The following is a 72,089-nucleotide window of genomic DNA, read 5'->3' on the forward strand; positions in this document are numbered from 1 at the left end:
TCCGGGGCTGCCCCCCTGGCCAACAGCCAGGGGCTTGCCACGCAGCAGTCCCAGCCGGTTACGGCAGGTTAAAACTAGCATGCCGTGTCCTACAATAACCGGAGGCTGAGAAAGCGGAACTGCCTAAGCTAAGCCGTAACAGAATCTTCCGTGGTTCCCTAGCCTCCTACAGATGGGGACCCGCAGGTATTCTGCCACCATGTCATAGGGTCTCACCCCCACTTTGAGCTTGTGGGTTCAAAGATGGGGACCCGACTTGGTTTCCCTCTAAACTAAAATCCTAGTTTAGATCTAGTAAGCTGCCACCACTCAATCAGGAAATGTGGATTGAGACACAGTCCTTCCCCAAAATCCTAGGGGATTCCAAGAGCCCCAAATCCATGGAGTTCTTACACCCAGGAGAAACAAACCATTCCCCCTGGAGAAATTTCTCCCTTTTCCTCAGTACAAACAATACAGGCAAAATTACGAATAATCAATACAAACACACAGAATTGCAGACACAGGATTCTTATATGAAATTACCCAGTACTTCTAATACTCACTAGCTTGAATAGAAGAAATTAGTTCAGAAAGATGCACAGACTTGATTAAGCGTCTGGGCTGGTGTAGTTCCAGACGGCTAAGAACACAGAACAAAGAACACAGAGACCCAAGTTCCCGCTCTCTGGGATTTTCAATTTCTCTTCCCTGATTGGTCCTTTGGTCAGGTGTTTCACCAGGTCTGTGTTAACCCTTTACAGGTAGAACTTAACCCTTAACTAACTACTTATGACACCTTTATTCTTAAACATGATAGATCTTAAATTTTAAGAAAAAGTCTGAGATCTTCACAGATCTAGAATCTTCTAAGAGTGTCACAAGTTTTCCCTATGCAAATGAATCCACTAGTTCCAGTCTAATACCTGCACTGAACAGAAATTATTCATATTACTCAGGATAACTAACAATTATTGTTCTTCGTCATCTAGATCTTCAATCGTTATGTTCTACCATAGGATAGGAAATATATGCAGCTGTTGCTGGTGTAGAGATATGACCAAAGAGCTCATATTAAAGCAGAAGGTATATAAAAAGCACTCAAAACCTCTTATTCATAGTGGTCCTTTTTGTGTCCTGCTGCTTTAACCTAAAGGTCTGGCTCTTTCACTTTTGACTTTTTGATGAAAAAACAAAACAAAAACACTGAAAAGTTTTTGGCCAAAAATGGTTGGTTTGTTATTTGGTTTTGGTCAAAAACTTTTTTTTTTAATTGGAAAAGTGAAAACACAATGTTGAGGAAAGTAAAACATTTTCCATAAAAGATTTAATTTAGTCAAAATCACAATTTTCCATCAAACAAAAGTTTGGATTAAAAAAATGTTTAACCAGGCCTTCTATAGCCTGCCCCATACTAGAATGAAATTCATCTCACTCTGTCAGTCAAAAATAGTTTCCTGCTGAACCAAACCCAAAATGGATATGCTATTTACCAACAACCTCATTACCTCACAGGTGTGTTGAGAGGATAAATACATTGAATCATAGAATATCAGGGTTGGAAGGTACCTCAGGAAGTCATCTAATCTGACCCCCCTGCTCAAAGCAGGAACAATTCCCCAACATCCCTAAATGGCCCCTTCAAGGATTGAACTCACAACCCTAGGTTTAGCAGGCCAATGTGCAACCCACTAAGCTATCCCTCCCTCCACCCCCAAGAAGATTTTGAGGCTCTCAGATAGTATGATAATGGGGCCATATAAGTACCCAGAGCAGACAGGCTTTCCCTGCACCTTCTCCTGAAGCATTAAGCACTGACTTCCATCAGATACACAATGCTAGTAGATGGGCCACTAGTCTGATCCAGTCTGGCAGTACCTAGTTCCTGGGTTAACAACTCTTCACTAAATTTGCTTTTGAAGTCTGAGCACCAAATGCCATTGTAACACCTTCTTTCATTGTCATGCTAAAAAAAAGGTTGGGTGAAGGGAGCAGATAGGTGGTTTCTTTTTGCACTGCACTGAAATAATTTTCAGAGTGGTTTTAGAGGGTAGTTTAAAAAAAAAATAAAAATAAAAAAAAATAAAAAGCACTTCCAAGCTGAGATTGGTAATAGAACGTTTCAGCCAGTGATCGCATGACTAATTATGCAGATTTATAAAGAAAGTTTTGACATGATCTTAACTATGGTGTTGCAAATATACCACTACAGTAACCCTGGAAACATTAAGTGATTTTTACTGAAACATACGTATTTCTTCAAAATAGCTGATGACATCTTATCAGGTTTGTTTCTATAAGGAAAGATTTTATATTATCACTAAGCCATTTTTACAGTTGCTGTGGTAACTATAATACCAGTTAAAAGGGAGGGGGGAAAAGTAGCCACAGAACAAATGCAAAAGCTATATAAAATTCTTGTATCTTAACTGCATTCCACTCTATTATCTAGAGCAGTGCTAAAGTATCCATCAATGAAAGCACAACTGCAGTAGAAGTTGGAAACATATACAAAAATTAGCTGTATCATTTAAAATAGCTAATAGGGTATAAATAATTCCATACTTAGCTTCATCAGCATAAGTTACAGTCAGACACCTACCTCCCTTTGACTTTTAATGGAAGTCAGGTGCCTAATTGCTATTTGTGCCTTTGACATCACCACCTAATTTCTTGATATTCAGAAAGCCTAATTGGTTTCAATTCCAGACTGTCACAACCTCACACTGGTATAATAGTGATGCATCAGAGCAGGGTGATTTGTCATATTACTTTGCTCCAAGGAAACTTTACTCGCTGTAGATTAATTTCCTCTGGCTCATTTTCTTTTAGGATTTCTTTTTTCTTTTTTTTAATGCATGATAATACTGCTTTGCTTTTGTACAGTGTTTTCCACTCAAATCTCCAACAGGGTTGCCAACTTTCCAATCGCACAAAACCAAACACCCCTGCCCCGCCCCTTCTCAGAGACTCCACCCCTGCTCGCTCCATCCCCCTACCCTCCATCACTCGTTCTCCCCCACTCATTTTCACTGGTCTGGGGCATGGTAAGGGGATGAGGGCTTCGGGCTTCGGCTGGGGGTGTGAGCTCTGGGGGTGCGGCCAGGGATGAGGGTGCGGGAGAGGGCTCCAGGCTAAGGCAAAGGGTTGAGGTGGGGGGTGAGGGCTCTGACTGGGGGTGGGGGCTCTGGGGATGAGGAGTTTGGGGAGTGCTGACCAGAGCCACCAGCGTCGCTTTTTGACCGGGCGTTCTGGTCAAAAACCGGATGCCCGGCGACCCTAATTTCTCCAAGCACTTTACAAAGGAGGGTCAAGTAGCACAGGTGAAATCCTGGCCCACTGAAGTCAACTGGGATTTTACTATGGACATTAATGGAGCCAGGATTTCACCCTGAATTTACAGAAAAGGTCAATAAAGCACCGAGAAGTTACATGAGGTTGCTCAAGGTCATGCAGCATGTCAAGCTTTGTGCAGGTAGGAAGAATTTGCCCCATTCTCTGAGCAGCTTATGATGTGTCATGGGCACTCAATGCATGAGTTACAGCAAATGGATAAAGGGTCAAATCCTGCAGCCCTCAATCATGCAAAACTTATATTAAGTTGCACAAGAGTTTTGCCTGAATAAAAGGATTGGATCAACATTATTTATTTGTATTACAATAGCACCGAGAAACTGCAAGCAAGATCCGGGCCCCTGGTAGTAAGGACTGTACAGGTGCTTTGCGAGACATAGGCCTTAAGCAAAAGAACTTACACTGTAGTTAGTCCAGATAACAAAGCGTGGGAGGAGAAACCGAGATGAAATGATTTACCCAAGGTCACAGAGCAGGCCAGTAGCAGAGCCAGGAATAGAACCCAGGTTTCCTGCTGCCCCTACCTCCTGGGGCTCAGGTCCCTAACCATTAGCTCAAATTGCCTCACAATATTCTCCCCGTGTTTGTAGGGAGCAGATGAACTATGACTGGCAAAATTGTTGCTTGAGAACTTTTAAACCCAGGCTATTTGCATAAACATGGAGTATTTTATAATCAAATCCAGGCACTTCCAATAAGTTGTAAATACTCTAAGGTACAGGGGGGGAAATCTGTTTAACCAGCAGTGCATCCTTTAAACAAAGGAAAGTAATATTAATCATTCAATATTTTAAGGTATTCAACAATTCTGGTTAATTTGGCATGTGCTGTTTAATGGCCTTCATTGGCTCCCAAATGCAAATATTTTTTTTCGGCATACAACAGTAAATATTGCATTTGGATCTACCATGTTACCTCCATTTCCCTGTGATCTGCTTGTGCCAGTAGTTACAGTGCACATGCTTTTAATAACATCATTCTCAGTGCAGGTGGGAGTGTACCGGGTATGTCCAGATGCTAGCTTCAGTTTATGCTGGTGCAAAATTCCGCATACATTGTCACTCACCTGCAGTTTTGCAGGGGCCAACAACTGTGTGTAACCTTTAAATAGTCTAACAATAGAATTTTATGTTAACAAAAATCTAGATAGTAATTTTTGCATAGGTGAAACTGAATGGGGTTCTACTTAGGAGGCAGTGTGGTCAGTGGGATTTGGAGTCAGAAGATATTAAATTTATTCCCAGCTTTATCAGCTGCTTCTGCCTCTCTGCGTGGTCTTGGGCACACCATTTGGCCTCTTTGGGAGACCCCTCGCCCCCCATCTATAAAATGATAATGATGCTTTGAGGTCTATAGATCACAAGTACTATATGAGTCAAATGTTCAAGTTCTCAGCACCCTCGGCTGGGGAAGGAAATAAAGCTCGTTATTGAGTGCTGAGTAATTCTGCAAATTCGGCCACTTCATCTAGGTGCTGAAACAAGTGCTGGGCTCTTTTGAAGACTGGGGCCCTATTGTGGGTGAGAAGTGCTGGCAAATCTGTCCCTGATCCCTTTTGAGAACCTTGCCCTACAATTGCTAAGTACTACTATGCTTGGTCAGGAGAGATAAAGGGGTACTGGTACTGTCATAATAAGTGACGGGGGGGGCGCTTTGTAGTTTAGACTCCTTTAGAATCCTACAGCAGGGATAGAATTCTCTATCCAAAAACCTGTAAAAGTTTCCATTTTCCATTCAGTTCTATAGGGCTTTTCCATAAGGGTTAGCACATATGTACAATAACGACACCAGTTAATTGCATAGTTACTGTGAAATAATGCGTGAGCCTTTGGGAATGAGACCTAAAAAAAAAAAAAGGTCATGGACTCTCTCGTTATCCCTTTCCCTCCTCGTTTCTGTGCTTTGCTCTGTTTCATCGTGAGAAAGTACTCCTGAATGCTAATGAAACAATACTTGCCATCACCTAAGCCACTCATGTCTGTGCAATTAATTAGCGCAGTAAACAAACAAACTTTTATAGATGTTCCAACACCAAAGGAAGAGGAGTAGATGTACAGGGTGATGCAAGACAGCTGAGTGCATGGTCAGCACTTAGCAAACAGTAAATCATAACATCTAGGAGTAATGGGATGAAATGAAGGGAAATTTAGACTGCCTATCAGGGAGATCTATTACACCATGGAATCATCTCACAAGGGAGGTGCTGGAAACCTGATCATCTGGATGTCTGAAACTAAATTGGATAAAGCACTGGTAAATATACCGAGCTACACTGCTCCTCAAGGCACAGTGGGAGCAAGGCTTGGCGTTTAAACTTTACCTCTAGGGCTCTATTCCCTCCCCTTACTGGTGTAGAGGAAACAGAGGTTTAAGTATTTTGCTGCTGGCCTATATCAGTACCAAATTACAACCATCCCCCACCTCCCACATATTGTGCCTCCATCCATTCACCACTCTTCCTTCCCCACCCTTTGCACCCTGGACCCCAGGTCTGGGTAACCAGTGCAGCGGCTTGAATTAAATTCAAACCCATTGTCTCCCATGTGCCCAAGATACTATTAAGCTCTCAATACCAAAGGGAACAATTCTGCATTGACCAGGGAAGGGTGTAGGTGACCTAAGAGGTCTCTTATCTCTACTAACCTCTGTGATTCCGTGAAAATGAGTCTTAAATCATGACAACATCACTGGGATTAAATTCATAAGCTAGGAGTATAGGGGGAATGATCCCAAAATAAATATAATCAAGGCCCTATCACTGATTCTGACATGTTGGTCGCCATTAGAATGTCAACATTTCTCCAGAGCTTAACACATAACTGTTCTCACAAGACTCTCTCCTAATTGTGAATAAAGGGATAAATTGTAGGATCTCCGATATCCCTGTGTGGATATTCAATAGCAACTACTGTGTTAACAACTAAAGACACCAATCTATAGCGTATTACTGGCTAATGCCATCAGCTAGCCATTGATTCGTAGTGAATCTCTTTCTATTGGTTTAGATGTCAGTACTGATAATCATTAGTGTGGTATCAGAAAGGAACAAGGATACGAGTTCATGAGATATAAACGACAATTAGGGCCCGATCCTCCATTGCACTGCAGCTCCTGGAGCGATTTACATCTGAGTATAGATGGCATAAAATGCTCCTATTCTTATTTGGCAGCAATTTACACATTTGCACAGATGTTATTAAACAAGATATAAGGCACTAGAAAATGTGGCCCATTACACAAAGCCTTTGAAGGGAAGCATTGTAAGCAATGCATCTATTCCTTATACTTTAGAGTGACCAGTGCATGTAATTCTTACATTTATTGGTCTAACACTATATTTAGGACCAAAAATATCCTCCTTACATGATGGGTATTTTCTTGTGTGGCTAAACTAATCTTCCTTCATGGGGACGGAATAGTATCTATTGTGATCTGAGAAAATGAAGCTGCTCTGGTCAATTCAAGGCTTTAAAAAAAAACAAAAAAACCACTTTTTTACAATGAGCCTGGGGTGGGGGGAGGAGCGCGGCGGAGAATACATTCTCCTGATCAGTCTTGTCTGCCTGATCAAGTCCAATGTATTTTTTCCAAACTGAGATAGCGAACTAAATAATGACTTCTAGTGTCACAATTTTGTTCATAGTATTAATATATTGATTTCTTATATTCTCTGGCACACAGAGAGCATGATTCAGTTGACTGAGTGGAAATGGATTCCATTTCCAATTACTTTAAATGACAATATCATCAAAATGTTATCTACATCAGCAGTTTGGTGGGGAAAATTGTATGACCCAACCTTTCCCTCGCTGTGCATCAAAAATAGTGGGAGTGGGGTGAAATATTTGGTTCTGAGGCTTTGTGGCTACAGAAAGACATCTGAAATATTACATCTGTTTAGAAGTCAGCAGAGGTGGGACTGTTTTGAACCCCAGATTCCAGCCTCCTCAAATCTGGCAGAAAACAAATGCTGATGTACATAAATCCCTCTAGACAGTAGTAAGATTAGACTTACTCCACATTTACACTAGGAAAGAGAGCAGAATCTTGCTCCATCCGGTGTAACAGGAATATAAAGTTACATATTCCTACAGAGGAACCATAAGGCCTTGGAGGAGGATGTTTTTATGATAAAGGCCCTGGATGAGGACTTGGGAAAATTAGGGTTCTGGTACAAGTTATTTATGTGACCTTAGACAAATCATTTATTCTCTGGCCCTCAGCTCCCCACTAAATAACCCTTTCCTACACCACAAGGATGTTGAGACAGTTATCAGCGTTTGGGAAGTGATCAGATACTACAAAGATGGAGACTGCATACATGTCTAGCTTAATGAATGAACTATAAATACTTTTAACGTTCTGGATTTGATAAGACTCCAAAAATGAATTTAACAGGTACATCCAGCAAGGCCATTCAGAGTTCTTAGGTTGCTGCTGTAGGGTTACAGATGCTGCAGAGCAGCAATTAACTAAGTCAAGTGAAGAGTGCATCCTGCTGCAGCAATGCTGGGGACATTTCAACTTCCAGTGGTCTTCACTGCCATTTCTAATACTGTGTTTTTAAAGGTCTATATCCATTTTGTCAACAGGAGGCAAGAGACTCTCCAGCACAGCTTTTCACTCCACAAACTTTGGGCAGCTTGGTGGAAATTTAGGCCATCTCCCCGCTGTCCATCCCCCTCCCCCAAGTGATTTTCAGTTTTAAACAAAAATAAGTGTCAGCCAGATGGATTTGATAGCTAGATACGTGTGTTTTATCAACAGAACAGATTAGGGTGTTTGCATTTTGTCACCACAATCTCAATTCATCCTGCCAATAAAACATATTTCATCAACGCTTTAGACCACCATGCTAACAGAATGTGTTTTGTCAACAGCCTAAATCCACCCTGTCAACAAAATCCATTCGGTGGGAAAATAACTCAATCTCTTCTGTCAACAGCAGGAGAAAAACTTGATTGTTAGTATATTTAAAACAACAAAAACATCAGCCATGTTTTCCGGCCAGAATAAGGGAAAGAAACAGGAAAGCAGCAGCCAGCCTAGCACATTTAAGACTAGGAAATTCAGGAATTTAAAAACTTTCAGAAATTTGGATTATTGTGAATGGGAAGTGAGCGATCTGTAGAAAAGCCAGGAGTCAGAGCCCCTGCTTCTCTCTCCCCCGCCCAGAGTTGAATCTGACTATTACAGTAGCATCTACAGGCCAATCAAGATTGGATCCTGTTTGCTCGATCACATACACACAGTGAGACACCAAAAGATCTTACAGTCTAAACAGACAAATGATGAAAAGGGAACCAGTCACAGAGAGACAGAGGGACTTGGCCAAAGCTGCATAGCATGTCAGTGGCAGAACCATGAATAGAACCCAGCACTGCTGACTCCCCATCCAGCATGCTAGCCATTACACAGTGCAGCCTAAGGGGCTGATCAAGCCCCCAGTGAACTCCATGTCAGCCTTTCCATTGACTTCAGCAGGCTAAGCACCAGGCCCTGAAACTTTTCAATTCTAGTTTAGTAGTATTTCCCTTTAACTTTGTCCCCAAAAATCCCTGTTTCTCAAGAGCTCCAGATTTTGTGACAGTTTGTCTCTGGGGTTGAATAGGCCTTCATGCAAACTCTGTCACCAAACTAGGCCCATTTTGGGGGGATATTCAGAGCTAGACCAGATTTTTCAAAAATATTTTTAATTTCATTTTGCAGCATTGGAGAGAGCAGGAGCGAAAGGCAATGGTTCCTGTTTACCCCACGCTTGAATTTGCTGCTTTTAGAAATGTGGAGTCAAAATGAAAGGACCCCTGAGCCAATGAGAATCCTTATTTGGGCTCTTATTCCCAACTACCTGTAACACTGGTCTACAATTTTTGAGAAGTCATCTGCTTCAGAGATAAAATGTGCTATTTATTATGTATTTTGATGTGCTGAATTCAAATATGACAATTAAAACAACTGATTGGCTACTGTTTCTAAGATATTTAAGTTTTTACATTTTATGTCTATGTATATTGTGTAGATAGTAGAGTTTTAATCATAAATTGTAAACCTAGGTCTTTTCATGTGTTTATGGTTGCTTTACATGATATTTCACCTGTCCTGTTTATGTAACACTTTAAAAATCAGCAAAAGGGTTATATAAATAAAATTTATTATGAAACAAAAGGCAAAAAACTATTATGTACATAGTTTAGTGTCTATTCAGTGTCTACTCGGCGCTTCTTGGCTTGTCTCTTGTATTCATTAAATGGAGCATCTCTTGTCACTGTCCAGCAATAGTCTGCAAGCATTGATGAGCTCCATTTGCCCTGATAGCATTTCTCCATTGTTGCAATGTCCTGGTGAAATCGCTCGCCGTGCTCGTCACTCGCTGCTCCGCAGTTCGGTGGAAAAAAATCTAGATGAGAGTGCAAAAAATGTATCTTTAGTGACATGTTGCAACCAAGGCTTTTGTATGCCTTGAGGAGGTTTTCCACCAACAACCTGTAGTTGTCTGCCTTGTTGTTTCCGAGAAAATTTATTGCCACTAACTGGAAGGCTTTCCATGCCGTCTTTTCCTTGCCATGCAGTGCATGGTCAAATGCATCATCTCGAAGAAGTTCACGAATCTGAGGACCAACAAAGATACCTTCCTTTATCTTAGCTTCACTTAACCTTGGAAATTTTCCACGGAGGTACTTGAAAGCTGCTTGTGTTTTGTCAATGGCCTTGACAAAGTTCTTCATCAGACCCAGCTTGATGTGTAAGGGTGGTAACAAAATCTTCCTTGATTCAACAAGTGGTGGATGCTGAACACTTTTCCTCCCAGGCTCCAATGACTGTCGGAGTGGCCAATCTTTCTTGATGTAGTGAGAATCTCTTGCATGACTATCCCATTCGCAGAGAAAACAGCAGTACTTTGTGTATCCAGTCTGCAGACCAAGCAAGAGAGCAACAACCTTCAAATCGCCACAAAGCTGCCACTGATGTTGGTCATAGTTTATGCACCTCAAAAGTTGTTTCATGTTGTCATAGGTTTCCTTCATATGGACTGCATGACCAACTGGAATTGATGGCAAAACATTGCCATTATGCAGTAAAACAGCTTTAAGACTCGTCTTCGATGAATCAATGAACAGTCTCCACTCATCTGGATCGTGAACGATGTTGAGGGCTGCCATCACACCATCGATGTTGTTGCAGGCTACAAGATCACCTTCCATGAAGAAGAATGGGACAAGATCCTTTTGACGGTCACGGAACATGGAAACCCTAACATCACCTGCCAGGAGATTCCACTGCTGTAGTCTGGAGCCCAACAGCTCTGCCTTACTCTTGGGTAGTTCCAAATCCCTAACAAGGTCATTCAGTTCACCTTGTGTTATGAGGTGTGGTTCAGAGGAGGAGAATGGGAGAAAATGTGGGTCCTGTGACATTGATGGTTCAGGACCAGAAGTTTCATCCTCTTCCTCTTCCTCGTCTGACTCAAGTGAGAATGATTCTGGTGCATCAGGAACCGGCAGTCCTTCTCCGTGGGGTACTGGGCGTATAGCTGATGGAATGTTTGGATAATGCACAGTCCACTTTTTCTTCTTTGACACACCTTTCCCAACTGGAGGCACCATGCAGAAGTAACAATTGCTGGTATGATCTGTTGGCTCTCTCCAAATCATTGGCACTGCAAAAGGCATAGATTTCCTTTTCCTATTCAACTACTGGCGAAGATTTGTTGCACAAGTGTTGCAGCATATGTGTGGGGCCCACCTCTTGTCCTGATCTCCAATTTTGCAGCCAAAATAAAGGTGATAGGCTTTCTTAACCATAGTGGTTATACTGCGCTTTTGTGATGCAAAAGTCACTTCACCACAAACATAGCAGAAGTTATCTGCACTGTTCACACAAGTACGAGGCATCTCTGCTCACTTTGGCTAAACAGAAATGTGTCCCTTTGCAAAATCAAACACTGACAAATAAGAGAGCACAACACTGTATGATTTCTAGAGCTGATATAGGGCAATTTGTTCAGCAGAGTGATGTAAGCTTCGTTAGGATTGCATCATCCATGACTTCTAGGAATAACATGATGCAATTCATATAATGTATGACGCAATACCAGCTTCAGATTGCATCATTCATTGTTTTGCCTAAAAAGCAAGTACTGTCCAAACCCAGTCATAGATTTATTCATAGATCCAGTCAAAGATGTATTTTAGTCATTTCTGGTTTAAATTGAGATCCCTTCCCTTTATAACTCACTTATCCTCCGCTATTCCCAAGTCAAGGGTCGTATATACTGACCCAGTAGCATATCTTGAAAACTAGAGCCAATCAACAATTTTAAGCATCATTTTCGTTCTCAGTGACCCATAATTAGTAAAGTTCAACTACATTTATTTCAGAAGCATTTTGGCTGTAGAGCAGTGTAATATGAGGAAGTAGAAGACAGTGCACAGGGAATTAAATACAGATAGAATGGTCACCTTTCAAAAGTTAAACATTTAACCAACAGCTGTCTTTGGTTAGAATAGCTGCTAAGTGAGAACTTGCCACTGGATAATATTCATGTCAGGAGTAGGAAATTCACAAGGCTCAGATGCTGATTCAGCAACACACTTGAGGACATGCTTAACTTTCACGTAAATTAGGTCTCAATGTCAGCAGGACTTAAGCACTTGCTTAAAGTTAAACACATGTATATGCTTTGTTGAATAGGGACCTCAGTTTCCCTTCGTATCAGGCTGGACCATCAAAATTAAAATACAGTAACTCCCCACCTAACATTGTAGTTATGTTCCTGAAAAATGCAACTTTAAGTGAAACCATGTTAAGTGAATCCAATTTCCCCATAAGAATTAATGTAAAAGGGGGGTTAGGTTGCACGGAAATTTTTTTCACTAGACAAAAAATATATCTTCTATAGATATACACACAGTATACATTTTAAACAAACAATTTAATACTGTTCACAGCTATGATGATTGTGAAGCTTGGTTGAGGTGGTGAAGTTAGAGGGTGGAAGAGGGAGAGATATTTCCCAGGGAATGCCTTGCTGCTAAAACGATGAACTAGCAGTTGGCTGAGCCCTCAAGGGTTAACACATTGTTGTTAATGTAGCCTCTCATCAAGGCTGCACGAACAGGAGGGAGTGGAGACAGCACAGCAGACAGAGACAGACACACACCTTGTGTGTGGGAGAGACAGAGAGATGCCACTGCCCCTTTAAGTAAGCTGACCCACTCTTAAGTGCATTGTCTTTTTAAGTGGATCAGGAAGTTGAGACAGCAGCTGCTGCCCCAAGCTCTCTCTGTCTCTCTCCGTCTGTGTCCCCTCCCTGCTCTATATGGAGAAGGATAGCGAGGTGCAGGAGTAGGGGGGAGGGGGACACCCTGTCATTAGCCCCTCTTTTCCCCCCCACACAGCAAGCAGGAGCCTCTGGGAGCAGCTCCAAGGCAGAGGGCAGGAGCAGCACATGGCAGTGGGGGGAGGGACAGCTGAACTGCCGATTGATAGCCTGCTGGGCGGCTGCAGCACAGGGAACTTAGGGGAGCAGGGAGCTGATAGGGGGAGCTGATGGGGACTGCCGGTCCACCCTGGTTCCAAGCCCCCACGAGCTAGCTGCAATGGGCTGCTCTTCCTGCAAGCAGTGGACAAAGCAGGTGGCTGCCAAATGACATTAGAAGGGAGCATTGCACAACTTTAAATGAGCATGTTCCCTAGTTAATCAGCAATGTAACAACGTTAACCAGGACGACTTTAAGTGAGGAGTTACTGTACATATGACACTATGCACTTATCAACTGGTAAGAAATTTTGGTCAACATCACATCTGGAATGTCCTGGACTCAGAACGAACAATTCTTAATTAATAGAGCTCTGTAAATCAGAAGTGTTTTAGCAACTTTTGTGCCCACCTATAAAAATAGATTTTAAAATGAACTGAAGTATGCAATGCACGATGACATTTAATGCATTTCATTGCCTACTTACACAAGATGTATCTATTTGTGCTATTATTGGCCTGGTCTAAAAAGAAGGGGAAAAGTTAATTACTCAAAGCAATGTTTTTAGTAATAGAACAGATTGTACACATTCTAAGTACTGTATTTATACAACAAGAATACTGATGGGGATTCTTTGTCCTCAATGCTGTCCTGTAGCAAAGGAAAAGAAAATAATTCTGACCAGTCAGAATTCTATTACAGCAAATAAAGGATGACCCAGAGGTCTACAGCTGATGAAAATTTCAGTGGAGCCATGCATCGGCTGGAATCCTACTGGCATGAGATCAAGGGCTGTGCCAGTTACTCTTGCTCACTTTAATTAAATGTTTTAGCATCTCCTCTTCTGAAATGGTACTGGGCTGCGTAACATTTACTAAAAGGAAACAATGGGAAATTTATAAGAAGATGAATTGAGGCAAACGTGGATCTTATTCCATTTAGTAATATATCTTCTAACCTTCTATAGAAAGGTCAGTGTTATTTAACAGAGATTATATTTAATTTCCTTTGTTACCTTCCCCCCTACTCCCATCTATAGTTCTATGAATAAAAGGGTTTTTTTTCTTAATATTTTGAAAACATAAAATACAAGGTCAGATATCTAGGAACAAAGACTGTAGACATGGTACCCTGGAAAGCACTGACTTGGAGAAAGACTTGGGGATCATGGTGGATAAACTGAACAAGAACTTCCCAGGGTAATGCTGTAACTTGAATGACTAATAGAAAGGACCATAAGTGCTAGCCCTGACCATCATGATCAATAATCTGTCCTGCAACAGGCACTCTCAATGGCCTTCAGTAAGTCATTTAGGATACATCCAACACAATGACCCTTCAACTCCAGATTGACAGGCTCAGGCGGCTCATGCTATGACACTAAAAATAGCTGAGTAGATGTTAAAACAACAAGGAGTCCTTGTGGCCCATGAAAGCTTATGCCTAAATAAATGTGTTAGTCTCTAAGATGCCACAAGGACTCCTTGTTGTTTTTGCTGATACAGACTAACATGGCTACCCCTCTGAAACCTGAGTAGATGTGTCTCTGGCTGGAGTTTGGGTTCTGGAGCTTAGGAAGGAAGGTGGACTTCAGAGCCTGAGCTCCAGCCCAAGTTGCAATGTCTATACAGCTATTTTTATTTCAGTAGTGCAAGCCCTGGGTCCATCAACCCAGGGTCGGAGGCTTACTGCTGCTGGCCGTGTAGACAAGCCCTTAGTCTCTGGGCTTCCATCCCCCATCAGTAAAAGAGGGATAACATTTCCCTACCTCACAGCAATCTTGTGAGAATAAATATATTAAAGATTGAGATGTACAAATACTACAGTAATGGGGGCCCTATATGTATCAACAATAGATTAATGCAGTTCTTGGAGAGATGGAGACACAAATAGAAGTATCAAGGAATAGGAAGGTAATATTATTTCAGTGTATAGCATTGCTAAATCTAGTTTCAGCTCTGGCCTCCACATGTTAAAAAGACCATTGAAAAACTAAAGATGGTTCAAAGAAAAGCTGAAAGTATGATTGTACATAGATACCTTATTATTACAGTAACTCCTCACTTAACGTTGTAGTTAAGTTTCTGAAAATGCGACTTTAAGCGAAACGATGTTAAGTGAAACCAATTTCCCCATAAGAATTAATGTAAATGAGGGGGTTAGGTTCCAGGGAAATTTTTTTCACCAGACAAAAGACTATTTTTATGTATATATATAATTACACACACACACACACACACAAAGTATAAGTTTTAAACAAACAATTTAATACTGGTACGCAGTGATGAGGATTGTGAAGCTTGGTTGAGGTGGAGGAGTCAGAGGGTGAGATATTTCCTTTACTGCTAAATGATGAACTAGAAATTGGCTGAGCCCTCAAGGGTTAACTCTCTCTCTACACAAGGCAGCAGGAATGGAGAAAGATATGCAATTTCCCTTAAGTACACTGCCTTGTTAATTAGATCAGCTTGCTGATAGGTAGCTGCTGCAAGCTCCCTCTGTCCTGAGTCCTGGTCTATCCTCCCTGCTCTATGGAAGATGGGGTAGTGGGGTGCAGGAGCAGGGGGGAGGGGGACACCCTGACATTAGCCCCCTTCTTCCTTCCTTCCCTCCCCCCCCCACAGCAAGCAGGAGTCTCGGGGAACAGTTCCAAGGCACAGGGCAGGAGCAGCACATGGCAGTGGGGGGAGGGATACAGCTGAACTGCAGGCAGCTGCTGCACGGGGAACTTAGAGGAGTGGGGAGCTGATAGGGGAAGCTGATGGGGGCTGCCAGTCCACCCTGGTTACAAGTCCCCACCAGCTAGCTGCAACAGGCTACTCTTCCTGCAAGCAGTAGACAAAGCAGGCAGCTGCCAAATGAGGTGAGAAGGGAGCATTACACAACTTTAAATGAGCATGTTCCCTAATTGATCAGCAATGGTAACAACGAAACAAGGTTAACAGGGAGGACTTTAAGTGAGGAGTTACTGTACTTACATAAGTAAGGGGGGGGAGACAGAGAAAATTATAGTGGTCATGCTTTAAAATGTCCAAATGTTACTTCTCTATTTCCTATAGTTTGGATAGAGAATACGGCAAACATGAGTTTCTTACATTTTCACAATAATCAACTCTCCATCTATTACTCACTCACTTTTATTTAGGGTTGGAAGTATTTGCTTTTTATTGGTATGTCGGTAAATGTCAATTTTGCTGTAGATACACAAACTGACAAAACATATTTCCTTTGATGATCATCAAATTGTACAGTTAGGCAAAGTAAGAAAAATGCTGTGTGTGAACTTTGACATAAGGACGTTTACTTTGTATATTTTGACACGTGATGTTGACAATGTATGTTTTAATGGTTATAAAGCTTTAACTTTCTGAACCTCAATGTCTACTGTCATTAAGTAATTGTCTGAATGCCCCCTAATTTCCTGCTACTGTGAACCTTAAAAAATAAACAGAAAAAGATTTAAAAAATAAACATTGATATTACCCAGCTAAATCACTCAAAAAAAATATTCAGATTTTGCCATGCCTGGTTTTGGGGCCAGATTCTCAACTGACTTTAATGGAGCTCTCCCTATTTTTAACAGCTGAAAATCTGGCCTGTGGTGTCTAACCTCATTCATATACTAGGACCCTGATTCACCAAGGTACTTAAGCATATACCGAATTTTAAGCACATGAATAGTCCCATTGGCTCCAGTGGAACTACTGTGATGTATTTCTTACTGAGCGTCTCACATCAGATCCTGCTCTTTCTGCCCATATTTGCTTCAAAATTTACCTTTTGCAATAACTACAGGCCAAAGCCAATTGAGTTTCATTCTTTAAATATTGTAATTGCGGCAAAACCTCTTTGATGCTGTTTTAAATTCACTCCCAAAAACTGGGAAAGAAATGACAACGTATGATCACTTTTGTTTAATACTCTACATCTCTGCCTTTTTCTGCTACGTTTCTGTGGAGTTGCTTTAATGTGCAGAGTGGATGCTTTCTACAATGATAATATCAAGCAAATGAAAGCCTTTGGTAGGAAGCTGCAATATGGATGGAGGGCTTTTAAGATGATAGGCACATAATTAGGCACTGAAGGAGCATGCCTTAGCTTAAAAGGAAGCAGTGAAAGGTGACAGATCTTATATCGCTTTAGCATTACACAGGAGTGATTATAGCACACAGTAATCACCCCAGACATTTATTCCCCTCAGGCAGCTGAATGTTTCAGCATTGCTCTTAAGGGGCTCCCTTTAAGCAGGACATTCAGAAAGGGAAATTATGAAAATATTTTCAAAGCAAGATTGAAGCAGATACCTCAGGCTTCCTCTTTACTTGCCTGAAAAAGTTCTTTCTCTCATGCACTCACAAAGTCTGCTGTTAAAACTAATGACTGTTTTAGTTTCAAGCTGAGAGACTGCGAGGATTGTTTGCGATTCGCACAATAAAACCCAGCCATGTTTTACAAAAGCGATGAGGGATTTTGGGTGCCCAACTTGAGACTCTGTCAATGACACAGTTTTAAGAAAGTGTTTAGCTTCCACCTTCTGAAAATCAGACTGCTCTAAAGTGTCTCAGTTCAGGCACACAGAAATTAAGGAATCTGAAATCATTAGTCATTTCTGAGAATTTTGGCTTCTATCCTTTCTACATGGATATTTGGCTTGACCCCACACCACTGAATATAAAGCATTACGTCTTACAATGAAAGGTTTGTCATTGACTTTAATTGGCACAGGATAGAGTGCTTGAAGATGAAAAGCATGTTATCAATGGGAGTTTGGCACCGAGGCACTTTTGAAAATCCCACAAGGCACTTATCGGCATCTTTACGTACTTAATTAAATACTTTGAAAAAACTGGCCGTTAGGCACTTTCAGAAATTACGTCCATGGTCTACACCAGCAATAACAAACCATGCTATAATACAGTTAGGACATTACTGCACTGTAATTGAGTTCTCTAACTTAGTTCTACTTCTAATGTGGCCATTGATTTTAAATAGAACTGGCCAAAAAATGGGATTTAAAAAAAAACAAACAAAAAAAAACCAAAACAAAAAAAACCTCATCTGAAATCAGGAAGGCATACAATGGAATTGACAAGAGCTTTCAGGCAAGTGACTGGGGAGCTGTCACTTGATTTTCCCTATGGGGGGGGGAACCACCAAAACTTTGACAAAATTGGAATTTTCCCATGCAATTTTAAAAAATCATTTTTCAAAATTAAGTGTGTGTGTATTCATTGAGCCCTTGAACAAAAAACTCAGTTATTCACACAGCTCTAGTTGTTAGTGGTAAGATAATGACACTTGGTTAGAGATGGTTCTGAACCTCACCCCTGTAGCTCTTTACTGCACCCAAATCATGCTAAGATAATAGAATATCAGGGTTGGAAGGGACCTCAGAAGGTCATCTAGTCCAACCCCCTGCTCAAAGCAGGACCAATCCCCAACTAAATCCCCAAATAGTCCCCTCAAGGATTGAATTTACAGCCCTGGGTTTAGCAGGCCAATGCTCAAACCACTGAGCTATCCCTCCCCACACTGATGCTATTAACCTTCATCTTTGGAAAAAGCCAAAAATCAAGACCCTGGATATGAACATCTGAAATCTGGGGAAGTTCATACCAGTATCTGGCTCTGGATATAGCATCTTAGGTCCAGCTCAACTGTTAATATTGTTTGACGCTATCAAAGCTGATTCCCCACTCTGGCAATTCAAGTGCAGAAAGTAGGGGCCCACAAAGATTCTAAAAATTAATACTGGCCACTCCAGGCTTGTATTAAACTCCCAAGGTACAGCTTTCTCTGACCGTGGCTTGGTAAATGCTGCCACCGCCCAAATGCAAAAGGCCCTTTGGACCCTAGGTAGGCATACTTGGAAATTCCTCCCTGTGGGGTACCCTAGCCCTTTCACCCCCCTCCATGGAAGAGCTGAGAAAGGAAAAGGAAATCAGCTGTTGCCACCAGCTAATTAAACAACGCGCACAAACCTCTTAGGACACCAAATATCCAATCCTGTCCCTAGAAAAGGAAAATTTTGTTAAAAACAGAAAGAAAGTGAATACATCTGGAACTTAGGCTTTTTGCTAGATCTTAAAAGAAACAATTACAAAAATTAAGAATCAAGAGAGTTCTCTTGAGGTTCAGCTTAAGGATTACAAGCAAAACAAAAGCACCTGGGGTTAGCACAGAGACAAGTCCACAAGCCTTACAGAAAATAAAAGAAATAAACCTAATCGTGTCTTTCTAGACATTTCCTAATCTACTTACATATTTGGGTAGTTCTAGGTATAATCTGATGATTTCCATACCTGGCAAAAAGCTTTTTACAGCATAGTCATAGCAGTTATAATTGCACTATATATTCTGCCCTACTGCTTCTTTCTCTGTTTATATTTGTAGCCAGAAAACATAAGATAAAAGTACAAATAATTCATGGTGGAATTGCAATTTTCCTCTACAAAAGGGATCAGGATCTGGGGTTTTTTTTATTCAGCTGACCTGCCAACATTACTGCACCAGTCATGACATTATTTCTAAATCAGAAGAACAAACAAGTCCAGTAGCACTGGGAAATGACTAATCTGCTGTGTGACAGCACGTAGAGTTGTTTGTTGTCACCCAGCCAGATCTTGAGGGACAGAAGATAGCAAGGTGGCCCCAAGAGTCAGCCAATGCTAAGAATAAGCAGAGGACAAATGCAAAATGGGAGAAGTGAGGGACACCTGCAAAGCCTTGGCTAGCCAGCCCAGCACTTCAAAAAGGGAGACAGACACATGCAGAGAGCTGTGTCACTTCAATCCAAATGCAAAGTTTTTTTTCCCTTTAGTATAAAAGGGCATGGCTCATCTGTATTCCTCCTCTCCCCATGGATACCATCCCATGCCATTTCAGTGCAATTCCATGAACCTTTAATTGGCCTGACAAGCTTTGCAAGTATTGCCAAGGTGTGAAGAGAGAGTGACTGACCCCTTAGTTATCTGTCAAGGGTGGATAGGAGAGGGCCAGAACAGGGCTGAACACCATGTTTGGAATTGGATACCCTTGATCCAGTTACCAAGTATCCACTGTTGATATGGTGGCAGGTTGCTCCAAGGCAAGGCACCATCTCAGCTGTCTCTCCACCTCCTCACTGTGATAGGTAGGATTTTTCTCATCCCTTTTTCCTATGAAGCGTCTTACATGGGCAGTTTACAGTTACACTCTTCTAAAATCAAGCCACTGAAAAAGAGCCTGATTCCCTAGCTTTCAAAGAGTAAATCCTGAGGTCTTTACATAGGCTTCAACTCAAGAAAGCATTCCCTATTCAGGACAAAACTTAACATACATGATTAGCTTTAAATACATCCCTAAGTCCCACAGAAGTCAATGAAGCTTGAGCATGTGTTAAGTGCTCTGGGACCTTAGTTTTTAAATCAGGGGAAATTCCTTTTCATCATGCTCCAGATACTCCAGTTATACGGGGAGCTATCAGAGGGAACAAGAACAATAGGACGTCCCAAGTTTCGCTATAAAGACACATGCAAGCGAGATATGAAGGAATTTGGAATTGATCCTGACCAATGGGAAATCTTGGCAAATAACCGTAACAAGTGGCACCATAGTCTCCATCAGGATATCAAAGTCCATGACAGAAGCTGGCTCCTACAGCTTGAAGAGAAAAGAGCCAGTAGGAAGCAAGCAGCTCCCAACCAAGATACAGACATTTGCAATAACTGCCAAAGATCATGCAAATCTCCAATTGACCTATTCAGGCACATGGGACATTGCAAGCCATCTACACCATAGGCTGCAATTCCCACGGTCTCTCAGAGATGAAAGGATGCCAATGCCTGCTCCAGAAAGGTGCAGAATGTTCAACTCTCATGAGATCAAATCTCAAAGTCTTTATTCAGTTCTCAACTTCAGTGACATCAGGACTGCCATCCCATCCCCACCTCGTACACTTGATTGGCACTTGCTCCCTGTCAGAACTTGCACACCCCCCGTCAGAAGGCCCAAGGTCACTCTAGCAGATGGCAGTGAGAAAACACATGCTGAAGAACCAGCACTAACGTATATGCATATCAAGTTAGGAAATGCTAAATAGGTAGCAGGAATTTCAACCTCCAGGTAAAGTACTGTGAAAATGCAAGTTTAGCTCACAGCTGGATTGCTATGGTAATTGCAAATCATTTCTATGGTTTTTGAAGGTGAGATTTCAGATCTAGAGAGATTGGGATTAAGGTTTCATTGAGGGAAAAGAAAAAGATGACGACTACTCCATGCTGTACAGTTCATTGGAGAAGGCACCTGCAGGGCTTATCGACTTCTCGTGAGATCTGACTTGGGGAAAGCTACAGGGAAAAATCATGAGAATTTTGCAAACTTTTCAGAAAATGCTCCTGGTGTTTTGTCATCAAAATTAATTTTTTTGAAATTTCAAGCAGCTCTACGGTTTGTCAGAAAGCAAAAAATATTTATGAAATATTGTAAAATAGGGGGGGGTTCTATTCCTAGGTCTGCTACTGACTGCCTGGTGACTCTGGGCAAGTCACTTCCTGTCTCCATACCTCAGTTTTCCCATCTGTAAAATGGGGCTAATGACACTGACCTCCTTGGTAAAGCACTTTGAGTTCTACTGATGAAAGGTACTATATACGATCATCATGGCAAGGGGATGAACAGCTGTGCCTTAGCTTGGCTGAATTTCTTACTGAATAGTTTGTTGTGATCCTCACAGCATGGAAATCCTATCTATTTTCTGCTGAACTGGGACCTGTGTAATTAGAACTGAATAAAAAAAGAGGGTGTAGTTATGCCAGACACTGAAAGGTGAGCTTGTTATTGTGCACGCAGCTTAACAAAAGTATTGAATTTCTCCCCATTTATCAGTTTTACAGCTTATTGTGTAAGCGACACTTTTTGCATGTTAATATTGGTGGGATTATTTTTTATTTATTCAAAAAACAGTTCTAATTAGTGACTCTGATCAAACAAAAACTAAACCCCGGCCTTCGATAAATGCGGAATGCTATACCGTAACCCCAGGGCTCCTGTGATTATTATTTTCATAGCACACAAAGCTAACAGCACAGTCTTTCAGGCATGGCTGCCCACATATGCATTTCCATTTAAGCAGTCAAAGTACGTACTCAGCACATGTTGCCAAAGCATATCTGTTTATGGGTTATTTATGCAAGGCCGTGCTAATTCCTATCCATGCTAATAGGCAACGAGGGTCATGGTCCTCTGCTGATTGCCACAGTCTCATTGCTGAATTGTCCCCTCTACCAATACATGAGGATTTTAGCGCCACGTTGGGAAAGGATCATTTTTAGTTTCCTGGTGTGCGATTGGCTGAAGTTCTATTCTAAGCTCGTTCAGCAGACAAGCAAGAAATGGAACCCAAGTCTCTTAGATCCCAATCCCATGCACTATGCTCTGCCAGACTGTAGCTCCCCTTCCAGCCCCTTACAATCACGTTGAGCCCTCTTCCCTTCAAGCTAAGCCACGTTCCGCTGTACAGAACGAAAGTTACAACAGTCAACCCTTGTCCAGTGACGCACTTGAGCGCATGTTTAACATTAAGCGTAAGAGTAGCCACACTGAAGCCAACAGGATTACCTATGCTCTGCAAGCTAAGCACTATCCTAAGTACCTGGCTCGGTCAGAGACTTAGGCTCTGCTCCTGCAATCAGATCTGCTTAGGTGGACCCTTATGATTATGTGAAGCCCCAGCAAAGTTGCGAGGGTTCTGTACAATTACAAAGCTCTGGGATGAACCATGGCCTAGTGTAGTGTTTCTCATCCTTTTTGATACCAGGGACTGGCCTGCTGCCTTCCTAAACTGTGTCAAGGAGATCAAGGACCGGCACCAGTCTACAGACCGGTGATTGTGAAACACCGGTCTAGCGGATAGGCACTGGAATGTCTCCTGCCACTGCCTAGCTGTGTAACTTCAGGCAAGTCCCTGTACCTTTGTCTCCTGTCCCATTCTTGGTTTTGTCTATTTACACTGCAAGCTTTTCAGGGCTTGGACTGTCTTACTATTTGTATGTACAGACCCCAGCACAGTGATGCATGATCTCAGTTAGTTCCTCTATGCACAGATGTAATACTACTTATAATCATAAGTCTATTATCCAGGCATGTTCCAACCATCAAAATACAATTGCAATGCCCAAACCACCAGTTTTCACAGTGTTTTAAATACTCAGTCACATGACATAGCATATTACTATTCATCGTCAAATGAAGACCAGAAAAATAATTTTACTTAAGATCTTAATTCTAGCTTGTATTGTGTCTGCATTTCTAGTGAAGGGATACAATATTTGCATTGTTATTAAAACCTTATCAGTTCTACTGCCTCCATTTGTCATGGGGAAAATATGTGCAACTAGAGATTAGGCAGAGCCCTACACATCCAGCCTTTTAGGTGCTTTATCGTGCCCTCTTAGTGATGGTTTTTACTGGGTCATCACCAAGTGTCTCTGAATTAATTCCCCATAGCACCAGTATTGTCCTCAGAGAATCAATGGCATTATTTGTCCTGGAGAATTTGCCTTAGTAATGAGTGGAACAGGTTAAGATAAGAGAAGACCCCAAGCTCGAAAGTTCAGATACATAACTCTGAGGATGTTCAGAGACATAGGTTTAGTAAAGGCAAATGCATAATTCAGAACCGGATTGATGTCTGAACTGTCTCCACAAGAGTGAAGGACACTGTATGCAAGAAGAATATTATGTCCAACTGAAAATACAGAACAAGCATATGTGAGCCGGACTCTGCCAGCTCCCTGGAGCAAACACCACTATTCCTGAAAACAACTGTCATGGGATCTTTCACAACCATCAGTGTTTTTTTTGCAGAGAGCCCCCTACCATCTTCTTTGAAGGAGGAGTCCAGCACTGCCAGCACATTCCTCTGCTTATTGGGATCTTGAACTAGCTTTGGAATTCTTACTCCTTCGTTCTAAGTGCATTTAGCACTACTTAAAAGGTGCCAAATTAAAAACCTTCCATTTACCACAGCCTGAGCAGCATCAGTGCATGTGTTGCCTGCAGAAGTGCTTCATTCCAGACCCAGAGGCACCCTCCTCTGAGGGTGAAGAGTATTTCGATTTCCACAGCCCATCAGTTCTTTGTCCTCTCTGCAGAGATTGCCAGCAACGGGGCTGATTAGTTCCATCACTGGTTAAGTGCAAGGAAAAACAAATTTACTGCTGAAATACCAAGAGAACACTAGCTTCTATTTTAAAACCTGACTTAATTAGGTTTTTTAAAAGTGTATTCCTTATTAATGGGGATATTACCAGAGGACTAACTAGCTGAAATAACTAAATTAAATTCTATTATTTAGGGGATGATGGGAGCACAGCTTGGCATGTGCATGAATGTTCCAGTGAAGGAGAGTGCAGTTTATTTCAACACAGACCATCATCAGCATGAGAATCATTCCACACTAAACTACTCAGACATCTTATTAAAGGCTGAGAAGTCAGCTTGCAGAAGCAGCAATAAGCCTTGAGCTGGAGAGTCAAGTTCTACGATTATTAAAGCCTGCTGGAGGCTGGGGAGGAACACAAACAGAGGAGAGGAGAGAGCGGGAAGTATTTGCACTTCTCAGCTTTAATGCAAAGTTGCAATGACAAAAAAAAAGTTTTTTTGAAAGGAGCAAGGAGTGGAAATGCATCCCGCAGCTGTATTGAGAGGAATGTCAGTGGCAAAATTTAAAAGACAGGATGGAAGGTGGCGTATCCCTTGTTTTCATCAGCCTGCTCCTCTGGTTCTGTGTGGGTCACAAGGAGTAAAACAAAGCAGTCCATGCCCCCACACAGCATACAGTCCAGAGAAGAAAGGCAGATGAAGGGTGGGAGAAAAATAATCATCCTCCTCATTTTACAAGTGGGGAAACTGAGGTGCACCGTTAAGTGACTTCTTCAAGGACACACAAGAAGTCTTGTGGCAGAGCTAGGAATAGAACCTAGGTCCTTTTGAGTCCCAGTCCTCCATGTTAACCATAATATCATCTTTCCTCTTATATGAAAGACCAGGACAAACCAGGGAGATGATTGTAGAAATCAAGGTGATACTACTCTCTGATGTAAAAGTGTTCTGCTTTGCAGTGTCTATTTATTGGCTTCGAGGTGGTTGTGCTGCAAGGACAGGAAGCGTTCAGGAGTACAACACAGAGAGCTCTGAGTCCACCCCATGGCTAGCTGCAGTGAGTGTAGGGAGAGCACCCAATCCTCCTTGACTGGAGCAGTGAGAGCTCTCCCTTCCAGTTGCAAAGATGTTAAGGCCAGGAGAGACCACTGAGATCATCTAGTCTGACCTCCTGTATAACACAGGTCATAGGACTTCCCTGAATTAATTCCTGTTTGAACTAGAGGAGATTCATTCAGAAATACATCCAATCGTGAGTAAAAAATTGCCAAGGATGGAGAATCCACTATAACCCTCAGTAAGCTGTCCCACACATTAATTACCCTCACTGTTAAAATGTGCATCTTATTCTTAGTCTCAATTTCAATCAACCACCTGAATCCAAATACCCCTGAAGTTCAGGGTACACATCTCATTTTTAGGTGGCTGCAGACACAAACTTTTAGTAAGAGAAAAAGAAAAGAGACAGAAATCTCTCTAGGCTGCAGCAGAATTAATTCCCTCATTTGCCAAAGAAGAAGAAAGGATAGTTGTGATGCAAATTCAATGGCACCTTCCTATCATTCAAATGAAAACAGGTGAGAAAGTTCCATAAAGGAGAAATTGCTTGCGCCTCTGCTATCATCACACATACGGGATCCCATTGCCCTCATTTGATCTCCATGCACCAGCAGTGTCTCCATCAGCATGCATATGCAGGCAATCGGAGATGAATTAACATGGACAAAATTCAAGGCTGACTCATGAATAAATATTCTAGAGAGGGAGAGTGTCTTTGTCTCTACAGAGGAAGGATTTTCAAAAGCTGAAAGGGGAGGGAGGAGTCCGGTGCCTACTGAATTTCAGTGGGAGAAGGTTGCCCATCTGCCCTTTCTGTTTTTGAAAATCTCCACCTAAAAAACAAACAGATTATTAAGCAGTGAGATACACACCAGGAGGGGAAAGTAAAATAAAACCCAAACTTTAGTTCCGTCTGAGGTCTTTTCCTTAGCGCTGGCTTTACTGACCCAAAAAGATTCAAAAACCAAGAGCAAAGCAACACAGAACACCTGGTCCCAGCCACCAGGGGGCTTTGCAGCTTTCCGAAATTAATCAGTGTTGTGTATTTGGTTGTCATGGGTTTTGTTACTATGGCAACTGAGTTAGACTATTAAGGGATAGCTCATCCGGTTTCAACCGGCTGAGTGAGCTCTCTGTTTCTGTAAATAAAATGGAGGTTTTGGTTAGCTGTCTGCTCTCTGGCCTCAAGTGATTGCTTCCTACACCGGCTGCCCCTAGGACATAACACTGGCGACGAGGGTGGGATCCTGGTGCTGCTCCAGTAACAGAAGGAAGTAGAAGTCAAGGTAAAGACCAAACCAAGAAAAAAAGCTGCTTGTTTGCACTGACTGTGAAAGTGAAACTAAAAATCATGGCTACTCTGACCAGGCCCCTGGAGCCTTTTGATGAGAATACAGAGCAGTGGCATGTGTATACTGAGCGTTTTGAGCTTTTTGGTATTGCAAATGACATTACAGAAGCGAAGAAGGTGCCAATATTCTTAACTGTTGTAGGGGCTAAAACCTACTCTCTGCTACGCAGCTTACTACACCCTGTTAAGCCTGAGACTAAATCTTACAGTGACATTGTGGAAATCCTGGGGTCTCATTTCTCCCCAAAACCACTGGTAATTGTTGAAAGATATAGGTTCCACAAAAGAGACCAAAAGGAAGATGAAACAGTTGTACAATTTGTAGCCATTTTAAAAAAGCTAGCAGAACACTGTGAATTTAAAGAGATGTTAAATGATGCCCTGTGTGACAGGTTAGTGTGTGGCCTCTGCAGTGAAGCTATACGGAAGCGCCTACTGACAGAGGCTCAGCTTACATTACAGAAGGCTGTTGATATTGCTGTCTCCATGGAACTGGCTACAAGGGAGGCACAATACATCGGTGCATCCCCTAGGGTGCAAAAAGTGTCACAAGAACTGACCCACAAAACGGTGCAGAGTCAAGAATGTTACCGCTGTGGTAAGCTGGGTCACCAGGCATCAGAATGCTGGTGTAAGGACCTGGTGTGTCGACACTGTGGCAAAAAGGGACACATTGAGTATGCCTGTAAACAAAAGAAAAAGAGGCCTGTGGTCTGGCCAACAAAAAGAGGAACCTTGCATACCCTAGAGCAGACCCAGGATGATCAAGGTGACACCGCCTCACAAGAGGAAGTGCCACTGCATGTTTTGTCTTTGGCAGCGGGCTCACATGAATACTGGGTAACCCCCTTATTGGAGGGCAAACCTATACGCATGGAACTAGACACCGGTGCAGCTGTCTCGCTGGTTCCTGAGACTGTGTATAAGGAAAAGCTACAGCATCTTCCGCTTAAGGCAACAAAAACGGTTCTGAAGACGTATACAGGTGAAGCTGTGCCCATGTTGGGCACTATTGATGTTAAGGTGGAGCTCAATGGACAGGCGACTAAATTGCCACTGTTTGTGGTGAGAGGTGACTACCCAGCCTTAATGGGTAGGTCTTGGCTTGGGAAGATTCAGCTGAACTGGGCAGAAGTGCACCGGATGACTAAAGAAGAAACCAGTCTAACCCCTATACTAAGGAAACATGCTGCTGTTTTTGGAGATGATTTGGGAAGTATGAAGGGAATCACTGTGACATTGAACATTAAACCTGGCAGTCCACCAAAATATCTGAAAGCCCGAACTGTGCCATATGCCATCAGGCCAAAAGTTGAAGCAGACCTGGAGCGCCTGGTCACCAATGGAGTCCTAATACCAGTTACCCATAGCTCATGGGCCATTCCTATCGTTCCAATAGCGAAGAAAGATGGCTCTCTCCGGATTTGCGGTGATTTTAAAGTCACTGTCAACCCAGTGTTGTGTGCAGAGCAATACCCGCTTCCCCGCATCGATGACCTCTTCGCAGGCCTGGCTGGGGGACAAAAGTTCAGTAAGATTGATCTGAGTCAAGCATATTTACAGATGCACGTCGATGAAAAGTCCCAAGAGCTGTTGACTATTGTGACTCATAAGGGGCTTTATCGATACTGTCGCCTAGCCTTCGGAATCACATCGGCTCCCGCCCTGTTCCAGAGGGCTATGGACCAGATCTTGTGTGGCTTGTCAGGAGTTCAGTGCTATCTGGATGATATCCTGGTCACTGGAAGAAATGAAGAGGATCACTTAAAGAATTTAGAGGCTACCCTACAAAGACTGGAAGAGTATGGCCTACGATTTCGCAAAGACAAGTGTGAATTCTTCAAGCCCTCTGTTGAATATTTGGGACACATCATCGATTCTGCAGGTCTTCATAAGGCCCCTGCAAAAGTTAAAGCTATTGTGGAGGCTCCCCCACCTCGAAATGTAAGCCAGCTGTGCTCATTTCTAGGACTCCTGAACTATTATGGAAAGTTCATCTCACAGTTAGCCACACTGCTAAAACCACTTCATGAGCTCCTTGGGCAGAACAAGGCCTGGAAGTGGACTGAAGCCTGTGATGTTGCATTTAACAAAGCTAAGGATGCATTGTTAAATTCTGAAGTTCTAACGCACTTTGATCCATCCTTACCCCTGCAATTGGCCTGCGATGCTTCCCCTTATGGAGTGGGAGCGGTCGTGTCACACATTATGCCTTCGGGAGAAGAAAGACCTATTGCTTTTGCTTCACGCACTCTAAGCAAAGCAGAAACTAACTACGCCCAAATCGAACGTGAGGCATTAGGAATTGTTTTTGGAATTCGGAAGTTTCATCAGTACCTGTTTGGGCGAAAGTTTACTCTTCTTACAGACCATCGACCTCTGACATCAATTTTTGGACCCTACACAGGCATTCCCCCCTTAGCTGCTAGTCGTATGCAACGTTGGGCATTGATACTTTCTGCACACACATATGAAATCAAATATCGGAAATCCACTCTGCACGGCAATGCAGATGGCCTCTCAAGGTTGCCTTTACCGGTCAAACATCAAGATAGTGCCCAAAAGGAAATCTTCTACTTTGAACAGGTAGAGAATACACCCATCACTGCTACTCAGATAAAGAAGGCAACCCGCGTTGACCCAGTATTATCCCAAGTTATGGACCTGGTGATGCATGGAAAACCTCGACAAACCTCTCCGGTCTCACCCGACCTTGTTCCCTACATGTCCAGGCGGACGGAGTTATCGGTCCAATCTGGTTGTTTGTTGTGGGGGAGGCGTGTCATTATTCCACCACCCCTGAGATCACAGATGTTAGAACAGCTACATTCCGGTCACTGCGGAATAGTGCGCATGAAGGAAATTGCACAAAGCTATTTTTGGTGGCCTAGATTGGACAGTGCTATTGAAGAGAAGGCAAAAGCTTGTATGTCATGTCAGAGTGTAAGAAATGCACCCCAGTGGGCACCCCTACACCCATGGGACTGGCCTGAAAACCCGTGGCAACGTATTCACGTTGACTTTGCTGGCCCCCTTGAAGGAAGCATGTTCTTGGTGGCAGTAGATGCCCATTCTAAATGGCCAGAAGTCTCTATAATGCAGTCCACTACTGCAGAGAGTACTATCCAAAAACTACGAGGACTCTTTAGTCGTTTTGGTCTGCCAGAACAACTTGTGAGCGACAACGGACCGCAGTTCGTCTCTCAGGAGTTTCAAAATTTTATGAAGGCAAATGGGATACACCACATCACGTCAGCACCATATCATCCGTCCACCAACGGATTAGCTGAAAGATTTGTGCAGACAATGAAAAACGCTTTGAAATCAGCAAAGGGACAACACTCCATTCAAAAGCGTCTGGATACCTTCTTACTTTCCTATAGAAACACACCTCATGCTACGACCCAGGCTTCCCCAGCCTTTCTAATGATGGGACGACAGCTGCGCACTTGCTTTGATCTGCTGAAACCTTCTGAACCCAGACAAACTGTGCAACATCAGCAGCAATATCAAATAATCAGACGGGCACCCAGAGCAAAAGACCGAACCTTTAGCCCAGGGCAGCCAGTTTTGGCTCGGAATTATACTTCCAGAGCTAAATGGGTCCCGGCCACAGTCATCACTCAAACAGGACCTGTTTCCTATACAGTCCGGACTGCAGAGAATCTTACCTGGCGGCGACATGTAGATCAGCTGTTGCCAGGTCATGCCAGTCTTCAGGACCCATCTGCAGTTGAGGGGTCTGACTTCACCCCTCCCGGTGAGACACCGAATCATGAGTCACCTGTTCCTGACTGTTCTCCTCCATTACTGCCGGCAGCTGAGATACCCCTTTGCCCAGCACGAGCTGATACCATCTCCTCACCTATTCGTGCTGCGGACCCTGAGCCCCTAGTACTTTCGGGTGCAACAACACCAGAAGTTCGCCGTAATCCACCTAGAGACAGAAGGCCTCCTCATCGGCTGGATCTTTAGTTAGGGCGAACCCACGGTTATGGGGCAAAATAATCCCCAGGGTTTAGCCGGGAATGGAGGCAATCTACCCTCCTTCTCTAGTTTAGTGTGTGTTTTATTTAGGGGATGTTCTTATTCGGGGGGGAGGAATATGTTGTGTATTTGGTTGTCATGGGTTTTGTTACTATGGCAACTGAGTTAGACTATTAAGGGATAGCTCAGCCGGTTTCAACCGACTGAGTGAGCTCTCTGTTTCTGTAAATAAAATGGAGGTTTTGGTTAGCTGTCTGCTCTCTGGCCTCAAGTGATTGCTTCCTACACCGGCTGCCCCTAGGACATAACAATCAGCAATGCAGTTCCTTCCCTTGTGCTTTTATAGCCCTGCTTTAGGTCACCCATGTGATGGGCAGGGACCCTGGGCTCTCCTCATAAACCCTTACACACTGGGGCCTAAGAAGTGCCTTTACACCATGTCACACAGACAAAAATAAACTGGTTTCTAAAATAGGGCCTTTCCACTGACATCAGCAAGAGTGGGATCAGGTCCTCAGTGTCTGTTGCAGGAGTTTTATTAGTAGAGGTGGGCTCAGTCCCTGGGCCCAGACCCCAAGCACCACCATGGACACCACCCAACTTAGAGCTTGCAATCTGTATCAGAGCTTGGAAAATGGCACCTCTCCAAGCACCCCCAAACTTTGTGGTAGTCGCACTCAGGATTCACATTTTGCAGCTCGGGCCTACATCTAATTAGACTCATTCATACTGCAGGAGGAAGCGAGAACTTGTGCTAAAAGGTTCTGTCTTCAGTCTGAAGTGACCTGGGTTCAGTTCCTGGCCCTGCCACCAAACATGGATCTCTTGGCCTCTCTCTGGGTTTGAAAACTTTCTTTGAGTCAGGAGGAGCAGAGTTAGACCAAAAGCCAAGTGCTTTCAAAAATCCAGAGGGAAGAACTATGCAGATCCAATCTCCTTTCACTCTGGTATAACCCCTCTGAGCTCATTCCCACGTGAATATAGATCAGAGCCACTACACCCAAAGCCTGTCTCTACCACACCAGAATTACAAGGCAGACACAGGTTTCAGAGTGGTAGCCATGTTAGTCTGTATCAGCAAAAACAACGAGGAGTCCTTGTGGCACCTTTGTTAGTCTCCAAGGTGCTACAAGGACTCCTTATTGTTAAGGCAGACACAGTATAGGATGGCAATGCTTGTCTTGTATGGAAGTTTTGATCAGTTGCTCCCATCAGAGACAGGTGAATAGAACATAGTTCTGTGCCATCAGCAGGTGGGAAAGGATGATGAGTCAAACTTTTTACAACTGGCAGGTGCAAAATGCATCCAATAGAGTGTTTATTTCTCTGGGAGGGAAGGGGAAATCTCTCATGTGATCTATTAACTCAGCTACATAAAAGAGGAAAAGGGGAGGGAAAAAAACCAACCAAAAGCTGGGAATATGGGTATCTAGATTTTCTGACGTGTCATTTTATCATTTCAGTGAACCACATCATTGTATGTCATTGGGCAGAGTCACAAAATGACACAGGGAAATGATGAAAAGCCATCTCCTCCCTCCACTCACTTTCAGCTTAGAAAGCTTCTATTATTTCCATATAGTAGATTTCCTGGATGGATTGGAGATGCAAACCAGAACAAATGGAACATTCATAGCTAGCAAACAGTCTCCAACAGTTTGTAGATTGGATAGAAACATCAGGAGGGAGACTGATCCCTTCTTCCTCCTTCTCTTATAAATTTGCCATTTTTATCATTCTAATTTAAGTGCATTAATCACCCACTTATTCATGCACACTCTAGAACTCTAGCTGGGAAGGGATTTCCCCTACCCACAACAAAAATGCCTGGTTCTGCTATTACCTGGGATTTTCAGAACCCCCAACAGGGGCAACTTAACTGTTTCACTCCGTGCGGTGTAAGGAACAAATCCACAGGAACACAGCAATTCCATCTGATAAGATTTATGCATGTAAGTGTACTTTCTTTAAAACTGCAGTTGATTAGATTTAAGCACACACAAACATAAGCAATAGGCTTAGAACATCCCAGATATTTACCTAACATCTGGAATGGTACTGAGTAATTAACAGCAGGTTTGCAGTGGCCAGGTCCACACCCACTGGGGAGAAAGGGTGTTAGGAAAAAACATTTTTTAAGATGGCTTCAGAGGACTGCTTCAAAATATAAAAAAATAGCTAATAAAGTGTAACTAACTTTTACAAAACACACAGGTTATAATGACCCCTACTGGGTTGCATTTTTAACTTTTCATATTAGAGGCGTTTAGACTTGGTGGTTAAAAAAACCTTCAAGGTTTTTAGTTTTAGTTGTTTATTTGTCTGCTTTTCTCCCATTCTGATTAGCAGAAACTGCCAGCTAGATATGACCTTGCTTTTAAAAGTCTGTTTTTAAATTAACCCTTAACTATGTGGTGTTTTATTTTATTAATTCAGGGTGGCTGAATGCACATAATATGATTGCAATTAGCTTGATGACATTCTGGGGGTATATACACCCCTCAAATCCAGGGCAACACTGCAACAAATTTCTCAAATTGAGCTACTTCTACTGTTCACCCTTTAAAATTGCAACAAGACAATGATGCAAGCTGGTGATAGTTTGACATGAATGGTGGCTAAATCATTGGAGGAACCTTGGCTGCCATAACATATTATTAGCAACAAAACTAAGGTCCATCAGCACAGATAAAAAAAATTATGTTTGCTGCACCATAAAAGCTGATCAAATAATGGAAAAATTGATAGGGGGATAAAAATGTTGAATAAATTATTCTCTGCAAAATATAACTTGAACTGCTTTAACGCTGCCTGAACAGAGACTGGATAGACAGGTGGACAAACCAACTAAACTCTATGCAAGGTATTGTCTGCAAGGTTTTGGAGGAAAATTTAGACTAAGTTCAAGGTTTTCAAAAGGCACAAAGAATTTGAGGGCCTGACTCAGAGGTCTTGTTTAGAATGGATGTTACAGCACCACAAACCAAGGTATAGGGCATTAGCTTGCTGCACATCTCTTGTGGACTCTGCTACAGTGCACTAAAAGTCTCGGAAAGTGCTTTAACTTACTACACACCGATTCTCACCCTGGCTTGTGCTACAGTAATGACCCAAGTAGACAAGACATAAGTAATTTTCCCATCCCAGAAGAAGTTTCAGTTTGTTGAAAATTTCCCCACCCTTCTAAAATCAGGACAAAAAGGTGACATTTCCAAAATGTTCACAAAACAGACAAAAAAATCCCAACATGCTTAGTTTCAATCATTTCAAAATGTTTATTTTCCATTCTGACCTTTTTTCTTTTCTTCCCCCACCAAACTCCAAAATTTTTATTTAAAAAATGTCAAAATGGAGCATGCAATTTTGAAACTTTTCTCCCAACTTTTTTTCCTCCAAGTCAGGAAAGTGACTTAAACTGACCCTTACCTCCAAACAGTTTCAGTTTAGAAGAATCAGCATTTTTCATTTAAAAAAAAAAAAAGTTTCACTGAAAAATTCCCAACCAGTTTTACCTGACTTCTATTTGTGATTTTGTAGATCTCCCCTCTGCTGACAACAATTTTCAAAAAACCTTACATGATTTAGAAGCGCAAGTCCCATTCTAAAAAAGCAACCTGGACACTTAGGAACATAAGTTTCATTGAAAAAAAAATATCAGTGGAACTTAGGCACTTTAGAAAATTTTACCTGACGGTTTCCCTATGCTCCGCATCAACATTGAAGATCCTATAGCATTTTGGGAGTTGGCTGTGGTATGCCAGTGAATTTTAGATATATCCCATTTCCCACCCCCCTTTGAAACTAACATTCTAAATTAGATACAAAGATTGAGAAGTGAAAATCAATCTCTCACCCTCACCAATAAGAATGAACTTATTTGCATGTGCAACTTGACTGGCTGAAGCAGAGTGAACCATCTTTCTAAATCACTTACCTGCAAATAGATATACAGTAACAGCTTCCTGATTCATCTCATTACTGTGTAGAACTAATTGTGAATCAAGTTTTTCTCTCAAATATGTAAGAATTAAAATGATACTTTGTACTTAAAGCACCTTTCATCCCAGATATAGTATCTCATAGCACTTTATGACCATCAACAAAGTCACATAAGAGTCACGGTAAGGCAAACCACTTAAGTATTATTACAACACCTTTTGTATAGAGGGGTATACTAAGACACGAGATATGTTCTATGCAAGAGTAGCATAAAGAGGGCTTAGGGTAAATGACAATCAGACACACATATATCTTACTCAGGTTCTGTGATGGAAAGCTAATACCAATGACATCTCCGTAAAAAATTCTTTAAAAGGAACAAAGAGGTTTTTTTCCCCTCTTGTGTCTTTCTCCTCCCAAATACATTTTTTTAAGATATTAACTTTAAGTGAATTAAAAAGGAAATAAATCCTCCCCTAAGATATGGTAAAAGCATTGCCTAGCAAACACTATACTTTAAGAATTTGGAAAAATGACCTTCTGTGATACTGTGCTCTGAACTTCAGATATTTATTAGAGTCCTTCTCTTTGTGCTTTGATTCTTTCATGAATATCATTACAAAGGCAAAGATGCCCCATGCTAATGTAATGGTTCACCAGCTTACTCAGTGAACCTTTAGCAGCTATTCGCATTCCTTTCTGACAGCTATGACATCTCAAAAGAAGAACATGATACGGTCCATAAATTGCATAAGGCCTAAACAGGTATGTTCCAGAGGATGATAGCACTTCTGTTCTACAACAATGTGAATATTTAGTAAGCATAGCCTTTATAAAAATCTCTGTCAACACAGTGATGGTAAAAATAATATAGACCAAATTCTTCCCTGTCATAAACTCCACTGCCTTTGAAAAAGTCATACCAGGGATGAATTTGGACCAGTATAGGAAATGTTAGGCATAGTATCTGTGAGGGCTAATTGCAGACAGTAAGATATTGCAGCTCATTTCTACTAAGGTTAGTTGGAATGGATCATAAAGATAACAATGTATTCATAGTGGTACAAAAGGTAACTGACTAAAAGGCATCATTATCTTAAGAGGGTGAATGTTAACAATGAAGTTGCTTACCATGCTGATGGTGACCTTATCTGGAAAGTCAGCGAAGAGATGGTGAAAAGGCAACAAGTACATATCAGAATCTAAGAGAAGAGGAGAGAGAGCTTTGTTAAGGCATTTGAGGAGGGCTCAGAAGAACAGCATTCAATTCCTGATCTGCCAAATCATGCAGATCCATTTCATTTATTTGTTCCTTATCTATAAAAAGGATTAACACTTTCTTTCTCTCATTCTTTGCTAAGGACTGTTTTTTACTATATCTGGACAGTGCTTAACATGATTGGGGGCCCCTTTCTCTGTTGCAGTCTCTAGACATTAATGGATTATGAACACCACACAGTGAACATGTGGTTATGTGCTTGTACAATGCCTAGCACAACAAAAATAGTTGGCATGTAATGGAGGCTGAGGGAGGTTAAGCATCCCCAAAACTCTGCTAATGCTCCCTGCCATGGCCCCTGGGCTGTGGCAGGGCTCAGAGATCCTCAGGCCCCGGAGGGCAAGAGCAGGATGGAAGTGAGGGCTCGGGGCAGCTTGGGCAGGGTGGCCAGGGCTTCTCCAACCATGGTGGGGGGCTCAGGATCCTCCAGTCCCAACGGGTGAGAGCCAGGGCCGGCTCCAAGTTTTTTGCCGCCCCAAGCAAAGAAAATTTCCCGCGTCCCCCCGGCCCCGCTGTAAAACAGCTGATTGCGCGGCAAGCCTGGGAGGAAGGAGGAAGAAGCAGAGCCTCGGGGGAGAAGGCGGAAGTGAGCTGGGGGGGCGGTTCCTCTGCCCCCCCCAGGGTTACTTCCTGCAGCCCTCCCTATGCCCCCCACTGCCGCAGCTCACCTCCACTCCACCTGCTCCCCTGAGCATGCCACCACCGCTCCACTTCTCCCCGCACCCTCCCAGGCTTGCCGCAAAACAGCTGATTCATACAGAAAGCCTGTGATGGAGAGGGAAGAAGTGGAGCAGCAGCGCGCTCGGGGGAACTGGCGGCAGTGGAGTGGAGGTGAGCTGGGGTGGGGGAGTGTTTCCTCTGTGTCCCCCTCCGGGTTACTTCCTGTGGCCCTCCCCATGCCCCTCACCGCTGCAGCTCACCTCCACTCAGGGCCAGCTCCCAAGCAAAAAAAAAAAAGGAGCTGGAGTGCCGCCCCTTGGAAAGTGCCACCCCAAGCACATGCTTGGAGTGCTGGTGCCTAGAGCCGGTCCTGGTGAGAGCGGTGGGGCAGCGGGCTAGCCTCCCTGAATGGGGGGTTCACATGCCACCCATGACAATAGATGTGCTTGAGGCTTCTAGGCATTACTGCAATATAAATGTTAAGGAACAATCATATTCTGAGGGCTTAAAACGGGGCTTAATAGTGCCTAGGTCTTTCGTGACTCTGTATGCATACAGTCCTTGCATGCATTTAGCAAAGGAACAGAGAGAATGACTGTGAATCCTTAGGTGATAAATTAACTCTGGACCTGATTTACTCAATCTAGTTCCATAGACCATGTATTTGATTCAGAGGGTAATGTATCCACTGTGAGGGGCACTATATTTGGGTGTGTTATACAACATGAATGATTTAATAGGCAGTGTCCTCTATTGGATTCAGTGGGTGATGTATCTGAGAGGGGATGTGATCTATCTTTAAGAGGATAAGTTATATTTCAGTGAGTTGTCTTTTGTCCATGTGAACTGCATCAAATTTGTCACATGGTACATTTATTTCAACATGGGATAGATGGGTTTTGTTTGGTTAGTACAGTCACCACACTCCTATACAAAGGTATCTGGCACTAGAAAAGTCTAAGTCACTGTCCTTGCATGTAAAGTTTGACTGTCAAATACTAAAGCACCCGCCCACTTCACCAACCTCCCAAATTTTACACTGGGGACCTTATACATCTACAATTCTATGATTCGTAAGTACGTGTTCATTTTTTGTAGCATGACAACAAAGTGCTCAGATCTGCACAGAAAATAAATGAGACCTGGTCTCCACCCCAATCCAAAGAGTGAAGTTAGTATTTTTAATAGTAAGAATACCAGCACCTCACTCTTATATAGCACCTTTCATCAGCAGATCTCAAAGTACTTTACCAACACGGTCAGGATCATTATCACCATGTTACAGATGGGGGAAAATGAGGCAGGGAGGGAGTACATGACATGTTCAAGGTCACCAAGCTGGCCAGTAGCAGATGGGAATAGAACCCAGGTCTCCCGAGTCCCAGCCCAGTGCTCTATCAGATTGGATACCACCCTCACTTTAATCAGTGAAAATCTAGAATAACTCCACTGAAGTCAATGGCGTTACTCTGGCTTTACAATGGTATAGCGCAGAGCAGAAGTGTCCCCAAAACGTTTTTCAGCAGATCTCATTTCTTGAAAGGTTAGTGACAGACCAGGACTTATCTGCAATGCTCACCATTTAAAAGTCAACATCAATCAACAAATAGCACTCAGTGGTATCTAAATCACCACAGATTTTTTTCCCCAAATTTTAAATATAGGGAAAACATTGCATTAGGACAGCTTCTGTGCACAACTGGCTAGCAAATATTGGGGACACTTGGACCAGACTTCAGTGAAAATAGTGCTTTAGTTTATTATTTTGAGTGAAAGTTAGGGTTCACTTTTTGCATGATTTCACAGAACAATGTCAATATTTTTCCACATCATTTCCGAAGGCTGGCTGGGTTTTTTTTTTTTTGGTAGCAAAGAATTAAATCTCTCTCTAAATAACAAAGACCCACTTCTGCTTAACAAGTCACTTTGGCATCACAAAGTGTGTGTGGATTACTGAGTGGACTGAGTTCCAGGCCTACGTCTGCTATTGAGTTGCCTTCATAAGGCTTTGCTCTTATATACATAAATATTCAGCCCTTTGCTTGTGTGTGTAAGTATAAAATAACTCATGATTTTTAAGCCACTGATTCTTGGGGAGAGAGAGAGGGTAGCACGTGCAACATGATTCTTGAATGCTTAAGGTTGGCAATACTGCCTGCAGTTAAATAGTGAAATACAGTTTTCAGACTTAGCCACTGATATAGTCCACTGTTGTCTAAGACCCCTAATTCAGCAAATAACTTGGCCACATTTTTAGCATTAAGCATATGTTTGAGTCCCATTCAAGTCAAGGAGACTTAAGCACCTAAATGCTTTGAAGAATGTTTGCTAGGACCTGAGACCCAGATCCTCAAAGATATTTAGGCTTTCATCTCCCATTGAAATCAGTGGGATTGAGGTGCCTAAATACCTTTGAGGGTCTGGACCTAAAACCATTGATTGTCCTTGTAAGCAACAGCCAAGCATGGATGTCAACAAAAATACAACCCAGAAAAGTTTTAGCTGCCACAGAATCAAGTCAGCTGTGCACATTATTGCATATTAAAGCACTCATGCTAGAAGAAAGTAGGTAACTATTTCATACCCATTTTATAATGAATATTCACTGTCAGGGGCGGCTCTAGGGATTTTGCTGCCCCAAGCACGGGAGGCAGGCTGCCTCCGGCGGTTTGCCTGTGGAGGGTCCACCGAAGCCGCGGGACCAGCAGACCCTCCGCAGGCAAGCCACCGAGGGCAGCCTGCCTGCCACCCCCGCAGCGCCGGCAGAGCGCCCCCCACGGTTTGCCGCCCCAAGCACGCGCTTGGCGTGCTGGGGCCTGGAGCCGCCCCCTGTTCACTGTCATGTATCAATCCCTCACTGTCAGGTAGCTTAATCAGCAGTCAGGTTTCTGACCGTCTCTGTGGCAAATGATAATTGGCATTTAACAGAACCACAGAGCAAAAATAGCTTTTAAAAAACACCAGTAGGTATTTTTAAGCCACTCAATAAACCCACTTCTACTGTCCAATTACCTATCAATCAATAGTCTAAACATGTTTAGTGTTTTAACAAGGAGGTCATTTAGGTATTAAATTTCAGATTAATTAAATGGCAGCAAGGTTTTAACTCCTAAATATTTTAAAGCTTGCCTGCTCTAAGAGACTTTTCACTAACATAACAATGGCCTCATAAAATTTAAATTGGTGCTGAAATTAAATTGCAGGTGAAATTAAAACATGCATTTTCAAATACTGCTGTAATATGATTGACTCAAGGGTCAGCGGTAGGTACAATAATCCAGAGGTATCATAGCAGCACAGGAATGACTGAATAACAAGAGGGATCTTATTCTGAAGTATAAATTAAGTGTGATCTTGTGAAGTTCTTTATTATTATTATAAATTGGCATAGCAGCTAGGAACTCATTGTGTCAATACTGTACATACAGATACGAAAAAGCTGATCCTTGCCCTGAAAAGGCTCACAATTTGAGCTGGGCAAAAACATTGGGTTGAAACTTTTTTTCCATTTGTGGGGGGAAAAGGTGGGAGAAATAGGAAAGGGAAGATGGCAAAAAGAAATTCAGTGACACAAACTTTTTGTGATTTGGTGTCTATTTCACTGAATTGTTGCAGCTGAAATAAGCCTCAAACAAGCTGAAACATTTCATTTCAATGTTTTCTAAATGAAATGTTTCAACCTCACTTCCAAGAAGCTCGTTATTTCATTTTCATTTTTTTAAACAATAAAGACATTTTCAAAATGAAGTATTCAGATTTCAACTTTTTGAAGTGTTAAAACGAAACGTTTTGTTCAGCCCATAATAGTTTTTTTAAAACGTTTCAACAAATTTTGTTGTCATTTCGAACCAAAACCATTCCCCCTCTCCCCCCCAGTTTTTGGAATTCCCAGTGAAACAAAAAAATCAGTTATTCACACAACAACTTAAAATCAAGAGCAAAAATTCTCTCTCATGCTGAACTTAACACACTGAGTTCTCAGGGCCTGATTCTCATTAATACTCAGGCCCCTTTACACCATGCTGGCAGTGAAGATGCCTTGAAATGGGAGTAAAATATATTATTGAGTAATTCATATATTTATGGTCACTTAAGCCCCCTTTAGGTTGCCAGAGCAGTGAGAGACTGTTGGACTGGAAGCTAAGCATAAAACAAGGGACAACAGGCAGAAAAGTGGGACACAACATGTGGGAAAAACAAATGTGTGTGGAGAGCACAAGGTAACTATGAACATCGTGATCTTAGCCAAAATGGCCAGACATGTAACCCTATGATCTCCATGTCCCTAAACCTCAACGGGCCAGAAGCTGGGACTGGAAGACAGGGGATGGGTCACTTGAAATTGCCCTGTCCTGTTCATTCCCTCTGAAGAATCTGACACTGGCTGCGCTCATAAAAGACACGATATTGGGCTAGACAGACCATTGGTCAGACCCAGTATGGCCATTCATATGTTAGGCAGCTGCTTGTGCACCCACTAGACCATGCTCCCACACTGGAGCAAGTGGTGAGCAGGGAACTCATGTCTGGCTGGGCCTACTCCCTGGATTGTTCACTGGGCTCAGTCAGGACACCAGGCTTGTCAAGCTGCAACCTGCCATCAGGCAAAACACACACTGGGGTCACACTTCCTTCTAGAATTGCCTCCTTTAGGATGGCAGACACCCCATCTGCTCAACTTGTGTATGAGGACTGTGTCCCACACACTTGATCGCAACCGCAGCTTTGTGTTAGGAACCAGTAAGCAGGCAAGTAGACAAATGAGCCAGCAGATGCAGGAATTTCTCCCATTGGCTTAAGTACTCCACCTCCGAAAGGCAAGAGTTCTCCTATCCATATAGCATGTGTCTATGGGGTTAGGTTGGTTTAAGAACGTCACTCAGGGGTGTTGATTTTCCACACCCCTGAGCGACGTAGTCATGCCCACCTAATTGCCTAGTGTAGACCAGGCCTTAGGGTAAAAAGCCTAAGCAATGTTGTGGGCCAGGCAGTACGCCCCAAAGCTTCATGAGTTTATACATTTAAAGCCATACCTTGCAACTGCTTATAGTTTCATCAGAGACTCCTGCTGAAGTCAATTGGCCCAATCCTACCCCAACACATGTACAAGAACCACCAATTTTTCCAAAACAGCCACAATCTGGGCTTGATTTTCAACAGAGTTCAGCACTTTGGGTACTGAGCACTTCTGAAGACCTACCTGTGTCATAACGAGAACTTCTGGGGGCTGAATTCTATTGAAAATCTGAATGTCACTGAGATAGCTGAGCAGCCAAAAATCTCACTCTGAGATCTTGAAAATCTGGGTCTAGATGGCAAAACTACTATCGAGCATAATGCTACAAGGTCAGGCTCATTGTGAAGAGGAATCTCTCAGCACCTTGAAAAAACAAACCCTTTCTATTCAGAATGAAGTCAAAAGTACAGCTGCGTGAGAGATTAGTAAATGTACTGACTCCTTCAATACTTTTAAATGATTCCATGGACATGAGACTATGTTCTTCAGAATATTAGACAAGCAGCTAAACAAACTGCATGAGATACCTGGTGATTTAAAATTCACTGAATGGACCTAATTAAAAAAAAAACAGATACACCTGTGTGCTAAGCGATGAATCCTGAGAAGTGCTTGGAATTATCTACACTGAACAGATAACAAGTATTCTGCACTTTGCCCTGCTGCAGCATCTTTTATCCAAGGAGTACAGAGCACTTTATGGACACTAATAAATGAATCCTCACACCAATTTTGTGAGGTAGGGAGTGTCCTCATTTTACATATGGTACTCCTGGGGGAATTCTGCGCCATTGCGCAATGCAGCATTTTTGCAGAAATTAACATTGTGAGCGCAGAATTTCCTTTCCCACACAGAAATGGGCTGCAGTGCTTCTGGCTGCCACTGGTCCCAGCAGAGACCAGCTGGTACATAGAAGACACTGCCAGAGGAACGGGGAGGGAGCTAGAGGGTCCCTTGCAGCTGCAGTTCCCAGCATACCCTGAGGGAAGGAGAGGGCGGCACACAGGAAACTCTGTGCAAGCCCGGCTGTTTCTACCTCTGGATCCCTGGCCTATGGGAGGATGAGGGGGATGGATAGAGTGACCAGGTGTCTGGTTTTTTACTAGAACACCCAGTTGAAAAGGGACCCTGGTGGCTCCAGTCAGCACCGCTGACCAGGCCATTAAAGGTCTGGTTGGTGGTGCTGCAGTGCTAAGGCAGGCTAGTCCCTACCTGTCCTGGCACCATCCTGCACCCTGGAAGCAGCCAGCAGGTCCTAGGAACCGACCAATGGGAGCTGGGGGGCAGTGCCTGCGGCGGTCAAAAGCAGCGCGCAGAGTCTCCTGGTCTATTAGCGTCAGACCTGCTGGCTGCTTTCAGGGCATGTGCAACGCAGTGTCAGGACAGGCAGGCAGCCTGCCTTAGCCACCCGAGGTAAGCCTGCACCCCAACCCCCCACCCCAGCCCTGAGCCCCCACCACACCCCCAGTCAGAGCCCTCACCCCCTCCCACACCAACCCCTGCCCCAGCTCAGTGAAACTGAGTGAGGGTGAGGGAGAGCAAGGGAAATGTAGTGAGCAGAGGGTGGGGCTAGAGTGTTCAGTTTTATGCCATTTCTGTATGTCTGTATTGTTAGAGACATACTTACTGACAGGTGTTTTGAAATAAATTACAAAAATAACAAACTGGTGTGATTATGTAGTATTATTTTGACAAATAAAATTTGCAGAATTTTAAAATATTGTGCACAGAATTTTTAGTTATTTGGCACAGAATGCCCCCAGGAATAATATGTCTAAGCCCCTATTGCCAACCAACTGTTCAAAAATCAAGCCCCCAAAAAATCATGAGATTTGGAAAAAAGATACATTTTAAGTTATTTTCAATGGGACTTCAACACTTTGGGAAAAAAATTAACCCCGCATTTGAGAACGTTGACCTCAGAGTCCAAAGTTGGAGGCAGCCAAAATTAGAAGTCACTTTGAGCAGCTAGACGTATGTGACTTGGCCAAAGTCACACACAATGAGTCAGCAACAAAGCTCGGAGTAGACCCCTGGAGTTCAGTCTCTTATTCTTACCACCCAACCAAGGTCATTAGGATACATCCTGCATGCTGTACCCTAAACTTGTTTTCTGCAAAGAGAAATGAAGAGGGGCTATTCAGTTAATGACCTCACACGGAACTCCAGCTCTCTGGATATACATCGTGATACCCTCTCCACTGATTTGGGTAGGGTCTTGGGGAGTGAATTCATCACATTTGGTGGATAAAAGGGAACAGCAATATTAGACGATCATCACGTGTAACAAATAGCACATCTTAGAGCTGTAACTCTTAGAAAGACTAACAGGAACAATAGGGCAAACTCACCCTTGGCATAGCTATTTAAGCCAATGGAGTTGCACCAGAGATAAATGAGACATATTAAGATACTTATTCATTTTGTTGACAGTTTCATACTTTGGAAGCTTGTATATGTGTATGGTCCCTGAGACCAACATGACATGTTTATGAGAGATCCAAAATGCTATTTTCATCAAGGAGCTTTTCCTTGCCTGTATCCTGTGGAGAGATATTTACAGCAGCTCTTGTGTGTTTTATTGCTAGAACACTTCACAAAGAGCATTCACAGACCTGGATTCACTGTACAACACACGCTGCACTTGAGGCATAGTGCATTAGACTCTCCCTCTAACTCCATGCGCATCATCTGCGTCTCTGAGCAAGATTAATCTATTTCACATTCTCTGATCAACACTTCTTTCACGCCTATTCCTTCCCTCCCCCTGCCTTGTCCTTTGGTGCAACTTGCAACAAATGTACTAACATAGATCCACTGAGAAGGCATCTGATATGGAGCCATCTTTATGTTTGTTAAGAAAGAAATGTAACTTCTTAACTCATTGGCTGAGATGGATCAAACCTATTTTAGTACTTACAACAAAGGAGGAGCGATAGGAGAAGATAAGTGTGTAAACAGCAACACCCTAGGAAGAGCCGCTTGGTTTGTCAAGGCATAAATTAATAGTGAGTAAAGAGTCCAAAATCTTGTTACACTGCTGTGCAAATTGGCTGGACCGGGGTTCCAGTTATATGCGAGAGTATGCAGGTGCTGCCTCCCTCCAGGGGGATAGGGAGTACGAGGGAATGGACAAAGCTTTGGGTGTTGCCTGCCAATGCAGCAGTTAGCACAATTGAAACAATACAGGGATGGTGTTTTTATTTACAGCCTGTATAAGCCAGCTTATGCCTCAGAGCAGGGAAAGCAACTGAGCCTTGATGCGGGTGTTTCTAAGCCATGCTGACTCCTATGGCTATCCCTGATAATGCAGCTTACACACCAGCTTTGCTCAGGATTGTGTCTATGGTCACCATCTAGTACAAAGTCATAAGTGGTCCTGTCCATAATTTGAACCGGTTGTGCTTCAAACCCTAAAGTTGCAGCTACATAATCACAACTTCTTCCTGATTGTGAAGTTTACGTTCCCTTTGAACAGCATTCATGCTAGGCTTGGCTTTTACCTTCCTGCCTCCCAGGGGTTGCCATAGCTGAAGCCTATACATCAAAGCAGTGGGTGTGTAAGAGAATTCAGTTAGACAGTGATTGATATTTTTGCATGCCCCATTATATTAAGTAGTTGGCATGCTAGCTGATATGAGATCACTGGAAACTGAGGGCAATTCATTCCTTGTTTTGGAGCGGAGAGGGGAAGTCAAATAATAGGCTATGGGAGAAACCAGTCGTTCTTTAGCGTCCTTTGTGGGCACACTTCGGTCGTGTGTGTGCTGTTGGGATATTCATCACAGTGGCAGACTGCTTTGTTGTTCATTAATCCTGAAGCTCACCTGCTCCTAATGGAAAGTGTATGGGTTTTATTCCCTATGTGGAATAATAGAGAGAGGGGGCAAAGTGAGTGAGGCAATATATTTTACTGGACCAGCTTCTGTTGGTGAAAGAGAAACTTTCGAGCTAAACAGAGCTCAAAAGCTTTTCTTACACTGACAGAAGTTGGTCCATCAGGGTGACATCAGGGATGGATCCCAATTCCTCCTCCTGTTTATTATTTTATGGGAGTAATGACTAGGAGCCCCAGAAACCCATTGTGCTAGGTGTTGTATCATTGCAGAACAAAAAGATGGCCCCTGCCTCCCAAGAGTTTATAATCTAAGTAAAACAGATCCACCAACCACTTGAGTTCCAGTGAATCTCTTTTTGCCATTAGCAGTACAGAGCTACAACACACAGACAAGCAATTGCCGTTCAGGCCAATGGTGCTGCACGCACATGCTGGCTCATTGTAAAATAAATGTTCTTCTATAACAACTGAAGCGGGAGAATTTAAAGATACTGGCTCACACTTTATGTTTAAGGGTGCATTGAAAACTAGTTTACAAAAAGGAGTTAGTAAGTGGTAAAGAGATGTTATAAGCATATTACACATAAACACATCAGTAGAAGGGGTTATAGATGGTCATAAACAACCTCTGGGCCTGTTAGACTGTGCAGTACACAGCAGTGGGTCTCAACCTTCTCAGTACAGGAACCCCATCTGACAGTCCAACCTATCTAGTCAAGATCTAGCTTGGATTTCCTCCCACCCCCTTTCACCATATGCAAAGGGCAGAGCAGCCACATTCCCCTGACCCCTTCTCCCCTCCAGTCAAGAGCCCCTTCACCTATAACAATCGATTGACCCTTTATTAAAATATGCATGAATTATCTCTTTATACATGTACACTGCATAGCAAGTGTGATCAAATCCATTTGGTAAGCCCTACAGCCCCCTGGCAGGATAAGTGGCATTATACCCATTTTAGAGAGAGGTAAACCAAGACAAGAAACATGCTGGGTAAAATCTTAGCAGCAGTAGAACTGGGTCCAGAATCAGGGACCCCAGAGAGGTGCAAGCCTCAGCTCTCTCATTCTCCCAGGTGAGATAGGTGCTTGTTGAAAGCAATGTTCCTTGATAGTAATTACAAATTCCACACACAACATATATTTGGGAGCATTACCAGGCAGGGCTTCTCCCCAGCTGCAAAGCATATGCTGCCATGCCCAGTCTCTTGCTAGGGGGTTATTTTCTTAATACCAGCAGGGACACAAACAGAAATACAGTCTTTTAACTCCGTCTTTACTTCCAGGTTTTAACTTCACTCTTCTCATGGGCCTCTGGCAGCTTCTCCATTCTGACCAGCTGAGCTCCCTCTCGGGGGCAGCAGCCTCAGGCCTGTCTCCCTCAGCACCCAGCCCCTTCTTCCAGGGTATGCCCCACAGAAATTAGCTCTATTCTACCATAGCTTTCCCTCTCCTGGAACAGTCTGCCTCAATCAAGCCCTCCTTTTCCTGCCCACTAACAGCCCTTTATAAGCCCCGGTATAGCCTAGCCCTCTCTAATTGGCTGGATTGGACTCACCTGCTCTGGGCAGGGAACTGAGCCTAGTCTATCCACAGAGATCAACTACCCTGCAACTGAGGGGACTGTTTAACTGACCTGGGGAGCGTGGACGGAAGCTTTATCATTTTATTTATTCAACCATGAGAGCTTTATACATTAGGCTCCCTATAATCAGCTGTAACAGCTCCCCAGCTGCCATGGCTGCATGAGGACTTTGCAACCAAACAGAGGCTTCAATTTATTTGCATTGTCATCTGAGATACAGGCATACATTGCAAAAAGCCCCTAGAGTGTCATAAACACATTGCTAAGACTGAATCTCTATTCAAAAATCCCTCCGTGGAAGAGGGGGGGAAATATTACTGCAACTCCAAGATACAGAAATGACAAAGGATAAATTACACAGAATGGGGAGAAAGCTTTAAAAGAAAATGTTTTCAAGGAGGTGGCAATCAATTTTTGGATGGTTTACTTATATTTAAATTAGATGCATGTTTGTGGAGTAAGGAGAAGAGGAAATGTTTGAATGTTTTTGAAATTTTGTTTTTAGTGATGGTGACAACTGCAAGACTGACAACCCCTAATAAAAAAGAACTCCGAGTAAGCTTGAAAGCTTGTCTCTTTACAACAGAAGTTGGTCCAATAACAGATATTACCTCCCTCACCTTCTCTCTCGCTTATACCCTGGGACCAACACAGCTACACCACCACTGCATACAACTCCTAATGGAAGTGTTTTATAAACAGCAAGGATGGTCTTATCACTGCATGAAGGTGTAGGTGAACTGGGTTTGATTCCTGATTCGGAACAACTCCCTGAGATGCCTCAGGCAAATCACTAGAATGTGATTTTCCAGAAGTGCCTCAGTGAGTTACACACCCAGCTCCTGTAGATTTTCAATGGGACTTAAGCAAGTAATTTAGGGACTTTCAAAAATGTCTGTCTTATTGCCCCCACTCCACTCCACCTTCCTTGTACAATGGGGACAACATCACTTCCCTAATTCACAGTGGTCCTGTTCAGAAGACACAATATTTGCAAGGCATTCAGATTCTGTGGTGATGGGGGAACATTTGTGCCGAAATAGAATTTGAGAGGGAGGAAATTAATAGGGTTCTATAGAAATGATTTTAAAAAAAAAAAAAAAAAAAAAAAAACCACCGACACATTGAACAGAGAAAGATCTTTTCTATGTATTTTTGACCCATCCTTCAAAATTTTACAGTAGAGCTATAATTTCCTACTCCTTTCTACAAGCGGTTTCCAAAATGTTTGGAGAAATAATTGTCCTTTATTAAATTCAGTAGAGCTTCCAAGAAGGGTACAATGAGCTAACCCAAAATGCTGGATCGGATTATCCCTCACCTTTGAGGGGGATGTTTGAAAGTCAGATCCACATCTGAATTCATAGTCTGTTACACTCAGTAGGGTTTTTTTTCCCTACGGCAGCACAAGGCCCTAAATCCAAACCCCACTGAAGTCTGTAGAAATCATTCCATTGATCTCATGGGCCTTTGAATCTGACATTAAGGCCAGATTCTGATCTGAGTCACAATAGTGCAAATCTACCACCACTGACTTCATTGGGGGTTATTCTAGATGCATTTTAGGGCCACTGAAATCAGAACATGTCCAGCAGCCGTGCAGCTATTCAACACTTTGGTCCTCCACAGTGAGCCTCTTCTCTGTTTGGAGAGGCCAGTTCTAGGTGTATGGGAAAACTGTCCCCACTCTGTGAGAAAGATAGAAATCTGGCTCCTAAGCTAACAATGGGCTCTAGCTGTGAAGTGTGGGTCCAGCTCCAGTTTTCACACTCAAAGGTCTAGGAGCTCGGAGCTGGGATTGTGGTTCAACCTCTTTCAAATGCCTTGGACCACTTTTGAAAATCAGATCTAGATTTTAAGTGCCTCCAAAATCCTAAGACATTTGTACACAAGGTTTTCATCCAGGCTCATCTCTAAACAAACAGTCTGAAGAGCTAAGAAAAGCTTTGATGACTATCCCCAAGCCAGGGCTGAGATCTGAGAGTTTCACAAACCTGTGTGCCATCCTGGGCTGAGTTGTGTGCGAGTCCCAAACCATGCTGATCACAGCAGGTTCAGCTAAATTTCACTTTGAAATTTTCAAAACTCCTTAATGCCAAGCTCACAGCCCATCTCAGGAGAGCCACACAAACTGCAAAACAAGAGCTTTGCACACACCACTGCCAAACTAGAAAACACTGAGCTTTGCATTGCTTCCTCACTCTGTCACTTTGTTCCATGCACCATTAATTGGGGATCACAGGGTACGTCTACACTACGGGATTATTCCGAATTTACATAAACCGGTTTAACAAAACAGATTGTATAAAATCGAGTGTGCGCGGCCACACTAAACACATTAAATCGGTGGTGTGCGTCCACGGTCCGAGGCTAGCGTCGATTTCTGGAGCATTGCACTGTGGGTAGATATTCAGTAGCTATCCCATAGTTCCCGCAGCCTCCCCCGCCCCTTGGAATTTCTGGGTTGAGATCCCAGTGCCTGATGTGGCAAAAATCATTGTCGCGGGTGGTTCTGGGTAAATGTCGTCAGTCACTCCTTCCGCTGGGGAAGCAACGGCAGACAAGCATTTCGTGCCTTTTTTCCCTGGATTGCCCTGGCAGATGCCATAGCATGGCAATCATGGAGCCTGTTTAGCCTTTTGTGACTGTCACCGTATGTGTACTAGATGCCGCTCACAGAGGCGATTCAGCAGCGCTACACAGCAGCATGCTTTTGCTTTTGCATGATAGCAGAGATGGTTACCAGCCATATTGTACCATCTACCATACCATAAATTGGTCCTTTTGCACTGCACCATTTGCTGCTGTCATAAGGGCCCCTGGCTGAGATCAGCCAGGGGCGCAAAAGCCAAAATTGGGAATGACTCCCTGAGTCAATCCCTCCTTTTTGGTATCTAAAAATAGAATCAGTCCTGCCTAGAATATGGGCAAGTGTACTAGAGAACCACTGTATCATAGAACCAGAGAGCACAGCTGCTCTGTGTCAGATCCTGCAGAAATTATGAGTTGTATGCTATTCACAGGGGGTGCTCCTGCAACAACCCCACCTGTTGATTCCGTTCTTCCTCCAGCCTTCCTGGGCTACCGTAGCATTGTCCCCCCACTTGTGTGATGAAGTAATAAAGAATGCAGGAATAAGACACAGTGACTTGTTAGTGAGATATGAGTGGAAGGCAGCCTCCAGCTGCTATGATAGTCCAGACAGGACAGTAAGGAGTGTGGAGGAGAGGAGCCCAGCATCCCTCTGCTAGTCCAGGGGCAATTGAATCTTTTCTTTACACATGAAGGGTGGGGGCTGATGGAGCTCAGCCCCCTGTTGCTATGATGACGATGGTTATCAGCCATACTGTACCATCTACCATGAAAAATTAGGACCAGGCGCCCTTGATTGACTTTACCGATGCTAGTCAGCATGGTTACCAGTCCTTTTGCACTGCCCCATGTGCCAATAGGCTGATGATGAGGACGGATACCAGTCATATTGTACCATCAGCCATCCATGGCGTGGGGGGAGCAAGGATGTTGGTGTTGAGTGCTGCACCATCACGTCTATCTGCAGCATTCAGTAAAGATAGGGTGACATGTAAAAGAGTCAAGAGAGGATTGTTTTCCCTTTCACTTCTGGGGGTGGGTGGGGGGTGCGTAAATTGCCTAGCTATGCCCTGACCCACCGCGGACACTGTTTTTGACCCTAGAAGCATTTGGAGCTCAGCCAAGAATGCAAATGCTTTTCAGAGACTGCAGAAACTGTGGGATAGCTTGAGTCCTCCAGTCCATGAGCGTCCATTTGATTCTTTGGCTTTCCGTTACGCTTGTCACGCAGCAGTGCGCTGAGTCCCTGCTATGGCATCTGTCTGGAGATTTTTTAAAAATGATTTTGAATTTCGTCTTCTGTAACGGAGCGCTGATAGAACAGATTTGCCTGCCCTTACAGCGATCACGTCCGCATCGTCCATGAGGGAGCTCTTTCTTTATTTTGATTTTTAACTGCATCACCACACGTGCTGATCGGAGCTCCACGCTGGGCAAACAGGAAATATTCAAAATTTCGCGGGGCTTTTCCTGTCTACCTGGCCACTGCATCCGAGTTCAGATTGCTGTCCAGAGCGGTCAGTGGTGCACTGTGGGATACCGCCCGGAGGCCAATACCGTCGATCTGCGGCCACACTAACCCTAATCCGATATGGTAATACCGATATTAGCGCTACTCCTCTCGTTAGGGAGGAGTACAGAAACCGGTTTAAAGAGCCCTTTATACCGATATAAAGGGCCTCTTAGTGTGGACGGGTGTGGCGTTAAATCGGTTTTACGCTCCTAAAACCGGTTTAAACGCCTAGTGTAGACCAGGCCACAGAATCACCCACTATTGCTGCCTTTGCACTAAAAGCTATTTCTAGATGGTGCTTGTTTGTTGCTGTCCCCAAATATTTCACACAGGTTATGCCAGTCTGTTCTAAATGCATCTAATGCTTTGATTGTACATCATTTATGAACTAAAGCCTGCTCTGAAACTCGAGTTATATGTAGCTTTTCTGTAACTGCTCGAACAGCTTCTTGCATCGAAAAGAACTATCACAAAATCGGCCAGAAAAGGTGATACCAGAGCATTTGATAGTCTGGTCTTCTGTCTTCCCAGACTACACAGTGTTTCATGAGATAACTGGGTTGCAGGAAATGAACGATCAAGAGACAAACAAAGGTTTTTGTGTGGATACACACTAGGACCACTTGACGGTTCATTTTTCCTGAGTGACACTCTTGATTTTAGAGACAACAGCAGTCACTGGTGTGCATTGGCTAATTAATGGCTAAGGATAATGAATAGCTAAGGATGTGAAAGCTGCTCCATGACAAATCCTGGTTCTCTCTTTTAAATGATGTGCATTCCAATTATTTTCCTTAAACCAAAGAGTGAGAGAGCATCATCTCCCATTTTAGATACCAGTTCCATTAAGTACTTAAGCACATGCCTATTTTAAAGAGCATGATTAGTCCCACTGACTTCAACAGCTGCAGCTCAGTATATTTTTAAAAATCAAGAGCGTCTGTCCAGTGTTGCCAACTCTTGTGATTTTATTATGAGTCTTGCAACATTGGATGTTGCTCCAGAAGCCCCCAATGGCTGGAATCAAGAGGTTGCATGAGAAGCTAAGCTTTCTCTTTTAAAGAGTATTTTTCTAGCCCTTGTAGTTGCAGAGAGAAGCTTGAAAATGTGACTTAAGGGCGCCCTAAAGGCTTAGAAACCAGAAGGCATAAAAAGGAGCCAACACGTACTATCATGAAAAAAACCATGATTTTATGCCAATCTCATGATATCAGAGGGAATTATGATTTCTGAACATTTGGGGTTGGCAATACTATGTATGTAGGTACCTAGATATGGATTTAGGAGCCTAATTTGAGGGTCCTGGTTTTCCAGATGTTGGCCTTATGTAAAAGTACCCATCCAGTGCTCTGAGCACTGTAATGTTGGTCAGAAAACAAGACAGAGCACAGCCAGATTAAATCCAAAATCTTATTTATGCTGTGGACTATTTTTATTTTTTACACAACATCATATCTGGAGATATATGTCTTTCCCACCACCAAGAATCACTTGGCATTTGCATGGTTGACTGGCTGGGACAAGGATACTTTTCACAGGAGGAGCACCACCATGCCTGGGAGATATTTCTGGGAACAGCGCCAACATACAGCTGTTTGGCATGCGTGTATCAGGGTACCTGCCAATGCTGTCAGCCAGATGAAATGGCATTTGTGACCCAGCAATGCTGGATGTTCTGGAGTGAACTGGAACTGCTTCAATGGCTCAATCTTGCAAGATGCTGAGCCCTGATCCAGCAAAGCACTTGAGCAGGCAAGTAGTTCACTGCGACTGCTCACACACTAGCTAAGCACTGAGGGGTCAGGGCAGAATACTCTGCACTTCACCGACTCGAACCCTAAATGAGCATGGAATTAGAGATTAGGGCTTGTTTACATGGGGACACTCAAGGAAATTAGTCAGAATTAATCAAAGGTATGAATTTAAAGTGATTTAATTAAAACTGTACTAAACCCCTGTGTGGACCCTCTCATTCAAAATTAAAGCGGCCTTAATTTGGTTTACCTTAATTCACTTTCAGTTCCCACTGGTAAGGGCTTCGTATGGTTTTAATATTTAGATTGTTGGTGTAAGAAGCAGAGCAGTTCAGTGCGCAGAACTTGGATACAGGAAATGACCTGGGTCTATCCCTGGATCTGCCACTGACCTACTGTATGACCTTGGGTAACTCACTTCATCTTTGCTTTCCCTTTCTCCCTCTTGTCTACTGAGATTGTAAAGCCTTTAGGGCATGGACCATCTCTTACCATGTGTAAGCACAAAGTGGCCTCTAGTCATTACCCAAATGGGAAAAAAAACATTTCTTTGTATTACACAGTATCTTTAAATTTAGTGTAAGCACAGCATATTTTACATTAGAAAATTATTAACAGTAAGAAATAATCCCACACTGTGTAAGTATAGCACAATTTAAAAGTGTCAAATAACTCTAGCAATTATTAACTGTTCCATACCCCACAAGTCTTGCTATCTACGTTGTACAGATGGGGAAACTGAGGCACAGGATGATTAAGTCACACAGTCAGTGACAAAACTGGGACTAGAACCCTAACCGCTTCTCCCAACCCTGTGCTTTCAACTACCAGACCCTCTTGTGGCTAAGGGGGGGAGGGATAGCTCAGTGGTTTGAGCATTGCCCTGCTAAACCCAGGGTTATGAGCTCAATCCTTGAGGGGGGCCATTTAGGGATCTAGGGCAAAAATCTGCCTGGGGATTGGTCCTGCTTTGAGCAGGGGGTTGGACTAGATGACCTCCTGAGGTCCCATCCAACCATGATATTCTATGATTTACTCTCCAGGAAGCAACTGCTAGCCCCAAAGGGGAACAATGAGAAGGTTAATTGTTCTGACTAGTGCTTTTGCAGAATGTTTAGCACCCCTTAGCTCAATTAACTATTACAAATATCAGCTGGATTGAAATGAAGAACTCTAATTAGATAAGAGTGGGGGTGTAAGGGCTGAAGACAGTACCAGTATTTTTAGTGAAGCAAAGTGATTTATAAAACACAGAATTAAATTTTGAATAAGTATTTGATCTTTCACAATATTGCTTTACCTTTTTATCCCCCTCCTGCAACAAAAAAAAAATGATTAGGTTGTAACGAGAATCATTAATTTAATACAGGTTTTTAAACACATCATTAAACCCATTTCTGGAATGCATTAATAATTCCAAATCCTGAATTGAAATGCAAACTCTTCTACATGCGTTTGGCTTTACACAATAAAGGCTTCATGCCCTGTTTGGATTGTGCGGATAAGACTGGACTTATAGGCCTACAAACAAAAAATTGTCTCTATCCAGAACTGATTCTCTTTATAGGAACATAGGACTTGATGGACTATTTCCTAGGCCAGAAGCCATGATTCATCTTGTCCACTCCCCTGGCTCTGCAGGGGCTCCCATGAGAATGGCTGAGGCTCCCTCCCCAGCCCCACCCGACCCCATCTCCGCCCCTCTCCGGAGCCTCAGCGCATCCAGCAGCGTCCCTGGACAGCTGTAGTGTGGCTCCGGCGGGGCCTGAGCTCCGCCCCACTCAGAGCCCTGTGGTAAGGGGGCGGGGCTGCAAGCTCCAGGAGGGGCTGCGAGCTCCAGGCTGAGCTCAGCTCCCTCTGCTTGGTGTGGAGCTCGCAGCCCCGCCCCCTTACCATGCGGCTCTGAGTGGGGCGGAGCTCAGGGGCCCCGCCGGAGCCACGCTGCAGCTCTCAAGGGACGCTCCTGGATGGGCTGAGGCTCCAGCTGAGGGGGGAGCTGGGGGTAAGGGGCCAGAGCCAGGGGGTTAGCTAAGGGGCAGGAAGTCCCGGGGACAGTCAGGGGATAGGGAGGGGGCAGAGGTTGGGGGGGTGGTCAGGGGACAGGGAACAAGGGGGTTGGATTGTGGGCGTTTTGGGGGGTCTGTCAGGACTCAGCGGGGGGTTGATAGGGGTCGGGGCAGTCAGGGGACAGGGAGCAGGGGTGGGGTCCCAGGGTGGTGGGGTCTCAGGGTGGTGTGGGGGGTGCGGTCTCTGAGGGACGGTGAGGGGACAAGGAGCAGGATGGGTCGAGGATTCTGAGGGGGGGTGGGCAGTTGGGGGGCAGGGCCAGGCTGTTTGGGAGGCACAGCCTTCCCTACCCTAAAGCTCATTCAGCAGCTTGAGGCTTGCAGAAGAGCCAAGCTGTTAGCTTTTCCATTAGGGCTACCATCCCTTTCACTTCTCAAATGCCAAATTATAGTCTATATTTAATTTCAGTGCCATAGGGAGATTCATGTCAGGGGAGGGTAGCTTCATTTAAAATTAGCCACTGGGGGAGGGATCACATGAGAAGAGCAATATCCTACACCACCTACCTCCTTCCCAACCCTATCAAGGGAGACCCCCCTCCCCTGAATTCCCTGAGGCTTCAGAGGGGTTAATTCAGTGGTTCTCAAACTTTTATACTGGTGACCCCTTTCACATAGCAAACCTCTGAGTGCGACCTCCCCCCCTTATAAATTGAAAACACTTTTTTATATATTTAACACTATTATAAATGCTGGAGGCAAAGCAGGGTTTGAAGTGGAGGCTGACAGCTCGCAACCCCCAGTAATAACCTCATGACCCCCTGAGGGGTCCTGACCCCCAGTTTGAGAACCCCTGGGTTAATTTAATTTTAGCACTCTGTGTCCATTCACATGCATGTGCTATTTTGAGCATTTCAGTTTTCACAACATAGGCTCATCCCAGATTCTGGAACAAGCTCGAATGCTCAGTTCGTGGAGTATGTACATAAGCTGTACTATAGACAAACCCACAGTAACCGTCTCCAGTTTGTGAGGGACCCCATGGAGCCAGTCTCTAGGAAACAGCTAAATGCATGGAGGTTAAGTCCATTAATGGCTATTAGCCAGGATGGGTAAGGAATGGTGTCCCTAGCCTCTGTTTGTCAGAGGGTGGAGATGGATGGCAGGAGAGAGATCACTTGATCATTTCCTGTTAGGTTCACTCCCTCTGGGGCACTTGGCATTGGCCATTGTCAGTAGACAGGATACTGGGCTGGATAGACCTTTGGTTTGACCCAGTATGGCTGTTCTTATGTTTTAACCTAAATGAACCCAAAGTTATGGAGACAGATATGAGTCAAGGAAGCCAGCAGAGTATCAGAAACCTGGAAAAATCTCTGACTGGATGGGCTCAGGCGTTTGGTCACAAGCTGAGGTGGTTCAAAAGCTTTGGATTTTTTTTAAGCAGAAGTTTTTTTTATTGTTTCTTTAAACAATCAAACACAGCAAGCAGCAAATATTTGCCCACACACTTCTGAAACCCCAAACCATATTCATGTTTTGGCAGACTAATTTCAGCTTTTCAATTAAAAAAAACAACAAATTTTGAAGGAAAGCAGATATTGTCCGTGATTTTTTTCTGCTTTTTAAAAACCCCTAGTTTTCGATCCAGAAAAAGTTTTGACGGAAAATATTTGTCTAACTCTTTTAATGTGCTTTAGTGCCTTTTAGCACTAGCTGATGCTGAGAACCAGTGATACCTTGTAAAGAAGTTGTCTCAAAACTGGGTTTGTGCTGAGATGCGGAAGGTTTATTTTTCCCAGGGCTGCCCATGTGGGGCAGGGGGAGAGCAAGTGGGGCAATTTGCACCAGGCCCTGCAGGGGCCCCCACAAGAATATAGTATTGTATAGTATTGCAATTTTTTTATGGAAGGGGCCTCCCGAAATTGCTTTGCCCTAGGCCCCCTGAATCCTCTGGGCGGCCTTGGAGGAAGGTGTAAGAAACCTGGCATATCACCTTCCAGAAATGTGTCTTCATAATCCTCCAATAGTTAGAAATTAACCCCTGAAGCAGAAGGGTCTGTCCAGCAAGTGAGCTGGAGATATCAAGAAACAAGCAGAAATTTTAAAGGGCTAGAAATGAGTTATCAAAGCAGTTCACCATATGTGAATGGCTCCAAAGTTCACTCATCTCCCTGCCTGGCCTCCATTCCAATAGTATTTGCGCACCTCAATCATCCTCGCAGCCCCTGGTGAGTTAGGGAAGTATTAGCCCCATTTTACAGATGGGGAAGCAAAGCACGGGGAAGTTAAATTCTTTGCCTCAGGGGACGCTGCAAGTCAGGCGGCAGGGCCAAGAACAAGAGCCAGGAAGCTAGGCTCCCAGTCCCTTACTCTAACCAGTAGACAACATTCTCCTCCCTCATTTTCAGAGATGCAGCAGCTTCTTCAAAAAACACACTTGGGGCCAGAACTCCAGCTGCTGTAAACCAGCATATTCCCATTGGCTTCAGTGGAGTCATGCCAGTTTACACCAACCCAGGGGCTAGCCATGGCTTTCTAATGCTCTCCAGGGAACGAAGCGCCAGCCCCTGCGTCAGATCTCTGCCTTGGAGAGAATGAGGCACTTGACAAGAAGTGACTTTTATTTCTCTGTACTTCAATTTACAGAACTATAAACATGATAACATCTCTTCCACGCAACAAAATAACCATTATTGCAAAGTGACTGTGCTATTGTGCATCTAATTTTCTGTTTAAAAAGAAAGAGAAAATGTTACATGTTGATACCGAGAAGAGGAATGTAATTTGAAGATAATGCCAGGAAAAATCTTTATGCAGATGCCTAGGTTTTGCTGTGGGTTGCTCTTCCCCTTGGTTTGATATGCTAAAATAGTATTGAAAAACATAATTGGAATCCCATCAGCACTTGAAACAATTAGAAGAAGCTTCAAAAGAGGGTGCATTTCCCCCCTTTGTTCCTATTGTTTAGATTACATTGATGAATAATTCAAAAGGAAAGCGGAGGCTGCTACCAATGGGAACACACCTGATTTCACAACAGGCAAAGAGGAAAAACAAAAACAAAAAAAACCTAACAAATTATTCCAACTGCTGAGCAGAATGGGATGCCAGCTCTGAGACCGAGGGCAAACAGACAATGCCAAGAGCCACTGTTTCTATCTTCCTTTCAGGCGTCAACGTCAAGAACCAATTTTGTGGGGAGTTTTTTTGGATTTGCATTGTATCCGTTGTTTTGCAAGGTTCATTGCTTTCAGATGTGCTCACTTTAGATTTTGTTTGACTGCATCTGGGGTTTATGTGGTGATGGATTGTGTTGAGAAATGTAAGGAGGCATTTAATAGCAATTGCATTAGGTGGTTTAGCTTGTGCAGTCAGATGAAAGCATATTGTTATAACAAGGTAATGCAATAATAGATGTAGGCAACAGGGCATAAATACATGTGTGTATGTCTGTGACAGCACCCAATATCTCTTAACTAGCTCTTCTCTCACCCCAGCCCTTTTCTTTCTTTAAAGAGGGAGCAACCACACTGAACGGTAGCTCAAAACAAGGTGATTATAGAAACGGAAAATATGCATAAGCTGGATAGGTCAGGCTGACTGCCAGAGGAATTAGATGCCAATCCTTGTGAGGCCATAGGTGGCTTTGGTTGTGATGGATAATTCAAAATAGGTGCTAACGGACAGGGACAGAAAAAGGTAATTGGCCCAATTCTGATCTGAGTTACCTTGAGCTTATATGGATGAAGCTCTCTCTTCAGTAGTGCTATTACTGATACACATTGACATAGAGCCCTGTCAAGGCTGAATCCCAACTCTGTCACTCCGAGTGCAGAAGGTGGGGGCCTGCAAGGATTTTAAAAATTAATACTTGCCACTACAAGCTTGTATTACACTCCCAAGGTTACAGCTTCTCTCTGACCTTGGCTTGGTAAATGCTGCCACCACACAAATGCAAAAAAATCCCCTTTGAACCCAGGAAGGAGCACTTGGGAATTCCTCCCTGTGGGGTACCCTCAAACCCTTTCATCCCCTCCCCTCCAGGGAAAAGATGAGAAAGAAAAAGGAAATTAGCTGTGGCTACCAGTTTATCAAACAGCATGCACAAACCTTTTAGGACACCAAACATCCAATCCTATTTTTAAAAAAGGTAAATTTTATTAAAAACAAAAAGGAAAAAAATACATCTGGAACTTAGGCTTTTTGCTAAATCTTAAAAGAAACAATTACAAAAATTAAGCACCCAAAATAGCTTTCTTGGGGGTTCAGCTTAAAGGTTACAAGCAAACAAAAGCATCTGGGGTTAGCACAGAGGAGATCTACAACCCAAAACAAAGAATAAACCTGATTGCATCTAGCTAAAAATTCCTAATTTGCTTACATATTTGGGGGGTTTCAAATCATTAATTCTAGGTATTATTTGATTAATTTTCATACCTGGTTCAAACCTTACACAGCATTGCTGCTCCAGGTCTCCTTCTCCGGAGAACAACAGACAAAGGGAAAGTTTCTTTCCCATTTTTAAAAGTTCTAGCCTTCCCATTAGCTCTTTTGGTCAGGTGTCCACTCCTTTTCTTTTACCTGTGGGCTTGTTAACCCTTTACAGGAAAAACAAGCAGAGAACAGCTACCAAGAGGGATTTTACAACTAACTGGGTGTCCATCAAAGGGAGCTTCTTCCTCCTCACCCCCCATTCATTTATCACAGGCCCCAGTCCAGGAAAGCAGTTATACACATACTTAAGTCCCATTGAAATCAATGAGACTTAAGCATATTCTTAAAATTTAGCCTGTTTTTTAAATGATTTGGCAAATCGTTTAAACACATTCAAGTGCTTTCCTGAATGTTACAAGAGAAATCTGTAGAGATGTCTGTAAATAGCTAGCTAATTGATAAGGTGCCAGTAGATGGGGCTCAAGCATATGTAGCATAGTCCCTGGGTTTTGCAGGAGGAATTAAACTGCGTGTTGCTACTGAGTATTGCAAACGGCTTTTTGTGTGCAGTTGTTTACACAGAACGCTTAAGATTGAATCAGAGCCTAAATGAAATCAGGATCAGGCCCACAACTCCTCCTCCCCTCCGAAACCTTTATTTCTTTCTGGAACTGATCTCACACTGAATTATTTTACAATCTGAAACAAAATGAAATTTCCCTCCCCCACTACATCTGCAAGCCCCAAACTTCCATTAAATTCAGTTGGAGCTGGACCAAGCAGAAGGATGTTTTTTTCTTTATTAAAAAAGGACTAATTTATTGGTGAGCAACAATAACCTGCTAGAAAAACGACCATTTCAACCATAACATGCTAGTTAGAAATATTCAACATTCAAGCTGAGTAATCCATAACTAATTGGATATTCAGTTTCACATTTTTTGTGCAGGAGAACATTGCGACATCCTTGTATTTATTATTTTACTTGACTTTTTTCTAAATATTCCATATCTGAACTCTAAAATTTGCACTGTGTCAGTTAGTTATAGAAGTCCTGTGAAATTATTTGTTCCCTGACTGGATGATTTATATAACAATTATTTAACAGTGGCAGCCACTAGAGCTAATCAAGAAACGATTTTTCTTTCTTGTGAAAATTTTCAATTAAAAAAAATTGTTTTAATTCTAAATATGAAAACCAAACTTGTCTGAAAACCAGAACTTTTTCCCAAAAAGAAGTCTAGTTTTTGGCCAAAAAATTTCAGTTGGGGGCGGGGGGCGGTTTAGGTTTTCAATGAAAAAAAAATTCCATGGACGTTTCCATTCAGCTGGCAAAATATTTAGACAGAAAATGTTTGCTTTACTAGTTATTGTCTATTATGTGTATGTACAGTGTCAAGCATACTGAGGACCCATTCTGGATAGAGCCTCTAGTTACAACTACAAGAAGAAGCTTGGAATTTGCAGAAGCACTTAGTAGAGTTAGATGCCCAAATCCCACTGACTTTGAGTGGGATTTGAGTGCCTAACTGTTCTATGTGCCTTTGAAAATCTCACCCAATATTAATAATAAAATCCTTGGCGCTATATAGACTAGACAGGGGATAAGATTCCAAGGAGGCAGAGTGTTGAAAGAGTCTTGGCTCTGTTTGGTTTTGTTTATGCTGGTTAATTCTACTGCTACCTGCAAAAATAAGCAGTTTTCCCACTGTATAAATTCACACTTGAAAAAGACCTGTCAGATGACTCATCTCCTTATAAAAACTTTCCTATTCAGCCATAAAATGTAAAACTTGATTTCAGCCAATTTTCTTCAGCCTTGTTGCATGGCTCCAGCTGGCTTGCTAACGAATAAAGATTAAAGCCTCAAAAGACGACCCACGCTCCTTCTCCTTGGTGAATCTTTGCAACCAAACCTGAACAGTTAAGGGCCATAAGAAATCAAAAGAGTGTAGAAAAGTTGGGACTTTCCAGTGCAATGTGAGAGAACACAGCTGTAGTTAGAGCAAGAGGCTTAGACTACGTCTACACTGCCCCACAGTTCGGACTATGGGGCAGGGATAGCAGGGCATGCTGAAGTGCTGTGCTGTAACTCTCCAGGGTGGACACTGCACATGCCAAGTAAGGTACCACAAGGACTCCTCGTTTTTGTTTTGTTTTTTTAAAGGTTCCTAGTTCACATCCATCTAGGCAGGGCCGGCTCCAGAGCCCAGCGGGGCAAGCACCCGCCTGGGGCGGCCCTTTCCCGGGGGGGCGGCAGGCTGGGCCGGCGGACCTGCCGCAGTCATGCCTGCGGTGCGGGAGGTCCACCGGAGCCCCGGGAGCAGCGGACCTGCCGCAGGCATGACTGCGGACGGTTCGCTGGTCCCGCGGCTCGGCTGGACCTCCCGCAGGCATGACTGCGGCAGCTCAACCGGAGCCGCGGGACCAGCGAACCGCCCGCAGCTGCGGGAGGTCCAGCCGAGCCGCGCGACCAGCGGACCCTCCGCAGTCATGCCCGCGGGAGGTCCGCTGCTCCTGCGGCTCCGGGGCGCCTCCCGTGCATGACTGCTTGGGGCGGCCAAATTTGTAGAGCCGCCCCTGCATCTAGGCCAGTTTGAAGAGGACTGTTTTCACACAAATGAGGAACCTTTTAGTTCATGCCTGCAGTATCTGCACAGGAATTATAGAGCAGCACTTCAGTGCCCATTGATTTTCACACCCCCATAGTCCAAACTGCGGGGAAGTGCAGACAAGCCATAAGACTCAAGACTCCTGGGTCCTTTTCCCAGCCTTGCCACTTGACTCATGTTGTGACCTCTAGCAAATCACCCACATGTAGTGCAGGTTCCTCTGGATATGACCTAAATATGGTAATTACCTGCCAAATATGGTTTCTTTGAAGATTAATGAATCATCCCAGTCCTGCCCTGAGCAGTTTAAATTGCTGCAGCATCAGACTGGAGGCCACATTTTCAAACATACTTAAGTGCCTAAAATGCAGGTAGGTGACTAGTGGGATTTAGATAAGTGGCTAGGAAGATTGGAACCTTCCTTCCCTTGAAAAGACTCAAGTGACTAAGCGGGTTAGGGCCATATGTAACTCTCACTAGCCACCTATCTGCATCTTTAGACATCCATATCTTTGTAAATCTGACCCCTGATGTTTGAGTTTGCTGTTTGAGAAAACAGTGTAGTGCCAGTGGACACTAGACTAAGACCTCAGTTCTATTCCAGAATATAGTGCTGCCCTGCTAGATGACACCAGACAGGTCACTTCACCTCTCTTTGTCTTAGTATCCTATCTTGGGCTCTCTTTTCTATTTACACTGGCGGGGAAAATAGCAAAAAGGCAAAATTATTCACAAGAACTGATTTCAAGGAAAAGGTTAAGAGAACTCAAACAGGATTTTTCAGCTTCCCAGCTGCCTACCTGGAATGCTCTTTCTGAGAAAGTGAAATTGACAAGATCCTTGCAGCTGGGGAGAGACCAGGTGCTCAGCCTCACCCACAGCTCTGGAACCAGGGTAGTCAGCAAAGGAAGGTGTGAGGCAGGGAGAGATAGGCAGGGCACTCAGCCTGGGCAGTCCTCCTGGAAAGTTTCTCAATTTCACTTTCAGAAAGAAAATATATATTTTGGCAAAACTGAAATTTTCCTATGGAAAACTTTGTTTTTTGCCAAAAGGGCATTTTGTGTAGGAGAATCATTCTGACAAAAAAATTCTGATCCAATATGCTGCAAACTCTGAGTCAGGGACTGTCTCTTACTCCATGTTCATACAGCATCTAGCACATGAGAATTCAGTCTCAGCTGGGTCTTCTCAGAGCTACCAAAATACCAGGGCTGGCTCCAGGCACCAGCGAAGGAAGCAGGTGCTTGGGGTGGCCAATGGGAAGGGGTGGCACGTCCAGGTCTACGGCGGCAAGTCCCTCAGTCCCTCTCAGAGGGAAGGACCCGCCACCAAATTGCCACCGAAGAATGAAGTGGCGCGGCAGAGCTGCCACTGAAGTGCCACCGATCGTGGCTTTATCTCTATTTTTTTCCCCCGCTTCGCCACTTGGGGCGGCAAAAAAGCTGGAGCCGGCCCTACATAATACACACAATTAATGATAAATGACAACATTCTGCACTTCTCTAATACCCTTCCATCAGGGACTCTATATGCACTTTCCAAACAAATGAATTAATCCTCATGTAGGCTGTGAGGCAGGTATTACCTCCAGTGTACTGATGGGGGAACCAAGGGACAAAGTGGTTAAAGCCCAAGTTCACACAAATCAGGGGTAGTGTAAATATTCTTGCCTCTCACAACCCCAGCAGGCAGAGCATAAAATAAAGTAATGGTTTGTTCCTACTACTAGCAAGGGACCAGGCAGTAACCTCTCAAAAAAAGCAATTAACTGGCCTGTTTAACCTAGAACCAATTGTTTATATTTGTCTTTACAATTTGCAACATAGTTAATTTTGTAGTCACTAGTGGTTTCCACTCTCAATGAGGACAGTGACCATAGAATAGCTGTTATAACACCCAGTAGACATGTTTGGGTTATGTCAGGGTTCCTTCCCCACTCAACTCTGGGGTACAGATGTGGGGACCCGCATGGAAGACCCCCTAAACTTATTTTTACCAGCTTAGGTTAAAAAAACTTTCCCAAGGCACAAATTCCACCTTGCCTTGAACAGTATGCTGCCACCACCAAGTGATTTAGACAAAGAATCAGGGAAAGAACCACTTGGAGTCCTATTCCCCAAAAATATTTCCTCAACCCCTGCACCCCTTTTCCTGGAGAAGGCTTGAGACTAATAATCCTCACCAACTGGTACAGGTGAACACAGACCCAAACACCTGGATCTTAAGAACAATGAAAAATCAATCAGGTTCTTAAAAGAAGAATTTTAATTAAAGAAAAGGTAAAAGAATCACCTCTGTAAAATCAGGATGGTAAGTACTTTGCAGAATAACAAAAGATTAAAAAACACAGAGGATTTCCCCTCTAGGCAAAACTTAAAAGTTACAAAAACAGGGATAAATCTCCCTCTTAGCACAGGGAAAATTCACAAGCTAAAACAAAAGATAACCTAACGCATTTCTTTGCTATTACTTACTATTTCTGCAATATTAGATGCTTAGTTTAGATATGGCTTAGGGAGATGTATTTCCCCTGCCCTGGTTCCTTGTTAACTCCAGGAGACACAGACAAAAAATCTTCTCACACAGATTTGAAAGTATCTTCTCCCCTTATTGGGTCTTTTGGTCAGGTGCGATCCAAGTTATCTTAGCTTCTTAACCCTTAACAGATAAAAGAGGAATTAACCCTTTACAGGGTAAAGAGGGATTTTATGCTACCCTTAGCTGTATGTTTATGACAGGATAGTCCTGGTCTTAAGCCAGTACCAATTACCAAAACCTTTTCTGAGCTTACCAAAAAGTGTAAATGATTGGGAGGATTCTGAGTAATAAACTGAAGCATAATAGGAAAAGTATTGCTAATGACACTGCAAGGTTGAATTGCTTTTGAAATTTACAACTCAAAACATTCAGTGTTAAATGTTTTCTTCATGCAATGCCGGTGAGCGAACAAACAAACAATGCTACACAACAGCTAGTTTGGTAAATTAATTCAAGCATCCAAAGAGTAAATAAGTAAGGATTAGAGCTATTTGAAAAAATTGTGATAGAACAGTTTTCCATTTGAAAATACTGTTTCATGAACATTTAAAAGTTTCCTGGGAACATGCTAATTTTGATGAAATTTCATACAAAATTTCCAAAACAGAATTTGAAAATGGAAGAGTATTTTGTTTTGACTGTCATTTTGTTTCAACTTGTACAAATTTAAAAAAAACTTAATTCTATTTATATATATTATATTTAATATATTGTTTCAACCTCATTGAAACATTTAGTCATTACGATATTTCTAAATCAAAATATTTTGTAATTTATTCTGCAAAATATTTTCAGATTTTGCTTTTCGTATTGATTCAGGTTGGTTATTTTTTTTCATTTTTAATGTTGGAGTTTTCCACAAGATGGAAATTCCATTTTCCAACCAGCTGTAGTGAGGAGAGAACATGCTCCATATTTTATTTCTACAGTGGTTACGTGAAAAAAGTCAGTTCCTTTCAGATAACTAAATAATAATCCCACATTATTACTTATTTATAGGATACCTCTATGTTAAGTATCAGCAAGGGATGAATTGGGAGTAGAAAATGCTCATTGTACCCTTTCAAATTCTCCACTGAAGATAAGATCCATCACTGTCTGAGTTTTGTTTCCTTTTTCACACTGAGTGGGATTTTTTTAAAATCCATGTTCAGAATTTTTCTTATCGGAATATAACAATTATGAAGTATAATGCACCCTGAGTTTAACACACTTGTTTGTTCCCTTCAAATATAGTTTTTGTATCAGAATTTAATTTAAACTTTAGTAACTTAGTGTAACTTTCCTGAACTTAGATGGTATCATCCAAGATTAAACCCTCCGCAACAGAGATAGCCCAGTGTTGCATTTCAATTTATTCAGTTCGTATGGCTGTGCACTACAAGGTGACTAGCATTTTAAACTGTGATCCGTTCAAGTAGCTCATAGCATCATGGAGCAAACGTCAGGAATAATGAAAATGGATACCCAATTTGACAAGCACTGCCACCAGAAATTTTGCAAGACAGCAAAAGACAAACTATCCTTTGTCAATCTTACACGAGTATTTCTGCTCTCTTAAAAATGGGACCACCAATTTAAACAGAATAAAGCTTCATGTTTACCGAGCTTGTTCCAACTGAGAACCTAGGCTCTTAGTTTAAGGAATGTCATATCAGGCTGATAACCTCTCTTTATCCTTATCTATAGGACTTTTGGAGAGAATGCTAGGATATAACATCAATCAGCTGTTTTGTATAGAACAATGGGCAGTAGCTTAGCAACCCCTAATGTTTAAAATGGGAAGGAAAAGCATCTTGGCCTCAAATTAATTATAGAATCATAGAACAACAGGGTTGGAAGGGACCACTGTAGGTCATCTAGTCCAACCCCCTGCTCAAAGCAGGACCAACACCAACTAAGTCATTCCAGCCAGGGCTTTGTCAAGCTAGGCCTTAAAAACCTGTAAGGAAGGAGATTCCGCCACCTCCCTAGGTAACCCATTCCAGTGCTTCACCACCCTCCTAGTGAAAAAGGTTTTCCTAATATCCAAATTGCAGCTGTTCCATGTCTTTGAAACACACTGAGGACAAGAAATGCATGTCAGTCCAGTTATATATCTTACTGTGCTGGCTGGGTCTCTCTGTGTTGCATATCCTCAGACAAAGGGTATGGCTCTTCCTAGATGAGAGGGACCCCTCCTTCAGGAAGCAAGTGTGACCAGAAGTTGAAGAGAGTGCATTTCTTGCCTTGGAAAGAGAGGGGAATGTTTTGGACCAGCAGCGCTGGGGGAGCTGCCTGTGTTCCAGTAATAAATAGAGGTAGTACTGTTGAAGTGAGCTCATACCACTGTCACTATTCCAGGGACTCTGCACAGCTTTGCTAGCCCATCAATAGAGAGACCACAAGATCATGTAAGACTACATAAGCATGAATGCAATGATGCAAAATCATTAGTTTAGGAGCTATCCAATGTACCTGAGACAAGAATTTTAATTTAGTACTTACAAGGCCCCAGTCTCCAGTGTTCTGCATTTTGTGAAGCCATTTATACAAGTGCAAAATGCTTGCACTCTTATTTGGTAGTGTTTTATCATCACTTTACACTCATGCCAATGACTGTACAAGGTGCAGGGTAAAGAAGAATCAAGATGCTGGTCAGAACTTCTGACGTCATCCTTTGAACTGTATATTTCTCTGGCTTAGGCATTTATATGACCTCCATTACTGTAACAGCTAAGCACCTCACAATCTTGCAATGCATTTATCCTTGCAACATCCTTATGAGGCAGGAAGTGCCATTATCCCCATTTTGCAGATGGGGAACTAGAGTACAGAGTGACTAAATGAAGATCACTCAGGAACTATGTTGCAGAATAAGGAATTGAATCTGGGTTTCTCAAGTCCTAAGCGAATACCCCAACCCCTGAGCCATTCTTCTCTCTCATGGGACCTTTGTTTTTTGACCACATCTAGTAAAATGAGTCACCGACTGAACATACAGCTCTGGCATACATACACTTAGCTTGTCATGCAATGCAGCAGCTGTAAATTATTTAATCTATATTGAATTGTCTGCTAGAGATGCCTCAAAGTGAGTCTTTCCTCTTCCCTGATGTTTCTTTGGCAAAGATCTTCACAAAGCCCGAGGTAGTAATAACTTTTCCTGGTCTGCGCATTCAATTTAGATTTATCATTTACAGTATCTGTCTCTCTTAATCTTTTCTCCTAAAATCATTGCAGAGCTTGGAAAATTAACTCAGTGAACTCTTCCCAAACCTCTCTCACCTCATTCACCCCATCAGCTTCTGAAGAAAGGAACATTCTGCAGGGATGTGAGTTATAGACTTTATTTACCCCACTGGCAGGAGACAGGTGGTTGTGGTGAAAAGGTGAGTTATTGTACAATAATTGTTGAGAGATGTTACCATGGAACTTTTATGGTTTTTATGGTTATTGCAAAATACAGGGCTGTTGTACTTTGTAAATCTCTTGCTATCAATGTATAATCTCTGTCTTAACAAACAAAGGTAACTTCTCTGTAGGGTTGGGAGATCCATTTCACAAGGTGTCATCCTACAGAGAGATGAGTTTGGAGGTTTTAATTAGAACTGTATGCAACTTTTTCAGCAAAAATTCATTTTACTGAAATACAGTTTGTAAAAGCCAAAGTGGTTTGCAGAAATGTTTAGGTTTCATCAAAGTTTTTGAGAGAGACACAAAGAGAGACCCAGAACTTTCTGAATCAAAATGCTCAGTCAACACAATTCTGATTCATAAAAACATTTTAAAGGTTCTGTTCTTGTTCCAGGGTGGGGCGAGAACATATTTGAAACTTCAAAGGTTGCCATGAAATGGAACTGCCCTCCTCCGGACAACTCCAGTTTTAAACACTCAGGAAAAGCACTGAATCATAGAATATCAGGGTTGGAAGGGACCTCAGGAGGTCATCTAGTCCAAAAACCTGCTCAAAGCAGGACCAATCCCCAACTAAACTGACTGCCTTGGAGAATGATGACCTCTAGTCAAACACAGAGAAAATGCACCAGTAAGAGTGGAGTTATAATCCATATTTATCCCCCCCTTACTCCCAAAACCATGTTGCTCAATGATGATTTAAAAGCAAGGGGATACCATCTCTCACCTCTATGTAAAGATCTCCATGCCCTTTGTATCCAAAAAAAGACTACGACGAATGGCAGCGCTTCGGCGGGAGCTAAATCGTGCTGCTTCTTTGGCGGCAATTCGGTGGTGGGTCCTCCCTCTCTTCCTCTTCAGTGGCAATTCAGCAGCAGCTCAAAGAGGAAGAGGGGGAATGAGGGACCCGCCGCTGAATTGCCGCTGAAGACCCATACGTGCCACCCAGATACCAGACGGAGTGCTGCCCCTTTGAATTGGCCGCCCCAAGCACCTGTTTCCTATGCTGGTGCCTGGAGCCGGCCCTGGTGGGAGGAGAGGGGAATGTCTTTTAGGAACTTGACTCAGGTTACCAAACCCTTTTTCACATAGGCCACCAAATGGCCATCAGCTGGTTAGTAACCACTGTCAGCAAGTACTAATCTGTGTTGGGTTTGAATCAATGACCTAGGGCAACAGGCTTTCGGTCACAACTCAAACTGAAGTCAATAGGGGCTACTAAAAATCAGGTCCATAATGATGTCTTCTGTTTGCTTTTATTTTATTTGGGTTTAGATGGTTTTAAATGGGGGAATATAAAGATGATATATATGGGAAAGGTGTGACCCTGAAAAGGAAAGAACAAGTTAGTGTAAGCCACATGACTGCAGTGTAGTCTTTGTCTCCCTTGAGTGACTGGTCAACAGAAGATGTTAAGGAATCACCTACAACTGCCTGGAGACTTAAGCCCTTTGTTCAGTCAGTAGGGGCTCATGTTTTTATGGTGAAATGTCATGGATTCATGACCCACAATGGGGATTTATTATATTAGGGAACCAAGCGCAGCTGAGAGGGGAAAAAACAGAGACAAAACTGCTTTGCATGCTGCCCTTCTCCCCAGCTGCATTTTCTGCTTCAGGAAAAGACAGATCCTAACAAACATATGTGACCTGCAGCATCTTCTTTCACACATACAATCATAAAGAGTATCATCCTTCAATCATCTTCACACGTACACTTCCCAAGTCATAACTCATGCTCATACCTTTCAACACTACAGTGCTGGAAGTCCTCTGGAGATTAAAGGACAAGCTAAAAAAATCAGTTTCAAAGCCACGCAGAGCCTTTTGCATGTGGGAGAACTCATAGCACTGAACTTCCTTTCACCTTGTGCGAATGTGTTCCTATTATATTCAACAAACCCTGACACAGCTGAGAAGCATCATATTCACAGCCCAGGGACCATGCAAACAAATCATAGTATAAATGGTTGAGTATATCCACCACAAATCTCTCTGTGGGAAGACAAATATCTAGAGGGAAGCAGGATGCCTGGGTTCTATTCTTGCAACTGATTTAGTAGTTAGAGTGGAACGTGAGCACAGGATCCTAGGTTCTAGCTCTGTAAGTGTGATCTTTCACCTTACCATAAAGAGTTCTTCAACCATCCAAGGAAGACAGACAGATCCTTGTTGGGGATTCAATACTCAGAAGAACTGAAAGAACATTCTGCTGGGACAAACAAACAGGACCATGTGATGTCTTCCTGGAGCCATGAAACGTCATGCTAAGATTGGATAGGTTCAGAAGTCAGTGGGCAAGGATCCATTGGTTAGTCTCCAAGGTGCCACAAGGACTCCTCGTTGTTTTTGCTGATACAGACTAACACGGCTGCTACTCTGAAACCTGTCACTAATGATACTGCATCACAGGCTCTCTCGCATATAATAGATGACTTCAGGGAATTCTGAAGCATGCTGAAGAAGGAAAATCTTTGAGATCCTTTCTGTCCTATTAACAAAGGAAGGCAGACGTTTCTGGACGTGACCCACTGGCTAGGTAAGTGGTGTAGGGTTTGGGTTGTGGGAACAATGGTCCACTTTGTACAGTGAGAGGGGGCTGTATAATTTGGATGGCTTCCAACTCAAAGAGGGGAACCAGTCTCCTGGGGGACAGGCTGGCTAGAATAGTCATGAAGCATTAAACTAAAAAAAAGGGGGGAAAGATAAAAGGAGGCAAGACATGAGCACTCATTTAGCACAGAATCAAAATGTTGAGAACATAATTAATCCAGGAACCAAAGCACACGAAGAGAAGAAATTCTTTAATTATCTATACACTGATAACTTGCAAGAAAATGATCTTGAATGCTTATGGACCAATGTCCTAACAGATAAAGTACCAGGTGGGGTACTAGCTGGTGTCTGCTACAGACCATCAAATCACACAGGGGAACAGGATGAGTGGCTCCTTATGTGCCAATATATAATATGTAAGAGGGAAAAGAAGCATGATCTATGTGAGTGGCTACTGGTGATCTCACACTGCTAGTACTAAAACATCCCTGGAATTTCTAAATATTATAGATGACAATTTCCTAATTCAAAAAGGGTTGCAATCAACACAGGGGAAATCTACATTAGAACTAGTCTCAACAAATAAAGAGGAACAAATCACAGAACTAAAAACTAATGGTAGCTTCCGTAGGGCTCATCATGACTTGATCACATTTATAACGTGAAAACAGAATAAAGTCCAAACCAGTAATATATTTACTTGGTGCTTTAAAAGGGCCAGTTTCACACAGCTGAAAACAAGTATGATCCAAATCATCTGGGAGGAAGAATTTAATCAGAAAAACATCCAGGATAATTGGGAAATGTTTCAGGACACTACTAGATGCCCCAAAAGCCATCATCTCACAATCAATGAAGATGACTGAATTGGTTAAAACACTCACCTGGTATAGAGAGGAAGTGGAGACAGCTATAAAAAACGTATAATAGTAGGAACAAAAAGAATCCTGACAATGGGTATTGATGAAAATGGTAGAATTATCAATAATAATAAGGCTTTGGCATATCATTGGTTATAATATCAATCTATCATTCACACCTTCTGGATATTCTGTATTACTCGGGTATCAACCAGCTCCTTGGCAGGACTGTACTGATGCCTGGTGTCAGTCACCACTGAGATAGAAGGGTTTGTGAATAAACCAGGGAGGAAGGATACATAGCCACCTGCTACAAACAAGCCCCTGCTATGTTCAGATGCAGAATTGAAATCCTAAATGTAAATACACCAATGTCTTCTACAGCCTCTAACAGTGCAATTCTAAACTCTCTCCGAGGCTCTGGGAGGCCTTTCTCACCCTGTCCAGTCAGCAGCAGCAAACCCATAAGGTTCCAGCGCATATCATGACTGAAATCACCATGTGATGGGGCTACAGACTGTACCATGCTCCTAGAGAATCCCTGGAGTTTGCCTGATTTCAGGTGTCATCACAAAAACACCAGACCCTTGCAGTTAGGATTTCAACTCTTTTGGCAAGTGCCAGGATACCTTTAATGACCATGAGCAACATTCAGACACCAGACAAATGGGATGAATGCAGTGGTGAGCTGGAGCCAGTTTGCATTGGTTCGCGTGAACCGGTTTTTAAATTTAGAAGCCGGTTTAGAGCTGGTTGTTAAAGGGGTGGACAAACTCCGGCCCGCAGGACCGTCCTGTCCGGCCCGCCTGAGCTCCCGGCTGGGGATGCTCCCCCGGCCCTGGACTGATCCTGGGCAGCTCTGCAGCTCCTGCCCTTTGAGAGGCATGGTAAGGGGGTGGGGCTGCAAGCTCCAGCAGGCCCCGTGGCATCCATACATGCTGCCCTGAGCAGCATGGTAAGGGGGCAGGGTTCTGGGCAGGGCGGTCAGGGGACGTGGAATGGGGGGAGTTGGGTAGGCATGGGAGTTCCGGGGGGATCTGTCAGGGTGGTGGTGGATGGGGTTGGGGCAATCAGGGGACAGGGAGTGGGGTGAGTTGGGTAGGGGCTGGGGTCCTGGGGGGCAGTTAGGGTGGGAGGGGGGTCTCGGGAGGGGGTGG

This window comes from Mauremys mutica, chromosome 2 (assembly GCF_020497125.1).
Source record: "Mauremys mutica isolate MM-2020 ecotype Southern chromosome 2, ASM2049712v1, whole genome shotgun sequence".
In the NCBI taxonomy this organism is placed as follows: domain Eukaryota; kingdom Metazoa; phylum Chordata; order Testudines; family Geoemydidae; genus Mauremys; species Mauremys mutica.